Source organism: Miscanthus floridulus, chromosome 11 (genome assembly GCF_019320115.1).
Source record: "Miscanthus floridulus cultivar M001 chromosome 11, ASM1932011v1, whole genome shotgun sequence".
NCBI classification, from domain to species: Eukaryota; Viridiplantae; Streptophyta; class Magnoliopsida; order Poales; family Poaceae; genus Miscanthus; species Miscanthus floridulus.
In genome coordinates this window covers 65,383,097-65,445,565 of record NC_089590.1, presented here as the reverse complement: position 1 = coordinate 65,445,565, position 62,469 = coordinate 65,383,097, and the positions used below count along the sequence as shown (strand labels likewise).

General features: G+C 48.5%; 4 protein-coding genes and 1 pseudogene across 6 annotated transcripts; 3 read left to right on the top strand and 2 right to left on the bottom strand.

Annotated features, from left to right (window-relative positions):
• Positions 1-2,164: 2,164 nt before the first annotated feature.
• Positions 2,165-3,246, bottom strand: LOC136492088 (uncharacterized). Its single transcript, XM_066488229.1, has 3 exons — positions 3,047-3,246; positions 2,624-2,828; positions 2,165-2,542 (listed from the first exon to the last, which is right to left on the bottom strand). The coding sequence occupies exons 1-3, from the start codon at positions 3,244-3,246 to the stop codon at positions 2,165-2,167; spliced, it is 783 nt and encodes a 260-aa protein (XP_066344326.1).
• Positions 3,247-6,371: 3,125 nt separating this feature from the next.
• On the bottom strand, positions 6,372-7,011 carry LOC136494668 (UDP-glycosyltransferase 82A1-like; annotated as a pseudogene).
• Positions 7,012-11,932: 4,921 nt separating this feature from the next.
• Positions 11,933-32,393, top strand: LOC136491033 (uncharacterized). Of its 3 annotated transcripts, none has more exons than XM_066487242.1 (2): positions 11,933-12,887; positions 32,262-32,393. In XM_066487242.1, the coding sequence occupies exon 1, from the start codon at positions 11,970-11,972 to the stop codon at positions 12,870-12,872; it is 903 nt and encodes a 300-aa protein (XP_066343339.1). In that variant the 5' UTR covers positions 11,933-11,969; the 3' UTR covers positions 12,873-12,887; positions 32,262-32,393. The 3 variants fall into 3 exon arrangements, with proteins under 3 accessions (XP_066343339.1, XP_066343338.1, XP_066343337.1); XM_066487241.1 differs by lacking the exon at positions 32,262-32,393 and adding an exon at positions 14,466-14,636; XM_066487240.1 differs by lacking the exon at positions 32,262-32,393 and adding an exon at positions 14,122-14,442.
• On the top strand, positions 20,355-22,037 carry LOC136492087 (uncharacterized). Its single transcript, XM_066488228.1, has 4 exons — positions 20,355-20,607; positions 20,783-20,897; positions 21,012-21,359; positions 21,491-22,037. The coding sequence occupies exons 1-4, from the start codon at positions 20,355-20,357 to the stop codon at positions 22,035-22,037; spliced, it is 1,263 nt and encodes a 420-aa protein (XP_066344325.1).
• Positions 32,394-42,955: 10,562 nt separating the features above from the next.
• Positions 42,956-46,984, top strand: LOC136493372 (pentatricopeptide repeat-containing protein At2g20540-like). Its single transcript, XM_066489448.1, is given in 4 exon segments — positions 42,956-44,991; positions 44,993-45,783; positions 45,870-46,146; positions 46,816-46,984. Coding segments are annotated over 2 exon segments (1,644 nt in total). The 5' UTR covers positions 42,956-43,848; the 3' UTR covers positions 45,494-45,783; positions 45,870-46,146; positions 46,816-46,984.
• The last annotated feature ends 15,485 nt before the right edge of the window (positions 46,985-62,469 follow it).

Genomic DNA, 62,469 nt, shown 5'->3' with positions numbered 1-62,469 from the left:
ATCTTTTATACCTTAGCATCATATGGTAGACATTGACTCCTACATTTCCTATCTAAGCATATGTGCAAGCTTCAATTCAAACTCTTAGCACATATGTAGGGGGAGCAATTGCTACCACTTAGGGTTCATGAAACTTGTCCATATCCTTTTACACATGGTAAATATGTTTGGGCAAGCAACATGGATTCAATTAAATTTCAATTCATATCTTTGTATAAGGGTTGTCATCAATTACCAAAAAGGGGGGAGATTGAAAGCTCTAGTTTGGTTTTGGTGAATTGATGAAACCCTAAGTGCTAACCTAGTTTATCAAGTGATCATGACATAGGTAGCACACTTCAAGTAGAAGAAGCTAATGAAGATCATAGCATGACAATGGTGATGGCATGGCGATGATCAAGGGCTTAAACTTGAAATGAAGAAAGAGAAAAACAAAAAGCTCAAGGCAAAGGTATAAACCATAGGAGCTATTTTGTTTTGGTGATCAAGACACTTAGAGAGTGTGATCACATTTAGGTTTGATAGCCGTACTATTAAGAGGGGTGAAACTCGTATCGGAATACGGTTATCAAAGTGCCACTAGATGCTCTAACTTATTGCATATGCATTTAGGATCTAGGGGAGTGCTAACACCCTTGATAATATTTGTGAAAATATACTAACACATGTGCACAAGGTGGTTGTAGGGTTGAGATGGGTTTGGGTTCCTCTCTCCCTCCCGCCTCGCAAGCTCGGCGGGATTCGGCGCTTTCGGGAAAATGAAATGTCTATTTTCTATTGCGCCGGATGCAAAATTCTTGGTGATTGGCACATTTGAGCAAGGGTGAAGAAGTTAGAGTTGAAATGGAGTTGGTCGAAATGATGCTGGCGTCGGTCTACTGACCGGACGCTGGGTCACTCAACGACCGGACGCTGAAAGGCTGCGTCCGGTCGAGCTGTCAGATGGCACAGTAGGCTAGGGTTGAGCACCGGACGCTGGCTGCGTCCGGTCAAGGTGGACCGGATGCGTCCGGTCGAAAAAACATGCCTCGGGGAGCTTACTAGAAACGACCGGACGCTGGGGCTTGAGCGTCCGATCAGTTTTGATCGGAGCGTCTGGTCAGCTTCGTAGCCGTTGGAATCTGACGAACTGTGTTTGAAGCTGATGACGCGTGGCATCCATCGGGCGACCGGACGCTGAGGGCCAGCGTCCGGTTAGTATGACCGGAGCGTCCGGTCAGAGCGCGTTTTGCCCAGTGAAGAGGTATAATGGCTCTATTTGATTGGGGCTCTATTTATAGCCCCATGGCCGGCTGTGGCTCACATCTTTGGCCATTTTCATTGACATAGCAACCTTGTGAGCTAAGCCAAAGCCCTCCCACTCATCTACATCATTGATTCATCATCATAGTGAGATTGGGAGTGATCCAAGTGCATTGCTTGAGTGATTGCATCTAGAGACACTTAGTGATCGTGGTTCGCTGCGGATTTCGCTTGTTACTCTTGGTGGTTGCCGCCACCTAGACGGCTTGGAGCAGCGAGGATCGTCGAGCGGAGGTGGTGATTGTCTCCGGCTCCGATCATGGTGATTGTGAGGGGTTCTTGACCTTTCCCCGGCGGAGCGCCAAAAGGTACTCTAGTGGATTGCTCATGGCTTGTGTGATCCTCATCTTGTGTTGGTTGTGCGGCACCCTATTGAGGGTTTGGCGTGTGAAGCCAATTAGCGCGTGAACCTCCAAGTGAGTGAATCGCCACAATGAGGACTAGCTTGCCGGCAAGCAAGTGAACCTCGGTAAAAAATCATTGTCTTCATCATTGATTCCGAGGTGATTGGTCTTCATTGTTATTCATCTTTGTAATTGATTGGTTCTTCATCTATACGGCGGTATAACTATCCTAACCACTCTCTTTACTTTATCGCAAACTAGTTGATAAGCTCTTTAGTGTAGCTAGTTGTGAGAGCTTGCTTGCTTGGTTGGTGTGGCTCTTTAGTTAGCCTTTGAGAGCACACTAACATAGGGTAGTGTCATAGCTCTTGTGTGAATTGACACTATCTAAACTAGAATTGTGGTAGGTGGCTTGCATTTTGAGTAGGCTAGCGCAACACTCGCTTCGCCTCATAATTGTCTAACCATTTGGTTAAGTGTTGTTGTAGAAATTTTTATTAGGCTATTCACCCCCCCCTCTAGCCATTAGGACCTTTCACATGATCAACCGCATGAGAAGTTGCTGAATTTTTACTACTTTGGGCCTTCTTCTCATATGTGTCGACCAACCTTTTCATAAGTTGATCTCTATATGTCTTCTTTTTCTTTCCAGAGGGGGAACCTTGAGCTGGCCTTTTGTTAGCATTTGGTGTGACATGTGGTGAACCTCTCCCTTCAACTCTCTCACTATCACCATCACCATGACCGGCCTCATGCTCCTCACCCTCTCCATCATCATGACCACTTCCAGGAACATAGGATGTCTCATTAGTCACACTAATAGCATCAAACATTATCAGCATCATGTCCTCGTGCTCAAGAAGTGCAGATTTGAAACTTATATATCCTGGCATAGCCTGAAACATTAAATGATTACAATTAGAGGATGACATGTCGATGAGTACTAAAATACAAAAGATGACATCTCAACTACTCACCGCATTTTGTTCTGCCCACCATTCATCACTGGCAGAAATACATCCGATCACAGGATCCCTTCCCAACCCAGTGGCTCTCATGTTCAAGGTCTTCCACTGTGCATATTTCTTCTTCAGTACATCCCATCTATTCTTCATTTGCTCTTTGTCATATGGCCTCTTTGTTCGCTCAAAGAACTTCTTCACCAAATTAGCATAACCCACACTATTCAAGCAGGCCTGTTATGGGCAAGCACTTCTTCTACGCATATTTCATTGAAAACTTTGACGACAAAAGGATCCCATTTTGCTTGAGGTTTTGCTGCTTTTTCTATCTATAAAGTGCGACAAATCTGAATTTCTAGCGACACTACTGCCTAATTGTGCTATGAGGTAGAAAAAAATGGCATGCTCTACAACTACCACAAGAGCTTGCGTGCTCACCTTGCCGGTGGTGGGGATGGGAGGGGCAGCAGGCGGTGGAGGTCATCGAAGACGTCGAGGTCGGAGATCCGGAGCCCTTGCTGCAGAAACGTCGGAGGGGAGGGAAGGGAAGCCGGCGCCTTGCTAGACCTTCGGCGGAGGGGAGGGGAGGGGAGCCGGCGCCCTTGCTGTAGATCCGAAGGAGGGGAGGGGAGGGCCATCGGCGCCCTGGCTGGAGCACCGGCAGAGGGGGAGGGGAGGGCCAGCGTTGGGGAATGGGAGGTGGCGGTGGATCTGGCGAGAGGATGGAGGGCCGGGTCGGAGGGGAATGGGAGGCAGTGGCGGAGGGGCAGGCGACGCCGGGGAGGGAGGGAACGGGAGAGGCCGAGCTCGGGAGGACGGTGTCGGGCACAGGCATGGGACCGCTCGGGTCGGGAGGGAGGGGCAGGGAGAGGAAAAGCGTTCGTGATTTCGGAAACGCGGGGTAAGGCTCGTGATTTCGGATACGTTGCGGGCAACCGGAGATCGCGGAAGCGCGTTCGCGACCAGGCCCTGATCGCAGGGCGTTTATGCGGGATTATTTGCTTATTGGGCTCAGAAGCTGAGCAAATGCTGTCCCAAACAGGACCTTTGTAGAAAGTGAATGTACAAGAGGATGTGAGCTACCCTACTAAGCTTGAGCCCATATATAGCTCTAAGGTCATGACGTTAACCTACCAATAAAGAAAAATATAACGTGCAACAACAACTACTTCCGGTGACAATAAACACTCTTGAAGCCATTAACATTAGAGTAGGACATGAGGGTAAAAGAGTATAAGCTAAATTGCATACGTACAGAAGTCTGGCAAAGTTGAGGAAGAGAGAAATGATTGATTACTCTAAAAAAAGGTCTGGGTCTGGCAAACAAAGCGTATTTGTTTGCCGGGCCATGCCTAGCTGAATTTACACATAGCAGGTTGGTACCGGATGGCCCAGCCCAACAAACAAACAAGGCATGCGGGGCCGGGCCCTTCATCTCAAGTCTAATCTCGGGCAGCAATCACGCCAGCCAAGTCGCGTCACTCAAACGGTCGAAGCCAGATCGCACGGCCCGGCCATGACCCGCCTAGATTCGGATTCCTGACCGCTCGTGGCGGCCGGCCCCGATACTGCCAACTGATGGGCAGATTTGGCTTGTGGCTCAGTGGCTGGCCGGCCGTGCGTCGCTGCGAGTGCGAGCACATGGAAAACGCCCGGCCCGGCACCCAGCAACCTTCCGTCGAGTCACTGTGTCAGCGCAGCTGGTGCTGGTCGCATCGCATCGCCATCCTAGCCTGCGGCCTGCACTAGCGGACGTCGCTGCTTTTGGCGCCCGGGTGCTCCTCGATCAGAAATTCAGAACTCAGAAGTGCAAGTGCAGTGCCCTCTCATCAATACTCCTAGTTAGCTTTTCACTTTTCGGCCTTCATGAACCAGCCCCGCTCCGGCCACCCTTTTTGGCAGCCGCTTGGACGCATCGGATCAATGGATCATCGTCATCATGATATCATCTGCAAACCGTGGTGATGATTTGCTACTCGCAAAAGGCAGAAAACGCGCGTGCGGAAACACGCTGCTCGATCGCGACGCTCAGTTCCAATCCAGCCACGTTGGAACGCCTGCTGCCTGCTGCCTGCTGCCTGCTGCGGTCCTATTCTGCGCGCACTGCCGAGCATGCACGGCCGGTTCTTGGTGCGCGGAAGAGAGTGGAAATGCACCTTCCGACCATCGGCGGCCGAAGGAAGTTGCTGTCGCCTGTCGGGGAGATGTGCTGCTTGGGTGCATGCACGTATGTAAACCCAGTTGCGGCGACGCACGTTGCAGGAACCCGGTTAAGATATCCTACTATATGGCTTTGGAGGAAGCCAAGGACAGTTTGCATTGGTTCGTGTTCAGGGACGGATAGTCAGCTTGTTCGGTTGGCTGTTTCATATCGTTGTTGCTGGTCGTTTATGTGAGAGAGAAGTACTGCTGGCTGGTTCACGTAAACAGTATTTTTCTGAGAGGGCTGGCCAGCCAGCCCAGCCAGCCGATCGGGAGGAGTGCCATCACTTGTGGCTGGTGCCGAGTGCCGACAGGAAAGTGCCGTTCAGAAAGTAGCCTTCTAGGTTGACATGTACTTGATGGCTCTTCATAACCTATGAGGTTGTACCAAAGTGTGACGTTGCATGCTCTAGCGAATTGCGCAGTGGGTTCTCCGGTTAAGGGAGATATATCAATCAAGATTTAATAATGCTGGTGGCACTGAAAAATCTCTTCGGCAGCGAACCAATAAAATAGCGGCAAAGAGCCGTTGTATAGAGACGTTTGCCTATAGTTTTTGTTTGTTCCTTGTTACTGTATCACAGTACTGCCCTGTAGTGCGAAACAACTGGAGTTTGGAATTGGGGCCTGGGAGTTTTCTAGGCGGCTACGGTTGAGAATTTCTTCTTAAAATCTTTATATATATCATGCCCGGGAAATAAAAAAGGTCCATCTAACACCTAAGCATGTTATAATAATTTTTTTATGCAGGATATTTACTTTAAGAAATTAAAAAAAACATGCATGCTATTTTAGAGGATCATACTGGTTATGGTGCAAGGCACTGCTAGTGTGAAAATTAAAGAGAGAAGTTTTGATTGGCAAACAAAGCGTTGGAGGTTATGCCGGTTATCACTTTTAGATGTGTTTGCTAAGAATGGATGGCAAAGTAATAATATACTCTGATTTTCTACTATTTGAGTGCACTGTTTTTATTTGTTTCTGTTAACAAATACGCTAATAATTGTATGTGGTCGCAGAGACCGGAATTTTTTTTATATTTTTTGGATGTTTTAGAGGAGTCCTACACCTAGATTAAAGGTGTTCTGAGAATCGGGTGAAATATTCATTCTCCACAACTGAAATTTTAGTTACATCAATTTTCCTAGGAACCACACTAAAATAGTCACAATAACTCTAGTACAAGTCAATTTTTGTTTATTCCTTTCTATATACACATGCTTTACTCCCTTCGATGCATGCTATTTTGGAAGAAGATAAGGTGTGGGGAGAATATTTTCACCCAAACTCTGAACCAATACCGTGGAACGATCATTCTCCTGCCGGCAGAGTTATTTTTTTTCCGCTGATGACTGAATCTGTGCGATGCTCAAGGAACGTACAAAGTTGTCATGAATCATAATCCCTTGTCTAGAGCTAGATTCCGCCATTAATTCGGGCATAGTAGATCGTTTTATTTGCTAGCATGGATCACAACCATTTTAGTCGTGAAGAGAAAAGAAAAAAGGAAGAAGATAATGTACATGTACATGGCGACGGTACCAATACAATCGCTACAAGCCTACAACACGCTGTATAGTTGCACCAACAGCGGGTGATCTCTCGTGATCTCGTCCACGGACGAGCTGACGTTCCGGTCGGCGGCGCGCCTGGCCTCCGCCGTAACGACGCGGTCCCGCAGCGCCCAGACCTTCTCCTGCAGGCGCCGGCCCTCGTCGCCGTCGTCCATGACCCTCCCGATGCCGGCCACGCCGTCGTCGCGCCTCATGCCGCCGCCGAGCCTGAGCCCGATCCGCTACACCCCCGTGATGTAGGCGCAATTGATGAACTGGTCCCCGGAGACAGGGTAGCAGAGCAGGCGCACCCCGCTGGATGGCCTCCAGCGTGGAGTTCCAGCCGCAGTGGGCGAGGTAGCACCCCACGGCGGCGTGGCGGAACACGTCCTGCTGCAGCGCCCAGTCCACAAGCTTGCCCCGCCCCGCCACGCGGTCAGCGAACCCGTCGGGGAGCCCCGCGCGCCAGGACGCGTCGCGCTTGAGAGCCCATAGGAACGGGCGGCCCGTGGCCTCGAGCCCCAGCGCCAGCTCGCTGACCTTGTCCGGGTCGATCGACCCCACCCAGCTGCCGAACGAGACGTACACCACCGACCCGACCCACTGCGCGTCCAGCCACCCGATGCACGTCGAGTCCGCGAGCCACATGCTGGGGTTCTTGTTCCCGTTGCCGTTGCCGCACTGCTGTGTTGGAACCGGTGGTGACCACCGAGTTCTCGATCTTGGAGTTGGCTTGCGCATTACCACGAGCCTTCGCTCCCACAGGTCCCAAGTCCACCAGAGCTGACAACGTATAAGCCCCATGTGCCTTACTCAATCCAAAAGACTAGCCTGATAGGTGGGGATTCTCCCGCCTTATATGTTGTGCTCCACCACCATCGCTACACGATGTGGGATTAAACCCCAACACAATCTCTCTTAGTCATACATCGGGTGATGCTCGAGATTTTTATCGGGTTTAGCTTTTCTGACCATGAGCTCCGGTACCAATTGTTAGAGTGCGCAGCGGAATCCGGCCCGGCTCGCTATACCCACGAGCCAACTGCCCCTCGGGCCCAGGTCTACGGGAACCCACAACATACCTAGGCTTTGGGTCTAACTCATCCCAAAAAACTAGTCTTTTGGGTTGAGTAAGGCACATGTGCTTTATATGTTGTCAGCTTCGGTGGACTTGGGACCTGTGGGAGCGAAGGTTCGTGGTAATGAGCAAGCCAACTCCAAGATCGAGAACTCGGTGGTCACCACCGGTTCCAACAATTGATATCAGAGCTGACCTTTGTGGCCACAGGCGCGTGCAGATCAAGTGCACGGACATGTGGTTCATTATATGTGTAGGCCCTACGAGGTGTACGGCATGTCACTAACTTTCAACCTCTTAATGCAAGATATACACGTCATCTCAAGTTCTATCTAACTATCCACATCATATTTCACTAGCAGACATGTCATGCCACTAACTTTCAACCTCTTAATACAAGCTATTCATGTCATATCTACTTAATTTCATTTTTAATTTTTGCAATCTCCGCTGCAACGCGCGGAGTATCTTCTAGTTAAAATTATAATCTACCCAGTCGATGGTTGTACTTTTCTAATTTTTATGATAATTTTTAAGATTCATTTTTCTAGCTATTTTACGAGGACTACATGGAGGTCTCAAAAAAAGTTTCCATATAGTAATATTAAGATTTTTCAAAATATATTTTTATTTTGATTCACCTGTTGTGTTTGCATATACTAACGTCTGTTTGGCACGACTTCATTCAACTCTAGCGCCTTCTGCAACGCATAATTTATTTTGGAAAAAGATATAAAAATAGCTCCTTATAATAGCATAACTATAGTGCGTGAAGAAAACCGTCAATCGGAAGCCGGCTAAAGATCTACTAAACAGCGCCTAAGATTGATCAATCGTGTATCCGTCGCATTTATGCGAGACATTTTACTACCAGATGTGGACATGTTAATCAGGACTAATCGACGTGTCAAGATTTGATTATTTCTAGTTGTGGTAACAGAGGGGCAGCGGAATAATCAAATTTAGCAAACTAATTTCTTACGAGCACATCACGGAACATCTTGTGTGCATGAATAAAAGCAGCCCCTAAAATAAATATGCCAAACCACAAGATGTCCAAACCTCCCAACAACAATATACTTGCACCAATTAGCGCATTAATGCATCAACCCCCATCATCTACAACCCAACATATCAAGAACACAGATACCCCTTTAATGTCAATTAATCCATACAAGCAACCACTTCACATATGAACCAATAGCAAGCAAGATGGTGACTTAATCAACACATATGACAAGAGAAATATTAAATCAAGAGGAAAACCGAGATTTACGTGGAAACCCCTTGCGGCGAAAAACCACGGGCGACGATGAGACGATTCCACTATGAGATGAAGCAAATATAAGATGTGGGAGCCAACAAATAAGGGGAGGCTCCAAATCCTCCACAAATCTCTCTTTTATTAGTAGATTTGGTCGATCAAGCTCCCTCTCTCTCAATCTTCCTAACCCTAGCTTCTCTCGAGAGAAGAACACAGCACGGCACGCGGGTGAGGGAGGCTAGGCTGCCCCTTTGGGCATTTTTGGTCACTTTTCTAAAGAGTCCTTGAGGTTGTGAGATACTCCAAAAGAGCCCCTCTCAATATGAGATGTAATCACACCAGTGCATCTAGTAGTAAGTATTAGTGTAGAGGTTTTAAAGTGAGTATCCAAATTAGTAATATTACATTTTTGCAAAGCATTTTATTATTCGGTTTCGATTCACCTTTTGTGTGCATATACAATCATGTCTCTGTTCTGCATTTACGCGGGACAATTTGCTACGAGATGGACGTGCATGCAGCATTCTAATCCGGACGAACGAGGTCGACCGTGTCATCAACTTAAAAATAGAAAGCCACTATGATGCGTGCCATTGCCCGCAGGACCACCGCCAGCTCCATCGAGTTGCTCGTGCCGGAACCGGAAGAGCCTTTCGCTTTGCCAATGCCAGTTACAGGAAATTGCCAGAATATGTGGTCGGAGCTTGGATGTGCTCACTTGCTCAGGCACCACTGTGTGCCGACCACCGTTAGTTGCGAGCCACAGGGCTTTGCCCTGTACTTCGTACGGAGTAGGCTACTAGCTGTGCAGTGTATGTAGTCTTTCGAAAAAGATGGAACGTGCTTAAACGAAACAAACTTTTTGAACTGAGTGTAGATATTGTTAACCAAAAAGTTCAGGACTGGTGGATCTATTCTAGACACCGGAAAAGAGAAAAGAGCGACCTGTGACAGATAAGGCCGGGCATGAAAATGCACGTGTGAATGACTGGCTGCCACTGACAGTCAGTCTCGAAAACCTCACATCCGATTGAGTTCAAATCCTAACTGGAGTACATAGAGAATATAGGGTAGAGCTCCCTCTCTAAAATCATATAAGTATAGTTACTCCCTCCGTCCCACAAAAATATGATTCTGTTTTATCAAGAAATCAAGTATGTTTAACTTTGTTCAAATACGTCTCGTGAGGAAGAAAAAAGAAAAGCGAAATGGTATCTTGCATTGTATAATCGATGGCACGATGAGTAAGTTCTCCCAATTCCTTGAAACAAGAGTTTTCAGAACACCCTTTAAGGAGCTTCATGGATCTTATGGATTTGGAAGCTAGATCCATGTTTTGGTTGATTTGGAATTGGTGGAACTAGATATATTTGGGAAAACAATTTAGGAGTGGTGTTTTTTTTTAAGATCTAGAACTATTGGGAGATGTCCCAATCATCCCAACACGCCATACTGTCACACTTCTCCACAGCTCTGAGCTTTTTCCCCCATGAAAGGGCAAAGTAGCTCTGTGCTCTGAACTGGTACATGCCAACGGGAAGCTTTCCTCCTTCCATGGATTTGTCCAAATCCAGTCATGCAATGAGGTGGCATGTTACAATCATCGTTGATATATAATACTCTCGTAGTAAGTATTACAGTACTTCCTCCCGTCTAAATTACAAGACACTTTGATTTTTCTAGATATATATGTTTTGCTATATGGCTAGATATACACTTAGAATTTAGATATACATTACATAAGAAGTATTACAGTACGCGGTACTTACAATGAGCTCTATTCCGAATTTTTGCTATGCAGCTAGATACATTTCCAAATTATTAATAGTTCCTTCATACACTAAAAATGGCCCTGGCACCTCTTATGTACACAAAAAATATTCCATTCATGTGTTTGGTTGCCCCCCTCCAACTCCTTAGCTAAAACTTTTGTCGGAGCTAAAGCTAGAGCCGAAGCCACACCAAACAAGCCCTTAACGCCTCTTTGGCTACGCTTCTTCGGCGGCTTCTACACCATCTTATCAACAAGCTCTGCAAACACACAACTTCTTTGTCGGCTTATGAACCCCAAATGCATGAAGTCAAACCATTTTTTGCGGGGAAAGCCGAAGCCTCCATTTCCTATCTTTCCCAGGTTTCTCATGCGGCTTCTCCATAAAACACAGGGCTTCTCCACCGTTTTGTGAAGCCAAAATACATGAAGTTGCTTTTCTAGACAAGCCAGAGCTAGCCGTCAAAAAGGCTCTTAGAGCATCTCCAGCAGTCCCCAATATGTACCCATATTCTCGTAAAACTGTTATATTGGGACAACTATATTTTTTCTTGCTCTAGTAGTTCCCCAATATCTCTCATTTTTTGGGGTCACCAATATTTTTCTCATCTCCCCTCAAATAAAAGGGGAGTTGTATTCCCCAATATCATAGGAACCACCCAACTACCACTTTTCACTCATCTTTTCTTTTATACTCTCGTAGGACCCACCTTCCATATGGATATGGGAGAAGATATACGGCCTGTTCGCTGGTTGGTTTCTGGGCTGATAAGCCCGGCTGGTGCTGATTTGTTGTGAGAGAAAGATACTGTTGGCTGGCTGATAAGCCCTGGCTGAAACCAACAAGCGAACAGACTGATATTGGGATACTGTTGTAGCAACTCCGCTAATATTAAACAAATAATATTGGGCTACCCAATATAAACATACTGGGAATAGATTATTAAGGAACAGGTAGAGATGCTCTTAGGCTAGTTTCATTGAGAGTTAACAGACTGTCATATATGTATTTTTGATGACATGGCAATATTTTAATAAGAGAGAAGAAATGAGTTTCATGGGACGAAACTCTCTCGACACGATTACCAACTCTGTCTTAGAATTAAATGTCTACGAAACTCTAGATTAAAACTTTGCATTGAGAGTGTTTTATTTCATTCTATATGACATGACACTCTTGAAAACAGCGCAACGAAACTCTCCGCATAGACTGGCCTTAAACACATACACGAAATTCAAGGGAGTTCCTTACTCCTTTCTCCGGGGCCCAATCTTCTCATCCTCACTCCTTCCCCTGAGGGCCCAATCTTCTGATCCAGGCCTAAGGCAGTGAGGCCTCTCGAGGAAGAACCTAAGCCCAGCCCATACGGAAAACCGATACCGCAATCCGCATCTGTTGCGCTTCTTCCGCCGCTGTGTCACCCACTACAAGCCTCCCCCACAGCCACGGCGCCACCAATGGATTCCTTTGGAACCCACCTCCCTGCCCCACCATGCGCCCCCCTGTCCCCACTCGTCTGACACTACCTCCTACCTCCCCGTCCCAACCTCGTCCCATCGCTGCCGCGCCAGCGCCCAAATCTAATCCCCTAAACCCTAGCGCCGCCGCCGCCGCCATGCTGCGCCGCCTCGCCGCCGTCGCCCCGCGGGCCTTCTACTCCTCCTCACCGCACGCCCCGCCGCTGGCGGCGTCGGGATACACCCCGCGCCGCGAGTACGGCCTGGTGCCCATGGTGATCGAGCACACCTCACGCGGGGAGCGCGCCTACGACATCTTCTCGCGCCTGCTCAAGGAGCGCATCGTCTGCATCCACGGCCCCATCACCGACGACACGGCGTCCCTCGTCGTCGCCCAGCTGCTCTTCCTTGAGTCTGAGAACCCCGCCAAGCCCGTCCACCTCTACATCAACTCCCCGGGGGGCGTCGTCACGGCGGGCCTCGCCATCTACGACACCATGCAGTACATTCGCTCCCCCGTCACCACGCTCTGCATCGGCCAGGCCGCCTCCATGGCGTCGCTGCTCCTCGCCGCGGGGGCGAGCGGGGAGAGGCGGGCGCTGCCGAACGCGCGGGTCATGATACACCAGCCCTCCGGTGGCGCGTCGGGGCAGGCCTCGGACATCGCCATCCACGCCAAGGAGATCCTCAAGGTGCGCGACCGGCTCAACAAGATCTACGCCAAGCACACGGGCCAGGCCATCGACCGCATCGAGCAGTGTATGGAGAGGGACATGTTCATGGACCCGGAGGAGGCACATGATTGGGGGCTCATCGACGAGGTCATTGAGCACCGCCCTGTCTCTCTTGTGTCTGATGCTGTTGGCAGTGATTCGCCAAACCTCGGTGGCGGCGGAACTGGGGTGAATAAAGGGACGGATGAGCCATCTTCAGCGTGATTGGGCAGTCACAAGGTGCAATGCTTTTTGTGTTCCTGTACCTGTAGCTGTCTTATTGGATTTAAGGTTTAATTCGTTCATGAGGTGAATAACTTAATTTTCTGGCTGCTGGGCTAATCCACTAGCAACACTGTTGTTTTGCTACTTTAATTGATCTGTTGCTGATAATGAATGCTTTCTGGTATGAGCCCTCATCAGTGGTGATATATGCATTGCTAAAGATTTGTTCGTTTGAAAACAGTCGGTCCTGTTTAAAGGATAAAAGCCGACAGCCTTGCAACATTAAATTTCGTCTCAGGGCTAATTCAGAGTGCCATTTCTGTGTTCCACAAAATTCGAATTTCTAATTATCACTGCATGTTGTCTGGTATTTTTAGCCATGTTATGACTTTTATCGTTATAAGATGTTAATATTTTTAGTTAGTTGAACAGTTCATCAGTATTGTGAAAATGCTGAATAAGAGGTTTTTTCCCACTTGTTAGCTTTCTCTAGTGAGACGCCGATTTCATATAGGGTTTTCTGTTGAGAACTGAGTGCAGCTTGCATTTTATTTCTGCTGTTGAAGGATCTGGATACTGAACTTTCTGTGTCGGAAACTAGAAGGGACCCTGGCATTATTTACTTTGAAGATAGTTAGATTATAAATCATACGTACCATTACCCAGTAATAATCATCTTTTTAACTTCTTCTCTTATTTAATTTATGCGTTGTCCTTACATGGGTACCACACACGAAATTGAGCATAGGAGTATATCTGCTATGTAGACCAAATGGTTAAAACCATCCAATATTTCCATAAACTGAAAATGCAGAGAGGCCGAGGACTGATGATAATATTTGCTCCCCTAATAGGGCTTAGATTGTATACAATAATTCGTCCCCATGTGATCTGTCCAGTCCTCTGTAGGACATGAATATCATCCTTTGGCTCATTTATGGCGTGTTGCTAGCCCACGGTCTGCATGTTAAGCCAACTTTCTTTTGCCACCTCAATGTATACACATTAATTGTCTTTTCAAGAACCTCAAAGCAATTAATAATTGGAAACAGTTTCTCTTGGTTAACTTGTTTTACTACAATTATTATCATGACATCCTTAAAAAGATATGAAACTATTATCCACTATTGGTTGTGCGTATATCATGAGTCTGAATTTTCCTCTTTGCTTGTAGCTGTGCAAGTAACATTCTAGGTACAATAGTTGAACATAACATGTGTAAATCATCAATTCCATGATGTTATTGCAGGATATATCTGAACACCCAACTATATGTTCAACTCGACCAAAGATTTGTCAAATGATGCAGGCTTGATTCTGTTCCTGCACTGGGGACTATATGGTGTCAAATAATTTTCACGACTCTATATAGCATAATCAATGAGAGCCCCGAGCACTGAATAGGAGAGCATGTTAGACCGAGCTATGCTTATTGGTTATTGTTTGGTTGTTATAATAGTTCGGAGCATACAATCTGTTTTTTCAGCTAGTGTTTTATCCAGCTATGATTTGAGTTTTGGAACGTGTTATTTCGATGCTGTGATCACATCACGGCCAAGAACTTGAGCGCATCGTGTCTTTGTATTGTTTCAGATGGAACACTCTACTGCACTGCTGTCGGTGTTTTGGATCGGCGAGCCCTCAACCGACTAGTGAAAATGTACTGCGTGCCTCTAATCCTGGATGGTGATGCAAAGAGACACAAGGTTTATACTGTTTCAGGCAATAGGTGCCATACGTCCAGTCTGAGAGATCGATCTTGTATTTCTCGCACCGAGGTGCCTGTAGTAGAGGTTTACAAGTTGGGCGAGAGAGGGAGCTAGTCCCAGGTCTCTGTGTGGAGTGCGTGTGTTGCTTGAGATGTTAATCTCAGGCAGCGAGGGAGCGTACGTGTTCGTCTGTCTGTGCGTGCGTCCGTGAGCCCGTGTCCTCTCGTCTGTCCGTCCCTTAGAAATGGCCCCGGTCACTCCCTTTTATAGTTGAAGGGGGGACAGGGGCGATACATGTGGTCGCTACGTGGCGTTTTGTGAGCGGAGGCGGTATGCCGAGCCCTGTAGCTCGTCACTGTGGAGGTATGGTCGATGGAGCGGCCCTGTCCTCGGTGCACTGGAGCGACGCGCCGGTCACGTCCGATCCTGTGCGACGTGGGAGCTCCTGTGATGGCTTGGCGTAGGGTATGGCGCATACTGTGAACGACGTGCCAGTCGCTGTATGTTGACGACGTAGAGAGCCGAGGCCTAGTCGGTGCAGAGGCGGAACCATTGTGGGGGGCTCGGTGGGCGTGAATCCCGAGGCTGTCGAGACCCCGAAGCGGATAGCCGAGGCTCGGAGGGAGTAGTTGGTCCTGTACACTGATTTCGAGGCTACAGGGACCCGGACCTGACTCTCCACGCCGCGCTGTCCTCGGAGCAGGGGTTAGGTAGCACAGTGCAGCACGGGCATAAGTCGTGGCATAGTGCTGAGCACAGCGACCGGTAACCCCTGCCTCGTCCCGTCTTGGGCGGCATGGTGTCGATGTGACGCACGTCTTGTCGGCCACTCTGCTATGTTGAGTCGTCGTTCGGCTGATGTCGCGGGAGTGGTTGAATATGTTAGTTGGATGTGACGTCCTGTCAGAGAAGTCGATCAAGGCGGAGGCGACGGGGTCGTTGCCGAGCCGGCCTCGAGCAAGGAGGAGAATCGGTACCTCGTCCGAGGCCTTGCGGTTCGGGGCCTCGAGCGAGACGGAGAATCGGTACCTCGTCCGAGGCCTTACGGGCAGGGCCTCGGGCGAGGCGGAGAATCGGTACCTCGTTCGAGGCCTTACGAACGGGGCCTCGAGCGAGGCGGAGAATCGATACCTCGTCCGAGGCCTTATGGGCGGGGCCTTGAGCGGGGCGGAGAATCGGTACCTCGTCCGAGGCCTGGTAGTTCCATTTTGGGCCGAGCCCGCTTCGAGTGAGCCCATATGTTTGTTCGAGGTGGGCCAGACGGTCCAGCCGAGCCTCGGATAAGGTGGGGCTTTGCTGGTAGTTGTCCCTTGGCTTTGATTTTTACAGGGTCTATGCGATTTTTTCGGCTCTTGCTTTGAGGACCCCTTTTTATGGTACCCGACAGTAGCCCTCGAACCTCGGGGAGAGTGTGTGCGCTCTTCCTGAGGGTTTGTCGAGACTTGGCTCGCGGCAGCTCCTGGCGGGATCGTATTTCATACTCGAGGTCTCGGTGGGTGCGTGCGAGCGCACCCGCCGGGTTGAAAGGTCCTAATGGCTAGAGGGGGGTGAATAGCCTAATAAAATTTCTACAACAACACTTAACAAAGTGGTTAGACAATTATGAGGCGAAGCGAGTGTTGCACTAGCCTACTTAAAATGCAAGCCACCTACCACAATTCTAGTTTAGATAGTGTCAATTCACACAAGAGCAATGATACTACCCTATGTTAGTGTGCTCTCAAAGGCTAACTAAAGAGCCAAGCATGCAAGCTCTCACAACTAGCTACACTAAAGAGCTTGTCAACTAGTTTGCGGTAAAGTAAAGAAAGTGATCAAGAGGGTTATACCGCCGTGTAGATGAATGAACCAATCAATCACGAAGATGAATAACAATGATGACTAATCACCTCGGAATCAATGATGAACACAATGATTTTTTATCGAGGTTCACTTGCTTGCTGGCAAGCTAGTCCTCGTTGTGGCGATTCACTCACTTGGAGGTTCACGTGCTAATTGGCTTCATACGCCAAACCCTCAATAGGGTGCCGCACAACCAACACAAGATGAGGATCACACAAGCCACGAGCAATCCACTAGAGTACCTTTTGGCGCTCCATCGGGGAAAGGTCAAGAACCCCTCACAATCACCACGATCGGAGCCGGAGACAATCACCACCTCCGCTCGACGATCCTCGCTGCTCCAAGCCGTCTAGGTGGTGGCAACCACCAAGAGTAACAAGCGAAATCCGCAGCGAAACACGAACACCAAGTGCCTCTAGATGTAATCACTCAAGCAATGCACTTGGATCACTCACAATCTTACTATGATGATGAATCAATGATGTAGATGAGTGGGAGGGCTTTGGCTTAGCTCACAAGGTTGCTATGTCAATGAAAATGGCCAAAGATATGAGCCGCAGCCTGCCATGGGGCTTAAATAGAAGCCCCCACGAAATAGAGCCGCTGTACCCCTTCACTGGATACTCTACGCTCTGACCGGACGCTCCGGTCCACTTGATCGGACCCTGGGCTCAGCGTTCGGTCCACAGATGGACGCCACGTGTCATCGCCTTCCAACACTGTTCGTCAGATTTCAACGGCTATGACGCTGACCGGACGCAGCAGCTTCAACTGACCGGACGCTAAACCCCCAGCGTCCGGTCGTTTCTAGTAAGGTACCGACCTCGACTGGACGCGTCCGGTTAAAACTGACCGGACGCTGGAACCTCAGCGTCCGGTCGAGTACAGTAAGGGTCGAAACCTGGTTTTCCTCGATCGGACGCGTCCGGTCCACCTCGACCGGACACAGCCAGCGTCCGGTGGTAAACCCTAGCCACTGTACCGACAGTCAACGCGACCGGACGTAGGCAGTCAGCGTCCGGTGCTTCTAGATTCAGTGTCCGGTCACTGGACCGACGCTGGCATCAGCTCTGTTCTCACTTCTATCTTCTCCACCCTTGCTCCAATGTGCCAACCATCAAGAATTTGCATCCGGCGCAATAGAAAATAGGCATTTCATTTTCCCGAAAGCGCCGAATCCATCTCAACCCTGCACACACCTTGTGCACATGTGTTAGCATATTTTCACAAATATTATCAAGAGTGTTAGCACTCCACTAGATCTTAAATGCATATGCAATGAGTTAGAGCATCTAGTGGTACTTTGATAACCGCATTCCGATACGAATTTCACCCCTCTTAATAGTATGGCTATCAAACCTAAATGTGATCACACTCTCTAAGTGTCTTGATCACCAAAACAAAATAGCTCCTACAAGTTATACCTTTGCCTTGAGCTTTTTGTTTTTCTCTTTCTTCTCTTCAAGTTTAAGCCCTTGATCATCTCCATGCTATCACCATTGTCATGTTATGATCTTCATTTGTTTCTCTACTTGAAGTGTGCTACCTATCTCATGATCACTTAATGAACTAGGTTAGCACTTAGGGTTTCATCAATTCACCAAAACCAAACTAGAGCTTTCACGGGTGTAGCCCCCGAGGCCCTGGAGGAGTGGTTTTATTCCTCCAGGGGCTTTTCTCAAGGTTAGCGAAGGGTTTTATCGCATTTGCCGAGCCTCTGAGTGCGAGTTCGGGTCGCTGGGTCTTGGCTTGGTTGTAGGAAGAGCCCCCGAGCCTCTGCGCGGAGCAAGAGGGCGATCAGGAGTTTTCCTATCTTTCTTGTGCGGCCCTCGCGCATCCTTTTCGTTCGAAAGGAGGGGTGGAGTATGCCAGGCTACCCTCGGTGGGCGTGAGCAGTGACACCTCCGGTGAGCTATTATCGGGTAAGTCCAAGTGGAGGCCCATGCCCCATTCGATAGGGGTCGGCTGGTGGTCCAGAGACGTACTCCAAAAATACCAAAGGGCTTCTCTAGTGGTTCCCAGGGCCGTTCGATTGGCCCCGGGGGCTCGGTGCCTCCCTATGTTGGGATCCCATTCAGAGACCTCCCTGCCGGTCTTGGACACGACTGAGGGCATCCCAAGCAATCACTTGCTTGGGCCTTGGCCATGTACAGGCTTGCCCATAGTCATCCCTGACTTTATTTGTCCTAGGGCTGCTGTCGAGACCCTCGGGGGCCCAGCCTTTGAACCCCTGGACCGTAACAGGCTCGGTGCCTTTTATCGCATTTGTCGAGCCCCCGAGTGCGAGTTCGGGTTGCTGGACTTCGACATCCTTTTCGTTCGGAAGGAGGAGTTGTTTGTCGAGCCCTCGAGTGCGAGTTTGGGTTGCTGGGTCTCGGCTTGGTTGCAGGAAGAGCCCTCGAGCCTCTGCACGGAGCGAGAGGGCGATCAGGTATTTCCCTGTCTTTTTTGTGCGACCCTCGCGCATCCTTTTTGTTCGGAAGGAGGGTTTGTTTGCCGAGCCCTCGAGTGCGAGCTTGGATCGCTGGGTCTCGGCTTGGTTGCAGGAAGAGCCCCCGAGCCTCTGCATGGAGCGAGAGGGTGATCAGGAGTTTCCCTGTCTTTTTTGCACGGCCCTTACGCATCCTTTTTATTCAGAAGGAGGGTTTTTTTGCTGAGCCCTCGAGTGTGAGTTTAGGTCGCTGGGTCTCGGCTTGGTTGCAGGAAGAGCCCCCGAGCCTTTACACGGAGCGAGAGGGCGATCAGAAGTTTCCCTGTCTTTTTTGTGTGACCCTCGCACATCCTTTTCGTTCGGAAGGAGGGGTGGAGTATGCCAGGCTACCCTCGGTGGGCGCGAGCAGTGACACCTCCAGTGAGCTGTTATCGGGTAAGTCCAAGTGGAGGCCCGTGCCCCATTCGATAGGGGTCGGCTGGTGGTCCAGAGACGCACTCCAAAAGCACCAGAGAGCTTCTCTAGTGGGTCACAGGGTCGTTCGATTGGCCCCGGGGGCTCGGTGCCTCCCTACGGTGGGATCCCATTCAGAGACATCCCTACCGGTCTCGGATACGACTTATGGCATCCTAAGCGATCGCTTGCTTGGGCCTCGGCCATGTACGGGCTCGCTCATAGTCATCCCTGACTCTATTGTCCTGGGGTGGCTGTCGAGACCCTCAGGGGCCCAGCCTTCGAACCCCTAGACCATAGTGGGCTCAGTGCCTAGTTCCTTCGTCTGAAAGGAATCGGATGGGGGATATTCCCCTCCCATCGGCTGGCGACGGCGGTTGCGCCTTTTGAGGCGATTCCTCAGGGAGACGGAACGGCGCCTGCCGTTGCAGCGGTTGGATGTGACGCGATATCACCGTAGCCGCATTCTCCACCACACCCATGGTCGGCGGCGCTTTTGTCCTCCAGGCGAATCCTTGGGGTCCGTCCGACGTGTTCGCGGAGACGCTGTAGTCGCTCGTCGAAGACGGCCTCCTCCGCCCGGTTACCGACCCCACTAGGTCGGAGTGGATTGCCCCGGGGGGCGAGCCGGAGCCGAGGCCTCGCGATGGCTATGTCGTGAGCTTCGTGGCCTTCCACGAGCGCGGTCTCGGCCTACCGATGGACCGGTTCATGCGGGAGCTCCCGCATTACTACGGCGTGGAGCTCCACAATTTCAACCCCAACTCCATCGCGCAGGCGGCCATCTTCGTCACCGTCTATGAGGGGTACCTGGGCATCGCCCCCCACTAGGAGTTGTGGCTCCACCTCTTTCGGGTGGGGCTCACCACCAAACCGACGGGCACGCGGAAGGCGATGAGGGCCGGTGGCTGCACCCTCCAAGTGCGCTAAGACCGGCAGCTCCTCTACATCCCAGCCTAGCTTGCGTCGTCCAACCATCGCTAGTACAACAGCTGGTTCTACCTTCGTAACGATGACGGCGGACTTCCCCCCTATACCGGGCGGGTTATGGAGAGCCAGCCGGAGAAGTGGAGGTATGGCGTTTCGGTGGTTGATCAGCCCAAGCTGTGGCCGCTCCTAGAGAGGCTGGAGAGGCTGCACAGCCGTGGCCTTTTGGCAGCTGTGGTTGTGGCGACCTTCCATCGCCGGAGGGTGCTGCCGCTGATGGCTCGGTGGCAATGTCTGTTCGACATGACACCGGATGAGCCGATCGAGGGCGTCCAGATGTCCGTCGTCGCCCTCTCTAATAAGGAGATTCTATGTTAGGTGAGAGAGACGGTGGAGGGGCGGCTAAGGAGCGGTGGTCTGACCCCGTTCGCGATGCGCCCGTCGCGGGGGTACCTCTCTCTAGTAAGTCACACGCCGCTGCGGCCCCTGAGGCCTCCTTGCTCCTTGCATTTTCCTGTTCCCTTATTGGCATTCGCTGTTCCTGCAAGGGATGAGGGATGTGCGAGCCTCCCCGCCACCCATTCCCGAGGACGCAGAGCGGCGGGCGGTGAACAGGGCGCATGCCGTGGTGCAGAAGAAGCGAAAGGACTCCGAGGAGGCAAGGCGCAAGAGGAAGAACCTTGAGCGCGAAGAGCTAGAGAAACGTCGCTAGCAGCAGAGGCACGATGGTCTCCTAGTAGAGCTGTCTCTATCACTGTCATTGTCGGATTCCTCGAGCGATGACGACGAGAGCGAGGTGGGGCGGGGTACCCTGGACCATCTCCCTGACGTCAGGGGGACGGCGCCCGGGGCGTTGGTGAGCGGCCCGGCGTTCCCAGGAGGTGGAGGAGAGGACGCCTTAGGGCCAGCGATCGCCCGCCCTGGGGCCGAGGCCGACGCGCCCGAGGCATGGGCGTTAGGGAAGCGCGCCGTCAGCCCGATGAGCTCGACGGCGGAGGTGGAGCAGGTGACGGCGGGGGCGATGCAACCACCTCCGCAGAGGGTTGAGGGGGCGCCGGATTCTAGCGAGGGCCGGCCGGCACCAGCGGACACGGGGGCTGTGCCACTGCCACCGCCACCACCATTGTAGAGGACGAGGGACGTAGTGCGGAAGCAGTTGTGTCCCCGTTCGAGGTAAGTGTTTTGTCAGCAGAGTTCGTAGCGTCTCCCGCTCGTTTTCTGGTTGTATGCTGACCAAGTGAAAGTTTTGCCTTCAGCCGGAAGTGTCAGGCGGAAGTGCCTGCCCTGGCGCCGCGTAAGGCGCTCAAGGTGAGCACGGGCTCCACCGCCCAATGGGTGGCGGAGGCGCAAGCCACCATACAGCGTGGCGTGGCGTCGGCGAGGGCCGACCCGAAGGAGCTGACCGCCCAAGGAGAGGTTACTGAGGCGGCCATGAAGCGAGCGGGGGAGGAGGCGCCTTCGTCCCGCGAGGTCGAGGCCCGCGAATCAGACGAAGCCGAGGCGCCCTCAGTCGCTGAGGCCACCGAGGGCGAGGCCGAGGCCTCTAAAACCTCCAAGGCTGAGGCGACGGAGGCCGGTGTGTCCACGACCACCGTGGCCGAGGTGGCGGAGGCCGGAGCCCCCGAGACCACCGTGGCCGAGGTGGCAGAGGCCGGCATGGTCGCGGCAGAGCCGACGGCCCAAGAAGCGAAGACGGAGGCGGGGCAAGCTTTAGTACCGCCCCTGGTCCAAGACCCATCGCCGTCGCAGGGGGGTGCCCGGGAGGCGGAGGTCCATTTGATCTCCTCCGACGATACTTCCTAGGGGAAGGAGGTGGCGAACGCCGAGGCGGCCAGCACCGCGGAGCAGCCAGCTCCGACCTCTGGCGAGGGGAGCTCGGCCCTCGTCCGGGTACAATCCGAGCCCCGCAGGTGGGATAGCCCACATGTCTTGTGGCAGAGCCGGGACGACCCTAAGGGGGAGCCTCTGTTCGCCCTTGAGGATGCGACCGAGGGGGGGCATTGGGACTCCTTCGAGCAATACCGCCGGCTGGCAGAGCGGTTGCTACAGACAGCGTTGTCCGTTGTGGCCGACGACCTGCCCGGTGTTGCCCAAGTACGCGCCTCCTTTTGTTGTACTGTGTCGTCTTTTCCCGAGTTTTCTCGCAGTGCTTGACGTCTGTTCTGCCTATCCAGGAGCTCGAGGCCCGGTCCCTTGGGAAGTCGTTGTTCCTTCGGTGGGAGAGGGGTGTCTAAGACCAGCTCTGGCAGCAGAAGGACCTACTCGCCAATGCCAACGAACTTTTGTCGACGTGGAGCACGGAGGTAGAGGACCTCCGCCTTCGCTGTGCTAACATGAAGGCTGAGGCGGCCATGGCTTGGGAGCAGGCCACCCCTTTGGCGGCGCGGATCAAGGAGCTGGAGGAGGAGTTGACCCGGGTGGCCGGCGAGCGGGACACCTTCAGGTCCTGGGCCAAACAAGCGGAGGTCTCTGCCAAGGCCGTTGTCGGGCAGCTGGGGGCGGAGCAGGACGCGCACCTGCTGATGAAAGGTGCCTTGGCGGAGGCCTTCAAGGTGGCCGAGGCCTCTCGGGTCGAGGTCCAAAGCTAGAAAGAGAAAGTCGAGGGTGAGTCCTGTAGGTCTTCGCCCTTGTTCGGCTTATTTCCTTTTGTGCTTAACCCCATCCCGTTTGTCTTGGCGTAGGGTTGGAGAAGGAGGTCTCCCGGGCAGCTAAGGCCTCCGTTGAAGTGCAGGCGGTGCTCGAGGCCAAGATCCAGGAGCACAACGTGCTGTAGAGCGTCGCCCGTACCGCCTGCGAGGCCCTAGAGGTTGGGGGGTCGAGCCAAGCAGCTCCCTCGGGAGCTGTTTGATCGCGTTGAGCGGCCGAGTCCGTGAGCGGCTCCGGGAGGCGCTGCACACGGGCGTCAAACGTGCCCTGGCCGTTGTCTCCTTGCACTATGCCGGCGTCGACCTTGAGGCCGTCAGCGACGGTTACATCTTGGCTGAGGATGATGATGAGGCTGAGAAGGAGGTCATGAAGCTGAGGGAGGCGGCTGAGGCCCTTAGCATGGCGCTGGCCAAGCTGTTCGAAGAGAAGGTGGTTCCTCCTACGTCGACCGCCGACGCTGGCGACCCTGAGTTCTGACCTGGGCCAAAGGGGGCCATGTAAATGGATTAGCATTATTATTGTACCGTAACGCTTGTGGCCGTCGAGGCCTTTTTTAAAGTACTTATGCGTCTACGCTTTTTAATCATTTTTTATTGTATTTCCGAGCCTCTGCCCTCTGTCTTGTCTCTGAACATATCAGTTGCAGGGAACTTCCTCGGAGCCTAAGCTGCCCCTCGGGCAAAAGGTGGTGAGGGAGTTGCCGTAGCTCGGAGGCGTAGGCCGTCTCGCGGCTCGGCCAGCCTTTTGGCCCTAAGACAGACTTTCGGTCCTTAGGTTTCTTACAATCGATTTGTCAGAGCACGCTAGAGAGTTTGGCGTAGAAATTTTTTTGAAAAATGACAAAAAATGTTGCCTGGGACTTAGGGGGGGTCTCCCCTTCTAGCCCCCGAGGGAGGCTCGGTTCTGCAGAGGCAGAGCTGAGTCTTGTTCGAGCCCCGCGGTGGGCACCTCTACAGAGGCAGAGCCGAGTCTCCCTTGTAGCGTTATCGTAACGCTAATCCCCCATCGATAGGTTCGGGGGGTTTCTCAAAAAATTAGAATAACTAAAGAACACTTCTTTATTGTATTTCGAGAAACAATGTATACAATGCTTGGAAATTTAAGGGTAGAAGCGACATAGTTGTTCTATGTTCCAAGCGTTGATGAGGATTTCACCCTTCTCGTTGGCTAGCTTGTAGGTCCCGGGCTTTAGCACTTGGGCGACGATGTACGGCCCTTCCCATAGTGGAGTCAGCTTGTGGCGGCCCTTGTTGCTCTACCTCAGTCTCAGCACCAGGTCGCCCACTTTCAAGTCTCGGCCTTCAATGCACCGGGCTTGATAGCGTCGTAGGGCTTGCTGGTACTTGGCCGAGTGTAGCTGCGCGACGTCTCGGGCTTCCTCTAGTTGGTCGAGGGCGTCCTCGCGGTTAATGCGGTTGCTTTGCTCGTTCTAGGCCTGTAGCCTCAGGGAACCGTACTCCAAGTCAGTTTGGAGGACGGCCTCAGCTCCATAGACTAGGAAGAACGGTGTGAACCCCGTGGCTCAGCTCGAAGTGTTCCTCAGGCTCCAGATGACCGACAGGAGTTTGGCAAGCCATTTCTTACCAAATTTCTTCAACCGGTTGTATATTTTTGGCTTGAGGCCTTGTAGAATCATGCCGTTGGCACGTTCTACTTGGCCATTTGTCCTAGGGTGTCCTACGGCCGACCAGGCCACACGGATGTGGTGGTCGTCGCAGAACGTCAGGAACTTGTGGTCGGTGAATTGTGTCCCATTGTCAGTGATGATGGTGTTTGGAGCCCTAAACCTGTGGATGATATCAGTGAAGAACAGCACTGCTTGCTCAGATTTGATTCGATTGATTGGACGAGCCTCGATCCTCTTGGAGAACTTATCGATTGCTACCAGCAAATGGGTATAGCCCCCGGGGGCCTTCTGCAGAGGCCCAACCATGTCGAGCCCCCACACGGCGAATGGCCCTGTAATGGGGATGGTTTGGAGGGCTTGGGCCGGGAGGTGCGTCTACCGCGCATAGTACTGGCATCTCTCGTAGGAGCGTACCAACTTGGTGATGTCGACAACCATTGTCGGCCAGTAGAATCCTTGGCGGAAGGTGTTTCCAACGAGCGCCCGGGGCGCTGCATGGTGCCCGCAGGCTCCCGCGTGCAAGTCCCAAAGTAGGGCTTGGCCTGCCTCAGTGGTGATGCATCGTTGGAGGACGCCAGATGGGCTTCGCCTATACAACTCACCGTTGCTGAGGACGTAGTTTTGGCTCATCACGCAAATCGTCGGGCTTTGGTCCTGTCTGTAGGAAGCTCTCCTCGAACGAGGCAATCAAGGAACGGGACTCGCCAGTCCGTGCCCTGGTTGGCCTCGGGAGGCTCTGCGTCGATTTCCATGACCTCGGGCTCGGCCGAAGGGGTCTCCGTGACAGAGGGGGCCTCGGGCCCTGCGGTGGGCTCGACCGGTGGGCCCTCTTCCGCTGTCGAGGCGTAGTCGATGGAAGGCTTGTGGAGGTCTCTAGCAAAGATGTTCGGGGGGCCGGGGCCTGTGCCGACGCCATCTTTGCCAGTTCGTCCGCAGCCTCGTTGAATTTTTGCGCAATGTGACTGAGTTTGAGACCATCGAACTTGTCCTCTAGGCGACGTACCAACTTGCAGTATGCCTCTATTTTGGGGTCATGGCAGTTTGATTCCTTCATCACTTGATCGACGACGAGCTGTGAAACGCCCCGCATGTCAAGACGTCGTACTCCAAGTTCGATGGCGATCTGTAGGACGTTAACGAGGGCTTCGTACTCGGCTGCGTTGTTGGAGGCGGTGAAGTGAAGCCGGATCATGTAGCGCATGTGCACTCTGAGGGCTGAGATGAAGAGCAGACCCACGCCTGCCCCGGTCTTCATCAGGGACCTATCAAAGTACATGGTCCAGCATTTCGCCTGGATTTGAGCAGGTGGTTGTTGGGTGTCGGTCCATTCAGCCACAAAATTGGTCAAGGCCTGAGATTTAATTGCTTTCCAAGGTGTAAAAGACAAGGCTTCCCCCATGAGTTCGACGGCCCACTTGGCTATCCTACCCGAGGCCTCTCGGTTCTGAATTATCTCTCCAAGAGGGAAAGACGATACCACGGTCACCGGGTGGGACTCGAAGTAGTGACGCAGCTTGCGTCTAGCCAAGACTACGGCGTAGATTAGTTTTTGGATGTGGGAGTAGCGTGTCTTAGTCTCGGAGAGCACCTCGCTGATGAAGTAAATAGGTCATTGGACGGGTAGGGCATGCCCCTCTTCCTGCCTCTCGACCACTACGACCGCGCTGACCACTTGGGTTGTTGCAGCGACGTAGAGCAAGAGGGCCTCGCCCTTGGTCGGCGGCACCAGGACAGGAGGATTGGTGAGCAGTGCCTTGAGCTTGGCGAGGGCTTCTTCGGCCTCGGGGGTCCAAGAAAAGCGTTCGGATTTTCTCAAGAGGCGGTACAGAGGCAAGCCTTTTTCGCCAAGGCGTGAGATGAAGCAGCTCAGGGCCACAAGGCATCCCATAACCCTCTGCACTCCCTTAAGGTCCTGGATTGGTCCCATGTTGGTCACGGCCGAGACCTTCTTTGGGTTGGCCTCGATGCCGCGCTCCGAGACTATGAATCCCAAGAGCATGCCTCGGGGGACCCCGAAGACACACTTCTCGGGGTTGAGCTTGATGCCCTTCTCTCTGAGGCATTTGAAGGCTATCTTTAGGTCATCAACGAGATCATTGGCCTTTCTGGACTTGACTACGATGTCGTCCACGTAGGCCTCGACGGTTCGCCCGATGTGCTCGCCAAAGACCTAGGTCATGCACCGCTGGTATGTGGCCCCTGTGTTCCTGAGGCCGAACAGCATAGTCATATAGCAGTACATGCCGAACGGTGTGATGAAAGAAGCCGCGAGCTGGTCGGATTCTTTCATCTTGATTTGATGGTAACCGGAATACGCATCAAGGAAAGATAGGGTTTCGCATCCCGTAGTGGAGTCAACGATTTGGTCGATTCGAGGCAATGGGAAAGGGACTTTTGGACATGATTTATTCAAACCGGTGTAGTCTACACACATTCTTCACTTCCCATTTTTCTTCTTAACTAATACAGGATTAGCTAACCACTCTAGATGGGACACTTCCTTGATGAATCCGGCCGCCAAAAGCTTCTGCACCTCCTCGCCGATGGCCCTGCGCTTTTCCTCGTTGAACCGGCGCAGGCGCTGCTTCACCGGTCTAGTGCCGGCCCGGATGTCCAGGGCGTGCTCGGCGACCTCCCTCGGTATGCCTGGCATGTCCGAGGGACTCCACGCGAATACATCGGCATTCGCATGAAGGAAGTCGATGAGCATGACTTCCTATTTGATGTTGAGGGTGGCGCTGATCCTCAGCGCCCGGTCGTTGGAGCAGGTGGGGTCGACCGGGACGAGCTTGACGGCCTCTATGGGCTCAAAAGTCCCGGCACGATGCTTGGAGTCAGGCGCCTCACTACCAAGTCGATCAAGGTTGACGATGATGGTCTCGGCCTCTACGAGAGCCTCGACGTACTCGATGCATTAGACGTCGCAGTCGTATGCATGCTCGTACGTGGACTCGACAGTGATAACGCCGTTGGGGCCCGACATCTTGAGCTTGAGGTAGGTGTAGTTGGGGATCACCATGAACTTGGCGTAGCACGGGCGCCCTAAGATGGCGTGATAGGTTCCCTTGAACCCAACCACCTCGAAGGTGAGGACCTCCTTGCGGGAGTGCCGAAGCAGATGGGCAAGTCGATGCGTCCGAGGGGTCGCGTGCGCTTCCCTGGCACGATGCTGTGAAAGGGCGTGGCATTGCCTCGGAGGAGTGATCGGTCGAGCCCTAGGAGTTCCAGGGTGTTGGCATAGAGGATGTTGAGGCCACTGCCTCCGTCCATCAACACCTTGGTGAGCCGGGTGTTGCCGATGATTGGGTCGACGATGAGTGGGTACTGCCCTGGGTTTGGGACATAATCGGGGTGGTCATCCTGATCAAAGGTGATCGCCTCCCGCAACCAGTCGAGGTACCAGGGAGTGGCCACCTTCACTGAGAAGACCTCCCGACGCTCCCACTTTCGCTGGTGCACCGTGAGGCACGCTGAAGGCCCGCCAAAGATCATGAAGGCGTTGTACACCTCGGGGAACCCGTCGTCCTTGTCGTTGTCCCTATCGCCGGTGTCCCTCTTCTTGGCATCGTCGTTGGGGAGCCCGAGCTTGGCGTAGTAACATCGGAGCATGGTGCACTCTTCGAGGGTGTGCTTCATCGGGCCCTGGTGGTAAGGGCAGGGCTTCTTTAGCAGGTCATCGAAGAGCCCAGGGCCTCTGACAGGGCCTTGGGGATTCTTGCGATCTGTGGCTGCGACGAGACCGGCCTCGAGGACCTCCTGCTTCCCCTGGCGACCCTTTTTCTTTTTCTTAGGGAGGTAGGGGGCGAGGCCCCGGGGGCCTCATCCCTCCGCTTCCCCTTGGCGTTGTTGTCGGGGAAGATGGCCCTGACAGCCTCTTCGCCCGAGGTGAAGTTGGTGGCGATGTCGAGGAGCGCGGTCACCGAGGTTGGCACGTTCCGGCCTAACTCTCGGACCAGGTCTCGGCAGGAGGTGCCGGAGAGGAATGCCTGGACAATTTCTGAGTCGCTGACGCTGGGCAACTCGGTGCATTGCTTGGAGAAGCATCGGATGAAGTCTCGGAGAGACTCGTCTGGCTTCTAGCGACAACTCTTGAGGTCCCAGGAGTTCCCAGGGCGCACGTATGTGCCCTGGAAATTCCCAACGAAGACCTTTACCAAGTCGCGCCAGTTGTGGATCTGCGAGGGAGGGAGGTGTTCGAGCCAGGCTCACGCCGAGTCTGACAGGAACAAGGGGAGGTTGCGGATGATGAGTAGGTCATCATCCACGCCGCCTAGCTAACAAGCCAGGCGGTAATCGGCCAGCCATAGCTCGGGGTTGGTCTCACCGCTGTACTTCGAGAGGTTCACCGGTTGCTGAAACCGGGCCAGGAAGTGGGCGCCGCGGATGGCCTTGCTGAAGACTCGAGGGCCAGGTGGCCCAGGAGAAGGACTGCGATCCTCCCCACTGTCGTAGCGACCGCCTCGGTGCGGGTGGTAGCCTCGGGCGGGCCCCTCGTCGTCGTGGCGCCGTCACCTGCTGACCACATCATGGTCGCCTTGTGCCTCGCGTCGGTCGCCAAGGCGATCGTGCACCGAGGGGGCCTTGTTGGCCGTTGGTGCCCAAGCAGGCTCGGGATGAACTGAGGCCTCTCTACCCTGCCGAGGCGATGCCGCGGGTAGTTCCGAGGTGCCCCGCGCCGTCTAGAGGTGGAGCTTTCGGCCTGCTGTATTGCGGTGGTCTCGAGGAGGTCTTGGAGCTCGTTGTGGACCAGTCGCCCCTCCGTGGTAGAGGGCTTGGGCATAGTCCGGAGTAGCATCGCCGCTGCCGTGACGTTCTGGCTAGCGCGATTGAAGATAGGGGGTTGCTCGCCCCCTATCTCGTTGTTGATGCGGTGGTTGACGTTGCGAGCCCTCCATCGGGCTGCTCCGCCATCACCGCGACCCCGCTGCTGTTGCTCGAGAGTGTCTCAGAGCTGCCGTAGGAGTCGATTTTGTTCGACCTTGGCCTGAAGCTCTCGGAGCTGCTCCAGGTCCAGGCGTCGAAGTTCCTCGGGGGCGGGGTTCCCGTTCTGCGCTGCCGGGGCTCGACGCGTGGAGGTGCGGCGCCGCCTGCCCCCTCGGGGGGCGGGGAGCGAGAACCTGCCCCTTCATCCTCATCACCCGTGCTTGGCATCCCGAGCCCGACATGGAAGCACTCACGAGTGGGATCATAAATGCCTTCATCGTCGGAGTCAGAGTAGCCGAAGCAGTAGTCGCTCGCGGCCAGGAAGCGGCGCATGGTTTTAGGGTTGTGAAGCCCGGAGAAGTCCGCTCTGGCCCACGTCTCATCCTCCTCCGAGGAGCTAGTGTGGGTGTGGGTCGAGGTTGTGGCGATGAGGTCGAGGGCAAAACGATGGTGGCGTCCTGAGGGCTCCGTATGGGCGGAAGCATAGGCGGAAGCATGGACGGCGGCAGCATTGCTCAACCCAAAGGGGTACGGGGATGGTGCCATCGTCAGGTTTCGCTCCGCCTGAGTCGAACCCTCAGGAGGTGGTGGGGCAGAGCTTGATGACGGGGCGTCGCTGCGTGCCACCGGCGTCTTTCCCTTGCCTAGGCTTAAGCTGGACAGGTCCCCAACCAGGGACTCTGTGCCAACAGCCGGACATGGGGTACCGGCGGAGCACGGTGCGTCGCCCTGAGCCCGCGCGGTGTCGGGGTGGTCCCGCTCGCGTCGTGCCTGGCGAGCGTGACGAGAGCAGCGGCTCGGGCGCTGTCTGCGCCTAGGCTGCTGGTGCGTGATGCCATCGTCGGTCGGTAGGGCTCTGGGTGTGAGGAGTACCATATCGTACTCACATCCTAGAGACATGAATTCTAGGCTCCTGAACCAGATCACCGTGCCGAGACGCAGTGGTCGTACGGGGTCTGCCATCCAGAACTTATCGGGATGATGAAGCTGACACGCAGCAAGCCCTTACCTGGCGTGCCAACTGTCGGTGTTTTGGACCGGCGAACCCTCAACCGACTAGTGAAAATGTACTGCATGCCCCTAATCCTGGATGGTGATGCAAAGAGACACAAGGTTTATACTGGTTCAGGCAATAGGTGCCCTACGTCCAGTCTGAGAGATCGATCTTGTATTCCTCGCACCGAGGTGCTTGTAGTAGGGGTTTACAAGCTGGGCGAGAGAGGGATCTAGTCCCAGGTCTCTGCATGGAGTGCGTGTGTTGCTTGAGATGTTGATCTCAGGCAGCGAGGGAGCGTGCGTGTTCGTCTGTCTGTGCGTGCGTCCGTGAGCCCGTGTCCTCTCGTCTATCCGTTCCCTAGAAACGGCCCCGGTCACTCCCTTTTATAGTTGAAGGGGGGGGGGACAGGGGCGATACATGTGGTCGCTATGTGGCGTTTTGTGAGCGGAGGCGGTATGCCGAGCCCTGTAGCTCGTCACTGTGGAGGTATGGTCGATGGAGCGGCCCTGTCGTCGGTGCACTGGAGCGACGCGCCGGTCACGCCCGATCCTGTGCGACGTGGGAGCTCCTGTGATGGCTTGGCGCAGGGTATGGCGCATACTGTGAACGACGTATCTGTCGCTGTATGTTGACGACGTAGAAAGCCGAGACCCAGTCGGTGCAGAGGCTGAACCATTGTGGGGGGGGCTCGGCGGGCGCAAATCCCGAGGCTACCGAGACCCCGAAGCGGATAGCCGAGGCTCGGAGGGAGCAGTTGGTCCTGTACACTGATTCCGAGGCTACAGGGACCCAGACCTGACTCTCCACGCCGTGCTGTCCTCGGAGCAGGGGTTAGGTATCACAGTGCAGCACGGGCGTCAGTCGTGGCACAGTGCCGAGCACGGCGACCGGTAACCCTGCCCCGTCCCGTCTTGGGTGGCATGGTGTCGATGTGACGCACGTCTCGTCGGCCACTCTGCTGTGTCGAGCCGTCGTTAGGGCTGATGTTGCGGGAGTGGTTGAACATGTTAGTTGGACGTGACGTCCTGTCAGAGAAGTCGGTCGAGGCGGAGGCGACGGGGTCGTTGCCGAGCCGGCCTCGAGCGAGGCGGAGAATCGGTACCTCGTCCGAGGCCTCTACGGTTCGGGGCCTCGAGCGAGACGGAGAATCGGTACCTCGTCCGAGGCCTTACGGGCGGGGCCTCGGACGAAGGCGGAGAATCGGTACCTCGTCGAGGCCTTACGAGCGGGGCCTCGAGCGAGGCGGAGAATCGGTACCTCGTCCGAGGCCTTACGGGCGGGGCCTCGAGCGGGGCGGAGAATCGGTACCTCGTCCGAGGCCTCGTAGTTCCATTTTGGGCCGAGCCTGCTTCGAGTGAGCCCGGATGTTTGTTCGAGGTGGGCTAGACGGTCCAGCCGAGCCTCGGATAAAGTGGGGGTTTGCCGGTAGTTGTCCCTTAGCTTTGATTTTTACAGGGTCTAAGCGATTTTTTCGGCTCTTGCTTAGGGGACCCCTTTTTATGGTACCCGACAACTGCGTTCTCTTGTTCTCTGGGGCTAAAACCACTTATTTAGGGTTGATTACGCTGTTTGATAATTCTAGCCACACTTATCACAAATAATTGCGGGCTTTAGATGTTACTACATTGTCATTGAGGCCTTGAGGGCGTGGTTATCCGATGGTCTTGTGTGATTGCAGTGCTCAGAAATCACTTGGTGTTGCATGTTTAAGTCCATAGGCCTCGCTGACATCTTTGGTTGCATTGTGGACATAGTAGAGGAGGTTTTACTCTGATTAAGTTTTCGATGCAATCGAAAAACTTGGTATTGTTCTAACTTCTGTTGTAATTTTCAGAAACACATGTTCACAACCCCCTCTCCTGCTGGACTTTAGATGCACATGCTCACTTCTTCCGAGTCAGAGTCAGAGCTATTTGCAAAAGAATCAGAGCCCTGCTAAACGATCAGTTAAAATGCTTTACATCAGTTCATGATGCCATTGCAGGATTCATGTTAAATGGCAATAATACAAACAGGAATGTTTTTTTTTTTTGGCGAGAAAAACAGGAATGTTAAATGGCCTTTACAGCGTAACAACAGTTAGAAGCGAGTGAGAGCATATTCAAAATTGGTGACAAACAGAAACGTTAGATGGCAATAATACAATGACAACATCACCATGCACGGCTGCTTTAAGTATAGTTAACTAGTGAAGGCCGCGCGCCGGTAAGCAGATAATTTCAGATTTATAAAGATAGGGTTTATATCCATACATATCTGCGGGAATATATTAAATCTGCAGTTACAACATCCATATGTTACATGCGAAAGGTGGAGGTAGAGTTCACACAGTAGACAGTTATATTATGCAGACCAAGTTGTCTTAATTGTACAGCTAGTGGTTGCCGATGGTTGCATACATTAAGGAACCATATAGGTAGCGGTACTGGTGTGTAAACGAGCACACATATTGTACATGAAAAGCTTCAGACATTTTTTGTTGAGATGGCAATGCTGATGTTGTCTTCAGGCGCTATCTTCATGTGCTGTTTGAGACATCGTGGTACTGGTGTGCGATGCTGATGCTGTCATTTTACTCATTCAACTACCTTTGCCGTACCAAATAAACAGCATGGCAATGGGGGCACTCTTAGTCCGGCGAGCCATAGTGGGAGCTTCCTGGATACGACACTGTGATAGTGCCATGGAAAGGGGAAAAGATGATTATTTCCTGGAAATGCGTCGATACAGCCAAAGAGGAACACATGGATTTGAACAGCATGAAGCACGAACCTCGCAGGGCTTGTACAAAGGCTTCATCAAATTGACCACATCGTAGGCCAATATATGCGACCGAGAAGTCCCCTGCTTTGTGGCCGTACCAATGAGACGAAAGATAGGCTTTACGGTAAAATTAAAGGCAAAATGTGCACCAACTAAACAGGCAGAGAGAAAGGTCCAAGAAACATAGAAGTTGCTGCAATTTTGGCGTGGTTACCTCTCCAAGCTAAACGGAGCTGCCCTAACATTTTTTTCCTTTTTGCTGTAGAAGAGGCAGGGACCAGAGAAATTGCAACTGTGAACATGAATTTTCAAAACAAACTCTTTTTTTTTAAACTATGCAGTACAAAAAGGACAACCATCTAAAGGCAGATACACGTGGAGGGGAGAAAAAAAATGAGCGTTAATATGCTATATAATAAAAAATGACTCAAAAACAATTCCCTATATTATTCACTTCATGGGCAACTCTGAATGATGCTGTGATTCATGTTCGGGAGCCGTGCGTAGCTAGCTGGACACCTCTATTTGCAATCGGGAGAAGACACTGACTTAAGGCCCTATACAACACCAGATCATGTAAACTGTAGTCAACAATAATGAAACCATATATAGTCTGCAAGCATGTAAGTGCCTGTAAGGCAGCCATTTCATAAGCAGCCGAAGATTCCATGGCAGAATTTGACCAGAAAAAATGTTTTTGTGGCCTGCCATGACAGAATAATGTAGGCAACTCGAGCTCGATGCCATATATATGGGACCCGTCATCAAGAATTTGATGTATATCGGATATATATGGGAGGCCACAGTGTTGACCAACTACATGCAAGATAGAACGACACGAGACTCGGATAGTGAACGTCGCAAGTAGATGCTGTCAGCAAACTGGAAAAGGTATTTGGCCTCAAAGAATTGCGCTGTCAATTTGATTCCAATAAATCAGAAAACTAATTTGAGGGGAAAAAACAAATTCCTTTTTTCTTTGGGTTCCTTTGTGAAAAAAAGTTTGTTTAGTAAACATTGGAAAATATTTTGTTCTTCCATTCGGAAAATTATCTTGTCTGGTACAAAAGAGAAATTTAAACAAAAAACAAACAACAGCATTAGCCATACTTGCAGAGGAACTTATCACTTGCAGATGTACAATGTAACAAGGAGGCAAGAAGCGTGACTGAGGAACACAGTGTAGAATAACTGAACGAACCTGATTAGGAGTCGTCAGCACACTGTATAGTGCCCGGTACAGAGATCGGCACGTCACGGCCCGAAGGAAGCACAGCACGAACAAACGTCGATTCCTAGGATTAGGAACAACCATAATCTAGCAGCACATTCAAGAACAAACGATGAAGAACAGCAAAAAAGAAAGGATGCATACCTTGTAATGATGCAAGGCCAACGGACCGGATCAATAGAAGACCAACATTTGGTATAAGACAAAGTAAAAACAAGAAGAAAGAAGGAAATCAGTCATTTTGATTCATGAATCACTACCATCAGTTGAGGTTGTACATGATGTTACTAATGGAACACGAAGAGCATGCAACAAGAGTGGCAACTGAGATTCACAGACCAGATTCTCTGAACTTATCGGGACCAATCTGATCAGAAGGCACGAGCAGACGTATAAGTAACAGATGCAGAAGGTACGACGAGACTATTTGAGGCAAAGCAGTAACATGACAGAGCAGACCCTGCAATGGACAGGAACCAGACATTCACTAAACCCACAAGCATAACATCAGATCGCATAAATGACAACAAACCAGGTTGTGTGAAGCTATGGCATAGGTAATTTCAACAAACCTAGTGCTCTATGAGAGGGGCTGCAGATTTGAACAATAGTATTTTCTTGTTCCGGACATAACTTGTTCAGCTCATTGAGGACAAATAAAACATGATGAAGCTCTTAACCTATCAAATCGCTGCACATTCAATTTCCTTTTTCCCTTTTCTTTGCTATCTAATTGAAAATATGGTATCTGAACACTGGTTAGGAGTCCAGCTGTGTTTGTGGCATAACACTAACATGTACAACAGGGAAAAAATAGAAAACCATAAGGTGTCAAAGTGTTAATACTTTCATATGGCTGTGTAAGAATCAAATTTAAGCATAACAAATACCGTTCTCTGTCGTGAGGCAGATATATCAGATAAGAAAGAACCACTATGTTTTCTATTGTTTAAAAAGGTTTGAACGGAGAAAGATTGCTGGAAATGTACCTTTTTAACATGATCACTAATCCACAGGCAGAGGAAACTTGATTATCATGGTGTGGCATACAGATTTCATCTAACCAAAACATACAGGGCAATAAAAGAAACCAGTAACACAGGTTGGGAAAAAATGTTAATACATTGCATAATAAAAATTTGTAAAGTGTTGGCTGTGTTTAGATCAATGGTCTTTGGTCTACTATTTTCTACATTCCTCAGAAATCAGCAGGATTAAAATGCATATGAATATATTAGATGATGACAAAATTTGCAGGTTACCCTGAAAGCTGAATGTATAAATCATGGAAGCAGTAAAACTCCAGTTAAATGCATAATATTGAGAGCACGTAGAAAAAGTTATAATGGACATTGTCAGGTAGGTACACATCTAGAGCACATAGAAAAGGAAGGTTGAGACTTAAATAGCTTCTAAATAAATCCAATCTTAGACAATGTACAAAGTCATCCAGTGTTGGATGTAAACACTGTCATATGAAAGGAAAGCATTCTAGAATTCTTTGATGATAAACTTTTTTTAAAATATTACTGCTACATAACGGTACGGTGCTGACAAAACCGAAAGAATGGTAAATTGAGAATTGGTACCTTTATCTGAAATCTGCCAGAAGATGTACAAATGATACAGTGCGCTGGCTGAAGAAGCAAAGATACCCATATAAAATCTTATCAATACACTATGTCCTAATCCAAGGAACAAGAACATACAGAGGAAAAATAAAAAGGAGCTGCTACTAATCAAACTAAATTCTGGACCAACTGCGCATGAGCATGTCCAAATTGATAAGTTCCATACGCTTCCGTTATTCCGTTTCCATAAAGTAAACAGATACATGATTTGAAGCCTATCATCGTTTTTATAATTGGAGAAAGGTCTATTGCAGTAGGAGACAGGAGAGAACTTACTCATGAAACATCACAAATTAATGTAAGGATCATTGCCTCCAGGAGTACAGGGTAGGATCACAAGAAATCATTCTAGCATTAATCATCACACGTGCACTCCTGCAATAGACGAAGGACTGATTTGTTTAAATTTAATTTGCTAGCACCACATGAAAAACAATCAGAAGAAGCATATCACTTTTTTATCACAACCTAATGGTACCTAGGGTAATGTACTCAGCCAAATTGACTCTAGAGGAAGTTGTACAAAATATATCAACACTCTTGCAGACCTAAATGTAACAACATGCTGTGAAAAAAAATAGTGTTCTATGAAAATAGGTAAAATAATTATGGCTGTGCATGCTTACAAATATTAGTTTATGGATGGACACTATCTTATCTGTTAATGTCAATTGATATGGATCATTCATTATAATTCTCGAGGAAGAAAAGAGTGAATACGCTATGAAGTCCCTTGATTGTAATGGAAGAGTAGATATGGTACATTTCAGATAAAGACTTTCAGGTAAAGACTTTTTCAGCTAAAGTAAGGAGAAAAGACTTTTTCAATGACCTATGCACAGAAAATGATCCTAGCAGCAGATAAGATACAGTTAAATTGTTGGGGAGCATAAAAGGGCTTGAATATTGTGACGAGGACGCAAATTCTATCCCTTTCCTGCAATTACCTGCATTACTTCATGAGTGAAGTGTAGAAACAAAACGAATTGCAGAAACAAGCATAATGAAAGTGGAGATAATACAAATAAGCATTGAATTGGGAACTGTAGATGCCTTGGACTAAATTGGAAAAATTCCTATAGCTGTGTTACCTCAGATGCTGATGACCTTAGAGCCTGAGCAACAGGTAACTTACATATGGGATTAAGCATGGTGACAAAATTTTGGTTATTTCATTTCTCAGCAGGGGAAGCCTCCACTGTTAGATGAGATGAGACTGAATTTTTTGAACTAAGTATGGACACCATGCATTGAAACGAAACATTCCTTATTACATATGAGGCATGGAGCAAGTTGCCAACCTGTAAATCAATTGCCTTGTGCTTGTCATCGTTGCCTCAGTTTTCTCCACGACCACCTTTTAGGCTGCACTGTTTTCATCTGACATCATATCTTAAAAGGAGGAGGGTCAGTCGAAAATGATAGAAAATGAAAAGTAGCAGGCTATCAGAAAAATTAGTTTGAAAAGGCTCTGAACCAATTAATCGAAGGAACTATCCTATCATAATGGATTACAATGGGAATACATGAAAAAGAAAAATGGATTATCTTACAAGCTAAATTAAACAAACTTCATAGTACTGTGTATAGTATGAAAATCCCCAAATAAGTGCAACTACTATATATATATATATATATATAGAGAGAGAGAGAGAGAGCCTTTCTAGAATATGTCCACTTATTGCTGAGTGTTAAACAGGCCCAGTGCTTTGCAAACTATGCACTGCACACATTAAAAATGATCACATAAATGAACACATAAGAAACAGTTACATGAATTAGGCAGAACAAATGAAATCATGTATTCAGCGTGTTCGCTGGTTGGTTTCTGGGCTGGTTTGGGCTGGCTGGTGCTGGTTTGTTGTGAGAGGAAAACACTGTTGGCTGGTTGAATAAGCCTGGCTGAAACCAACAAGCGAACGGGGTGATTAACTCGTGCTATAACAAAATGGAGCGAGGTCAACGCTTTACACTAATCATTTTAGGTCTTATTGGGTTGCACATCCCATAGTGTAATAAAAAAAATTGTACATGAACTGTAATGAACCTACCTCAATGTGTAATCAAAGTTTCAAAATCCATAAACATGGGAACACAGCTACAACCAAAAAAATTGGCAGATATTTAGGTACATAGAGAACAAAGAATTGAATCTGAAATAAAAGCAGAGAAATTGAATAGTTGATTTTTTTTCGAACCATGCCAACAGGGAAGCGAGGCCAGGTACTTTAATTAATTATCCATTTTACCAATCCTACAATGCTCATGCAAATAAGGTATTTTCATGACTCCTTTTGCATATGAAAGTGGCAGGTACTGAAATGGCAAGAAAATCATCAGTGACACACACTCGAGATAATATTTTTTTCCAGGTCCATTGATTCTTCTTGGAGCCTCTGATCGTAGCTGCGACACAATATGCATCTACAGAAAGATGTGCTTGTTGCAGAACGTTGTACGGGGGACAACAACCCTGATTGGGTAAAAAAAGGGCGTACCCAGTGCAGAGAGCTCCCGCTCTGTGCGGGGTCTAGGGAAGGGTGTCAGTGGCAAGCCTTACCCTTGCCTGTGCAATGCGAGGAGACCGCGACTCGAACCCGGGACCTTCCGGTCACAGGCGGTAAGACTCTACCGCTTGACTATAAAAAAGACAATCCTCCATTTCAAATTCATGGAAGCCTATGGAATTCGGATGTAGCGGTAGACTGCTATCAAATTGAAGTTAAAATATGTACCTCTCTACTCAGGACAAATTGAAATTTAAACTGAATCAGGTATCTAACTCACTGGGAAAAGAGGCATGAGGCTGAGAAGGAAGGGGATCACATATGAATAGGCACGAACCCAGGGTTGAATAGACAGCAATAGGTATGGCTAAAAAATTTGAAATAAATCAATTGCATAATATCAAATATCAAAACAAATGTGAAAGAAGCAAATCTAACCATGCAACGTAATCATAGCCTGACATATGAAAGGTTGGTAAATTTGGGGGGTGTTAAATGCACAACAACGGAGAAATATTTTAGGATAAAAATGCCAGTAGCATGAACCTGACGTGGGAGGAGAAAGGTTTCAGATAACAGTCATAATGTGGCTGCAGACATAGAGGGTGACCTTTTTTTATCATAGATACTTACAGGAAACTGGGGAAGAAGCACACTTACATTCATGGCATAAAATTTTAGAAACAAGCGGCAAGAAGAACAGATATTTATCAACTTTCTTCACATGGCAAGCTCGCTAGTAGTGTGTATAGTATAAACCCCCAAAAATGCAATAGATAGTTAACATGCAGCAATGACATATTCTAGCCAGGCTAAACATGTATGTATACCTGCAGCCCCATTGCTTTCCAAAGAAAGGAGATTTAGCACAACCTGTCCACACATTGAAAACAGTCACATAGATCAGGCACTAAGAACAGTCGCATAGATCAGACAGAATAAATGAAATCCTGTATTAACTCGTGGTAAAACAAATGGAGGCATATCTGGCAGAGCCAAACTCCCATAACCTTTTTCCCTGGGCCAGTTTGATATTTGCACAAACAAGGTCTATGCTGCGAGGTGTGACGTTCATCAAGATAGAGAAAGTGAGAGCAAGAGAGAGGGGAGCTGGGAGTTTACCTCGTCGTCCACGCAGCCTCCGCTGCTGTCGTCGGCGAGCGTATCCACGCGGGAGCAGGGCACCACTGCCGGGGATGGGGTCGGCGCTGGGCGGTCGCTACATCCAGCACAGGCAGTTAGGGTTTCCTGTAGCACATGAGCACACGCAGAGCAGAGGGAGGAGGCATCACCGGGGGGCAGTCACGCCTGCGGCCACTGGCTCGCCCACGGGCGGTGCCGCACCGCAGCCCGGCGCTCAGCCCGGCGACCCGGCAGCGCCTCGCGCCGTGAGCTGGCGGTGCGGGCACATCCGGCACCGCGCGACGCGAGGGGGAGAGGAGGAGGAGGAGGCCGGCCGCAGCCGCCGTGCCCGCCCACGCCGTCGCCGCCCTGTCCGCGTGGAGATCGAGAGGGAGAGGGAGAGGGAGAGACCGACGGGTGAGGGAGAGAAGAAGTTGGGAGAAGAATCTGGAACGAAAAGCGGAAGCCCGAGTATATATTTGACTCACCGGATTCAGACGAGAAGCCAGAGAAGCCGAGAAGAAGCAGCTGAGAAGCCTGATAAAGCACGAGAAGCCGCTTCCGGTGCGATCCGCTTCGAACGTTGTGGGCCGTTGATCGGCAGATGGGACGGCTGACGATATTTAGGACGACGTGGATGCGATTCCTGGCCGAGGAGTTGACGTAGTTTAAATTGTTAAAAATAAAAATTCATATTGTTCGAAGATAGATAAGAATGGCGCCAGGATTGCTACTTCCGTTTCAAATTATAATACATTTTGATTTTTCTATATACATTGCACTAGCTATATATATCTAAACGCGTAGTAAAATTTATATATATCTAGAAAAAGTAAAACGTTTTATAATTTAGAACGGATGAGCAACAAATATGCATGTTTATTTCACTGTTAGTCCAAATGAACCCGACATGAGAGCTTCCGTGACTAGACACACAGTATGCTAACTCATATGAGTTAGACTGTCTCCAACAAGAACGACCCAAAAACGATACCCATTCACTAATATAGGTCATCTACAGTGAAAAGTCACGGACCCAAATCTCTGCCTTCTCCAACAGAGCCCGAGCAACCACACCACCGCCCCCCGCTAGATCTGCTCCGCCGCCACCGACACCCCCTCCTCGCCTTCCTCCGGCGAGCTCCTCGTCGGAGCAGGGCCGAGCGCCACAACCGACCCGCCCGCCCACCCCAGACCCTGCTGCTCGCGACGGCGCTGCCAGGCGCCCGCGGGTTCTACCTCCCGGGGAGCTACCCGCACAAGTACAACCCCGGCGACTACCTCAACGTAGATCTGGATGGGAGGCGCCGCGGTTGAGCTGATGCCGATGGCGGCGAGGGCGCGGGGCTTGAAGCGGAGGAAGGAGGAGCGGCGGGCGGCGTGGCGGAGAGGAAGAGGGTGAGGACGTGCGGGCGAAAGAAGTAGGCGCTGCGGCAGGTGGGGCAGAGGTTCAGCGCCTGGTAGCCGCCGGCGGCGGTGGCGCCCGCGGTCGTCGGAGGGGGGCCCGGTGGGAGAATAGGATATCCATGTGCTCGGAGCAGCGGGGGCAGTGGGCCTCCGCACGGAAGCGGCGCGACTCGGGCTCGTCGGTGGAGGAGGAGCTGCCCCCGGAGCCCGAGGAGGAGGACTCCCACTTGCGTCGCTCCTGGAGGCGCCGGTGCGGCGGCGGGGTGGACGGAGCTCACGCCGAAGACCCCCTCAACTCCCCCTCTCTGCTATGCTTTTGCGTCGTCGCGAGAGACGACGCTTTTTTGCCTATCGATTCGCCAAGTGCCCAAAGTGGCTGCTTTGGATGCATCCTCCATTGGAGCGTAATTCTAAGACGCAAAACACTGTGCATAACGCATTTTGTGTTTGTGTCACTCTTTGCCTACGCCATTGGAGACAGTCTTATGTCCATTTGAACATTAAGTATAGATAAAAAGATGGTTCACTCATCTTGTGATAAGTCGGATAGTCAAACCATTTTACATTTGATGTTTACTCTCAGTCTTTCCCGTGCTCCTCCGCCTCACTCCACTAAAGAATTAAAGAATAGAGCCAAAGAATTTATGAGTGGAACTCTGTCAAATGCCCTGTAATACACTGGAGTGAGTAGTGCTAGCTAGCAAATACTAGCTGTCCATGTTTAAGCTTCTGTTCGGCTCGCTGGAATTTGGCTGTTACTGCTGATGCTAATTTATTGTGAGAGAAAAACTATTATTCCTTCGCTGGGATGTACTGTTGAAGTAGTGTTAAAAGACCATTTTTGCTAAGTTAGCACAGGTGCTAGGAAGAGGAAAGACCATTTTTGCTAAGAACTTAGCTTATCAAGTTTATATACGCTGAAGTATCTCTCAACTAACACATACTTTCTCTGTCCTAAAATAAGTGTCGCTATAGTATCCGTGTCGATCAAAATTTCTAAAATTTAACTAGATTTATAGAAAAATATTAACAACATTTGTATATCTAAATAAATTTATTATGAAAGTATATTTAACGATCTATCTAATGACACTAATTATGTACTATAAATATTAAATTTTTCTTGTATATATCAGGTTAAATGGCTAACGCCTGGACGTCCGATCCGGGCACTAGTGTCTGGACGGTGCCCACACAAAGAGCGAGCGAGCACACCAGCAGTGGCTCGCGTTGCCAGCCGCTTTCCACACAATTCTGATGTGCAACACTCGATCTACTTTGAAACATCCAGATACAATAGTTACAACATAAAAAAAAAAAGACAGATGAAACACTTGAAACAAGTGTCTGAAATACTTGTGGAAACGTCTAAAACACATTTGAAAACCATTATAAACATATGCAACATCCAGATAAAACACTTACAAACATACATATGAAACACATGAAAACAATTGAACATATGCTTGCAACATGCATGTATATGTAACATCAAGATCTACTTTTGCAACATTCAGATAAAACACTTGCAACATACATCTGGAATAGATGAAACATTTAGGACATACACTTCAAACATATGTGTATAGCTATTACAACATGTGCAACATCTCGATCTACTTTTGCAATATCGATATACAACAATTGCAACATACCTCTGAAACATCTGAAACACTTGAAACATACTCTTGCAACATGTTGTTTTCACCCTTCATCATCCGTACGACGCAACACAGCGGAGAAACGGACGATTCTGTAAATCTGCATCCTGGGCACCGTCATCGTCGTCGCTGCTGGGCGAGTCTCCCCAGCTTGGGGAGTTGCCCCTACCCGATCTCGTACGCATCAGTGCTGGAGACCATCGCCGAGGGAGGCAGTGGACCAGGCGCCATGGAGAGAGGGGGGGAGGCCGATTGGTTGCCGCTCCTAGCACGAGCTGCCGCCAGAGAGGAACGGAAGCGGGTGGGGGCGCGATGTAGAATGGAAACCACACATATCAGTCGGTGAGCATGGTGGAGAGGGAAGAAGCCGCGCGGCGGCGCTCAAGTGTGTTGGGGGGGAGGATGAAGGCAGGTGGGCGACCGAGCCCAATGAAGAATGCCGCGCCGGAGGGGTCGCCGTGGACCATGTCGTGGCGGCGAGGAGAGCTTGACGAGTGGAGAGTATGGTTTGGTCTTGTTTCTAGAGTGAATTGGTTGAACGATTCTTATGTAAGCGTGCGCAGTGGAATGTTGGGCTGTTTAAGTTGGTTCAGGCTAGCGTCGCGACCCACCAACGGAGACGTCCGGATGATCGGACGTCGTCCGAGCCTCCGGATGATGGGACCTCTGAGCCTAAGCATTTTCTGTTGGTTAAAGTTAAAAATATTTGACTACTTAAAAAGCGAGGACAATACTTATTTTTGAAGAGAGGGAGCAGGTGATATGTTCATTCATGTTTAGAAAATTTGTTATACCATACGCTGCTTGCTCCATGTATGCTGCCGTTTGATAAAAATGTATGATGCCGTCTGTTGTGTCTAAAAGATGTTCGAATGTCCTGTACAGTACGCTGCTGTCTGTATTATTTTTTTTACTTCACAAAAAACTGTGTTCTACCCATGTTTGTTTGTGTAACTGAAAACAAAAATACAAAAGAGTAGATTTGTCATTTGTTTAATGCCACACGCAAACCAAATGCCACGGAAAAGCTCCAAACACCACAGCACAACACCCGCCGGCCGATTCGGGGAACACCTTGCGGCTGTTGTCTGTTGATGCCATGGCGGCGCCGTCGCTGTGGCAGCTGGAGGACGCGGTCATCGCGAGGCTCCGCAGCTGCGCCACGTTCGGGGACCTCCTCCGAGCGCACGGCCTCACCGTGCGGCTGTGCCTCTCCCAGAGCAGCTACGTCGCCACCCAGATCGTGCACATCTGCAACGGCCACGGCCGCGCCGCGCACGCCGCGCGGGTTTTCGCCCAGGTCCCCGCCCCGAACCTCCACCTCCACAACGCCATGATCAAGGCCTACGCGCAGAACAACCTCCACCGCGACGCGGTCGAGGTCTACGTCCGCATGCTCAGGTGCCTCCCGCACCCTTCTTCGAGCGGTGGCTTCTCCGTCGGCGACCGGTTCACGTACCCGTTCCTCCTCAAGGCCTGCGGCGGTCTTGCGGTTTCTCAGCTCGGCAGGCAGGTGCACGCGCACGTGGCGAGGTCTGGGTGCGAGTCACACGCCATCGTACAGAACTCCCTGATCGAGATGTATACGCGCTGCGGGGATTTGCCGCTCGCACGCAAGGTGTTCGATGGAATGCGGGAGAAGGACGTGGTCTCCTGGAACACGCTCATCTCTGCGCACGCGAGAATGGGGCACATGAGGAAGGCAAGGGAATTGTTCCATTCGATGCCTGACAAGACGGTGGTTTCCTGGACCGCCTTGGTGTCTGGATACACCGCGGTTGGGGACTTCACAGGTGCAGTCGAGGTGTTCAGGCTGATGCAGATGGAAGGATTCGTACCAGATGACGTGAGCATCGTCGCGGTGCTGCCGGCCTGTGCCCAACTTGGTGCCCTGGAGCTTGGCCGGTGGATATATGCTTACTGCAACAAGCACGGCATGCTGGGAAAGATATACATTTGCAACGCGCTGATGGAGATGTACGCAAAGTGCGGGTGCATCGAGGAAGCCCTGCAGCTATTCCATGGCATGTCCGAGAAGGATGTCATCTCATGGAGCACAGCAATTGGTGGCCTCGCGGCACACGGGAGAGCATGCGAGGCTGTCAGGCTGTTTGAGGTGATGGATAGAGAAGGAAGGGTGATGCCAAATGGCATCACATTCGTGGGGCTCTTGTCGGCCTGCTCCCACGCTGGGCTCCTGGACGAAGGCCTGCGCTACTTCGATCGAATGAAGGAAGATTATGGCTGTGGAACCCGGCGTCGAGCACTACGGCTGCGTCGTCGACCTCCTCGGCCGGTCAGGTCGAATCCAACGCGCGCTCGACACCATACGAGGCATGCCGATCCCTCCAGATGGCAAGATATGGGGGTCGCTGCTCAGCGCGTGCCGCAGCCACGGCGACGTCGACACAGCCGCGGTGGCGGCCGAGCGGCTCGTTGAGCTGGAGCCAGGGGATGTGGGCAACCTTCTCATGCTGGCCAACGTGTATGCCGCTGCGGGCCGGTGGGGCGACGTGGCGAGTACGAGGAAGGAGATACGGAGACGGAGCACGAGGAAGACGCCTGGGTGCAGCATGATCGAGGCGGACAACGTGGTGCGTGAGTTCGTCGCCGGGGAGGACCTGGGGCCTGAGTTGGGAAGCATTGCTGCTGTACTGGATATCCTGGCGTCGCAGCTTGCCAATGATGAAGAATTAGTTGATTCAGATTGTGGGGGTGATGCGAATGTGTTTGGTAGTGGGTAGTACTGATACTATATTGGAAGAGGTGGTCCGATGGTGGAATACGAGAGGAGAATAGCATCAGGAAAAGAGCTTGCAGATGGCGATAGCTTTCAGGTGTTGTTCTGGTCTTTCACCAAAGGTTCATTTCCTGGGTAGCTTCCATCAATGCTGTGGTAAACAGTTTTCCCACCTTTTTAATGGTTCATACAGGCTGATACAATTCAACAATTACAAAGGCTCTATGAGGAATTGATTGAGAATGAAGAAGACTGCCAGCTGGATAGATATAAGTCATCTGAGAAATCAAGACGGTAAGAGCAGTTACAGTGCACTGAGGTGACATATTTTGTAATTTGTATATAGTGCATTATCTTAACCTTAATCTTTGATATCGAAGGAGTCGATGGCTATGGTCCCGTCTCATTACTCAGCCTTCTACCTATGCTTCAGTTAAGGGGCTTTACCTTTATGGTGGTGTCGGTACAGGGAAGACGATGCTTATGGACCTATTCTATGAACAGTTGTGAGTCTATCAGTTCTAGCCTTCTAGGATAAGATCTCTGTCACACCACTTTGTGATGGTGTTCCAAAGTTTTTTTTGAACGCAAGATGGTGTTCCAAAGTTTGGGTCTAGTAACAGCACAGCAGCTTATTGGCTCGTCACACTGATTGATGTATGGTTCTTGTTTTCTCTCACTTTATTACGTTTAAGTTTGTCTCAGCCTCAATATGTTCAGGCGACCATTTGTTCTGTGTTTGAACTTTATGAAACCTAAAAGTCAACATTCAGTGTGGTTGCCTTAAGGAGGTTTTATCATAGAATAGATCTGATCACATGCAGTAGTCCCTCATACTTAAAAAATATATACTTGAATGTAAACAACAGAAATATATTTTTCCTTCAATCAGCCTATTCGCTTGCTCGTAAACGATCGTAAATTTCCAGCCGGGAACAGTGTTTTTCTCTCACACCAAACCAGACAGCAGTAAATAATCCACGATACGATACGGCCTCCGAACAAGCTGGCTGAATTCTAAAATTCTCCGCCAACGGATTTTCCATCCTACAGCCTACATTTTCTTATCTTCAAATAATGAATGATTTTTTAGGTTATGTACGAGAACAAAGTAAGGCTGTTATGTACAGCCGAGGTTGGACTAGTAGAACTGTTTGAGATGGAACATTTGTTTATAAAGAATCAACAAGGCTCTGTTTGTTTCGCTGAAATTTGGTTTATGCTGCTGCTTGTGCTGATTTGTTGTGAGAGGAAAACATTGTTCGTTTGCCGAAAAAATACTGCTGAAATTTGGCTTATGCTGATTTTTTCTGATGCTGTGGGCAGTGATTCGCTAAAGCTCAGTGGAGGAGGTGGGGTGAATAAGGGAATGGAAGGCCATCCTCAGCGTGATGGGCAGTCACAAGGTGCAATCCTTTTTGTATTTTGTAGCTATCTTATATTGGATTAACGCTTTAATTCTTACATGAGGTGAATAACTTAATTTTGTGGCTGCTGGGATTATCCACTAGCTACACTATTGTTTTGGTACTTTAATTGATCTGTTGCTGCTAACGAATGCTATCTGTTATGAGCCCTCATCTGTGGTGATAAATGTATTGTTAAAGACTTGTTCGTCTGAAATCAATCAACCCTGTTTAATAAAGGATAAAAAACCACAGCCTTGCAACATTGTGGTTGTATTTTGTGTCGGGGCCTAATTTAGAGTGCCGTTTTTGTAGCTGTGTTATGACTTAGTGTTATATGATGTTAATATCTTGAGTTAGTCGAACAGTTCATGAGTATCGTGCAATCTTTGAATAAGAGGTTTTCTCCCACTTGTATTTTTCATGGCAGCGACCAGGCAGACCGTGAAACTAGTGCCCATCAATTGCAAAAAGTCGACGCAGATTCCATATAGATTCCTTTCACACCTTCCTCCAAATAAACGGGCTGAGCTGGTTTAGGTTGACTGGTGCTAGTTTGTTGTGAGAGAAAAACACTATTGACTGGTTGAATAAGTCTGGCTGGAACCAATAAACGAACAGGGTGAAAGAAGAGTATATATGTGCAGCTACGTGCAGTAGTATCATGGGCCAGTGTCGCAGTGTTTGTACGCGGCGACGGCACGCACATGGAAACAGCACATGTCGCGCGCGCTTGCTTCTCAGAAGGATCCATGGACTCCTCCTGACACATGGTGATGGTGTCATGCTCCCATCGGCCCTTCCCTTCTCCCTTGACCCTTGCGCGCGCGCCTGCGGCCTGCCCCTGCCTTGGTTTTGTCTTGTTTTCTTGCGAGGCAGGAATCATATCCAGCACGACATGGTGCGTCGTCCGAGTGCGCCGCTGCGGCTTGCCTGCGACCTCACGTGTTCTTCTGCGCCAACTTGTTTGATTTACTTTAATTCGTATATGTTGGAGTGAATTGAAATGTAATTTAGTTTAATTTTACTTTAATATATTTTAACACATGTGAATCGACATACATACATGCCCACCTCCATGGTCCCATTTCCGCAGGGCCTTGGCCGGTTGGCCCTTGGCGCACCGCTCCTAGCACCTGCGTCGAGGATTGCTGGTCCCTCCCCCTCAACCACATACTCGACTTCGAAGCAGTATTCGAAAGGAGAGGTATATACACTGATGGCACTGTTGAATATGCTTGCTTTACTTCGTCTCGAGAACCACACAATTTAGAAAAAGCTTTGCATGATAAAGATTCGTATGCAGAACCACGAAATTTAGAAAAAGCTTTGCATGATAAAGATTCGTATGGAGAACCACAAAATTGAGAAAAAGCTTTGCATGATAAAGATCCGTCAGGAGAACCACAAATGATAAGGATTGGGAAAAAAACGCTATGGATTTATAGTACATGGCTCTTATGAAAAAAACTAGTGCCGAGCGCAGGAACCGTGGACCGGCGACGCCCGTCCCAAACGGTCACATGAGGCGAAGCGCAGAAGACATGGCCGGTGGGGATTGGAGGGACGGTACAGAAACAGGAATCGGATCGCTGTGAAAGCGCGTATTTTAGGCAGGATATGGAGTTTCGCAGTCCTAATGGTGTATTATGATGGTTTCTATCCTCATTAAATGATTTGTCATGTAGGTAAAATATTGACATGGCAACGTAATTAATTAGGAAAGAGAGCAAAAATCATAGAAATGATTTCCTCAAGAAGAAATCAGATCTTCTCTTGACCCAATGCACCGAGAAACCATGAAATCGTCATTGGGGAGAAACCACTAGTTTCTAGCGGGCTCGTGCCGCACTCCCATTGGAGAAAGAAGATATAGTTGGGAGAGAGAAAGAGAAAATAATTATTACTCATAGAAACCATGGGTTAAAAAGCGGTACTTTTTTTGTGCGGTATCCTATATTATAGAAACTACTAGTTTTTTTCATTGGGACTGCCCTAAAACATGGTATTTAGTTCCAACTCGTCAAGCAAGAAATATCATAGATTGCAAACATATTAGGTCTATAAAATCAAAAGAAAGTCAGACGATAGTCTCGACGGATACAAGGCTTGATTTGCTAAAGGCTTGAAACAAAGATATGGTATAGATTATGAAGACACATTTAGTCCAGTTGTCAAATCAACTACCATTAGAACCGTGATGTCTATTGCTATCTCTAGAGGATGGACATTGTGCCATGTAGATGTTCAAATGCTTTCTTGCATGGTTTTCTAATGGAAGAAGTTTATATGAAACAACCGTCGATTATGAATGCCGGTCTACACCTAATTTTGTTTGCAAGCTAGATAAATAAAGCTTTGTATGGGTTAAAACAGGCGCCTAAAGCATGGTATTCAAGATTGAGAGGACAGTTATATGAAGGCCCTTTAACTTTTGCATAGTGTCGGCCTAATTAGTATCTGCATTTTTACTTTTGGCATGCTTGTTAGCTTGGTAGTGTCGACCTACTTATTCGGTATGAATGTATGGAACTCAAGTTGGATTCCTTTCAATCCGAGAGTACTGGCATTGTGCTTTCCTTATGTTTTCTAAGTGCGCAGTTTGGCTTTCTTTCAATGTAAATATGTGTGTCATATTATTCACCATCCAACTCAAATTGGCTTCCTTTTAATTTGATTACTGGCATTATGCTTTTCTTAGTTTTATAAGTGCACAGTTTCGCTTTGTTTCAATGCCAAACATTAAAATTGTGTGTCTTACTGTTCGTCACCGTATCATATGGAGGTCTCTAGGTGGTACTAGGAACCAGCCGCCGGTGATGATATTGTGCATTCACCGCCGCTTAGTTGCAAATTTTTCAATCCCGCGTTTGAACCCTCCCGCGCGAAACTGAATGAAAGTTCGATTCCCGTGTGTCGTAAAACTTACGCACAGAGCAAACAACCCCTACCCCAACATCCCCCCTCCCCTGTCGCCCCCCTCCCTCCCCCTACACACATAGATTTTCTTGTCCTCATTGCTGTTGTTCATCATCGCCGCTCCTACTCATCACCACTACTCACCTCTTGCTCCGCACCGGTGCACATTGCCGGCTTGCTCGCACAAATCCACCGGTGAATGAGCTGCTGCTGTCACCGACGTTGCCACTCGTGCTCACCACTGCTAGATCCAAAGGTAAGTGTAATAAGGCCTTACTTGCATCGCCGTCCCTTCTTCTTGAAACTCATCTCCTCACTAATGTTTATTGATGCAATTCCACGGCAAGGTGGCCTCATTGAAAGGGTCGAGATGGCGACTAGAGGGGGGGTGAATAGTCTTTTTTTAAAACTTAATCACGTTGGCTAACCGTAACAAGTGCGGAATTAAAACTATCGGTCTAGCCAAGACTACATCCCTCTATCTATGTTCACTAGCACCTTGCAAAGATACTAATCAAGCAACAAAGGCGCCAGGCTAGCTAGAGCTCTCCTAACCAATTCTAGAAGCAAGGTCACACAAACCTATGCCACTAGTACTTTAAGCTACAACGGAGCTCCTACACGTGCTAGTAAGCAAAAGCACAAAGCCAACTAAGCTCACTAGCAATGCAAGTAGTGTCTCATGATTCAATTTTAGCTCATCATGTGAAGATTTATAAGCATCAAGTAATTTCTTATGTTCTTCACAAGAGTTCTTTAGAAATGAGTTTTCATTTTCTAACTTCAATGTTTTAGCTTTCTCATTTTCTAAAGACATGGTCATGCTAGCAAGTCTACTAACAAGCTCATCATATGAATCAACATGATCAACCACATTATCATTTGTTACCTTGGTGTCACCTTGTGACATGAAGCAATGTGGTGATGTAGTTGGAGAGCTTGTAGTAGCATCTTCATCATGGCTTGAGCATGAACCATCATCACCATCAAGTGTGCATAGGGTAGCATCATCACTTGCAACACTTGTGGCATCATCATCAACCTTGTCAAGTGAACTTATAGTAGATCGATCATCATTATCACTTGACCATGAGATGGAGTAATCTTTCACAATCACCAAATTGTGATCATGCTCAACACGCTCATGCACCTCCTTTTTAGGCTCATCCTCCTTCTTGAATTTGCCATCATCCCATGTGGAGGAATCACCAAAGGTTTCCTTGATGGACTCCCATATCTCACGAGCGGTTCCCTTGATGTTTACTTATTTCATCAAATCAAAGCTTAAAGCATCCATTAGAAAACAACAAGCATGTGCATCAAATTCATAGAGAACTCTTTGAGCTTTGGTAAAATTTCTATGGTCCAAGACATGGGTGAGACCACTTGTGACAACCCACCAAAATTTAGGTCCCTTTGCATGAAAATAATCAAGCATGTGATTTTTCCAAAGTGCAAAGTTTGTGCCATAAAAAATGTGTGCCTCACAAACATCTAGCCCATTAGACGCCATCCTCTCGGGTCGGTGAAGACCACAAATGAGAGACCGGGCTCTGATACCAATTGAAAGGGTCGAGATGGCGACTAGAGGGGGGGTGAATAGTCTTTTTTTAAAACTTAATCACATTGGCTAACCGTAACAAGTGCGGAATTAAAACTATCAGTCTAGCCAAAACTACACCCCTCTATCTATGTTCACTAGCACCTTGCAAAGATACTAATCAAGCAACAAAGGTGTCAGGCTAGCTAGAGCTCTCCTAACCAATTCTAGAAGCAAGGTCACATAAACCTATGCCACTAGTACTTTAAGCTACAACGGAGCTCCTACACGTGCTAGTAAGTAAAAGCATAAAGCCAACTAAGCTCACTAGCAATGCTCAATAACAAGACAACCAATGCCAAATTAGAGAGCGTGATTACTTAGCTACACAAACTAAGTAATGCGATTAACAAGGTTACACAAACCAAATTAGCCACGCAAGGGAGCTACTTCTATGCTACACAAGCATGAAGGTAACTAGCAAGCTACACAAGCTAACTAATTACAAAAGCAACAAGACAAGCTTAATGTATATGAAAGTAAACGCAAGCTAGTGTAACGAGGATACAAACCAACGGGAAGAACAAGGTTGACACGATGATTTTTCTCCCGAGGTTCACGTGTTTGCCAACATGCTAGTCCCCGTTGTGTCGACCGCTCACTTGGTGGTTCAACGGCTAATTGGCATCACCCGCCAAGCCCACACGTCGAGCGCCGCAAGAACCTAACCCTTGAGTGAGGGTAGCTCAATGACACACTTTACTAAAGTTGCTCTTCGTAGCTCCCGCGGGGCGAGCACAATGACCCTCATAAGCTCCTCTCTGGAGCGCCGCACAAGCTTCTTATGGGCTTCCACGGAGACCACCACCAAGCCATCTAGGAGGTGGCAACCTCCAAGAGTAACAAGCACCATCGGCTTGCAACTCGATCACCTAGTGCCACTCGATGCAACCTCATGATGCAATCGCACTAGAATCGCTCACTCACACAATTGGATGATCCCTATCAAGTATGTGTGAGATGGAGGGCTCCTAAGCACTCTCAAGCATGGACACAAAGTCTCCCAAGGTGCTCAGCACCAGCCATGGCCGAAGACCACTTCTATTTATAGCCCTAAGGGCTAAACTAGCCGTTACCCCTTTACTGGTCAAAAGTCGGGCTGACCGGACGCTCCGGTCTTGTTGACCGGACGCTGGACCTTAGCGTCCGGTCGCCCGATGACAGCCATGTGTCACCTACATTCAACGGCATTCTTTCGATCTCAATGGTCGTCTTCTGACCGGACGCAGCAGCTTCAACTAACCGGACACTGAACCCTCAGCGTCCGATTGTTTATAGTAAGGTACCGACCTTGACCGGACACGTCCGATCGCATGTGATCGGACGCAGCCCAGCATCCGGTCAAACTCCAGCTTCTGCGTCATGATGCGTCAGCCTGACTGGACGCGCCCTGCCAGCGTCCGGTCACTTCTAGTGCCAGCGTCTGGTGCACCCATTGAGACTCTGTCTTTTCTGTGTAGGGTGCCGGTGGCACCGTCGGATTGTTCGTGGGAGTTTCTTCACCAAGTTGATCCACATCAACTCCAACTCTATCTCCATTGTAAATGTGCCAACACCACTAAGTGTACACCACCATGTGTATGTGTGTTAGCTTTTCATAAATATTTCCCAAAGGATGTTAGCCACTCAACTTGCCACGCCACTCGATCCTAGCGACGATGCAAAGTTAGATCACTCGAGTGGCACTAGATGACTGATATGTAAACAAGTTTGCTCCTCTTGATAGTACGGCCATCTATCCTAAACCCGGTCATAAACTTCTCTACACACCTATGACCGATGAAATGAAATGCCCTAGGTTATACCTTTGCCTTGTGTATTCCATTCCATCTCCTCCAATGTCGATGCAACACATGCACCAACACGATCAACAATGATATGATCCACTTCATATCATCACGTGATCATATTGGTTCATCGATCTTGACTTTACTTGCTATTCACTGTTGCCATCGTCCATCGGCGCCAAGTCTTGCTCAAGCTTCACCGCCACACGGTCCATCACTCCAAAGCCTTTGACTTGCCCTTCACGCTTGCAACCGGTCCATCAAGCCAAGCATTGTCTTGATCTTCTCCACCTTTGATCACATGACTCAATGTCATGTCTCATATGCATTTAAGCTCCTTCATCACCACATGTGTGAGTTTTGCAACATCTCCAAGCCATTTTCACCTTCATGGCATATGTTGCTCACACATATGTACCTATGGACTAATCACCTGTGTATCTCACATAAACACAATTAGTCCACCTATGTTGTCACTCAATTACCAAAACCAAACAGAGATATTTTAATCTCCCCCTTTTTGGTAATTGATGACAACTCTACAAAGATATAGAAATTAAGCTCTTTTGGATTCATGTTGCTTGCCCAAGCAATTTTACCATGTGAAAATGATTTTGGACAAGTACCACAAACCCGAGATGGTAGTATTAGCTCTCCCTACATATGTGCTAGAGTATTTAATTTGAAGCTTGCACATATGCATAGATTAAAAATGTGGGAGAGTAAATACTACAAAATGATGCTAAGGTGTATAGAATAAACCTTTAAAGCGTGTATCAATCGGAGTTGCACCTTTAAGTTCATCCTTAGCACCATGGTTAGCTAGACATCACTTGGCAATAAAAGCACTAGATACCTTGTGAGATCAACATTAAAAGCAAGGTACTAGTATTACGTGAAAAACATACCAAGTGTCTAGCTATCATCCTATACATGCTAGTCATCAAATCATCATTCAAGTTCTACAACTAGCATACACCACACAAGCATGCATATTGAATTTGAAAGCTTATGCAATGCAAGCAAGCACATGAATATACACATATCAAATGCAATCAATCAAAGTTCATGAGCTTGCTCCCCCTACTTGTGCGCTTCTCTTGTCTAAGAATTTTTGATCCATCTCTTTTCTCCAATGTTGCTCCCTCTTGTCCATGTTCATGTCCAACCTCTATTTTTATATCTCTCTCCCATCGTACAATCTCTCCCCCATTCAATCAAGCTTTCATATCTTTGTATAATCTCTCCCCCTTTGTCATCAATTTCCATAAAAGGTGTGCTTGTTATTGATGCAAAGGTAAGCATTTTGGGGTAGATGGTTGAGGCTTGAATCTTGCATTTTTGATGGACATCACTTGATTGTTGGAATGACACCACTTGTAGATACCACTTGTAACTCATACCACTTGTATTTTGTGTAAGGCTTCTTGAGATACCACACATAGGATCTTTGATCTTGATATCAATTTGTGGTATATCTCCCCTATGTGATAGCATAGGTCATCTATTTGATACACTTGAGCTCTTGTAGTTGAGGGATGCATTCTTCATTTGATGATCACTTAAAGTTGATGATCACTTGTGGAACCATCGTCTTGCATGATTGATACTATGTATAGATACTACTTTGTATGAAGTGAATACCATTTAAAAGAATCTTCTAGTATGGAACCACTTGTTTGATTTATCAATAAAGACCATTTCTTAAATATTTGCTATCTTTATGAGTACCACTTATAGGATATCACTTGTGAGTTGCTCTAGACATCACTTATGAAATCTTGATAAAATACTTAAGTCTAGATACCACTTGAAACATACAAACTAGATATCCATTTACATTATTGTCTTGTGCTTGTACTCTTATCACTATCATGAGCTTCTATGATTGACTTGAACTAAAATGATTTGCCTAAGCTTCCAAGTTCAGTTTGAACCAATGACAAGCTTCTTCACACCTCTTACAAGGGTTATCTTGCCAATGTTATACTTGTCACTTGTTAGCAATCCAAATTAAGTCAAGTACTTGGGTTCACTAGCTCATGAACAAATTCATGTACTAACCACTAGATCAAGTAATCATTCAAACAATAGTGGTAGGCTATGAATTTAAACATTTTATTTGTTATGCATGATCCTATGAAGCATGTACTATATGCACTAACCGCATACTAGTAAGGGATGAAATGATCATGCACATTACAATGATACCTTTGCTATGTTGGAGTAGATGATAGTCACATAGATTCCACTTCATTACTCCAATAGCAATGTGAGGTCCAATTATAAGCTTGGTGAAGATCAATAGATACCATGTTGAATTTCATTCTTCACCCATATGAAATGAATACCACTTATGATCAAGTGTACTTTCTTGTTGTGGTTGACTTGCTTTATCTTTTGATCTTTGCTTGCATGAGAGTATCAATTTGAGAATACTACTTGAAATATTATGATTAGCTCTCTTTTGGATGTTGCTTGCTTTTCTTGATCAACCCTTTTTATTGCTTCAACTAAGCATCTCAAATATTTTTTGGATCACCACTTCTATGTTAGCCTTCCAAGTACCACACTTGGTTAACCTACACATAGGCGGCAAGCCCCTACACTAGGGAGAAGTGACCTCTCTCTAAGAATCATTCTTGATACTCACTTGAAATAACTTGATTGATTGATCCAAGTGATGGACTTAACTTGATGAGTAATCTTGATTCATTCTTTAAGTCCTTTTCTTTCTACCAAATGATATCCAATAGTCACTAGAACTTAAATTTCAACTTTATCTTGAGTTTGATCTTTGATCTTTCAATTTGAGTACCAAATATGTGCAAAATACACTCCACAATTAAATGGCCTTGTACTCTTTGCTTGTCATGCTTCTAGATCATCTCAAAACCAAACTTAGGTACCTCAAGCACTTATAAATAAGTTTCCAACTTGAGGACCTTTCAATCAAAGTGACTCTAGATCAATCCAACATTTGTTACTTTTCTGACAGATTTTGTACCCTTCAAAGAAATAGGCATATCTCCCAAAGTACAAATCCAAATACCACGAAATTTGGTGGAGATGTTCTTTACTAAGTTATCTAGCAGCTGTAAAAATTTTAGCTTTATTTGACTTCTAGATTGCTGCTATATATCAATTCTTCCACCATTGTTACATGCTGAAAACTGCTGCACTATAGCTGACAAGATCTACTCTAAAACCAAAGCATTTCTTATCCAATTCTCATGAAAATTGTACAGCATCTTATATCATAAGTCTAGAGCATGTACACCAATTTTTATGCCAATCCAATAGGTTTTGATCTCTGAAACATGGCTAAGTTCACAGCTAGCTCAGATTTTACAATGTAGGATAGATTTCAACAATTGAGCTATACTTCAACAAATATGAATCAAACTTGATACTAACTTGTTTGAATACTTCTATAATACATATATACATTCAAACCACTTACTAAATGTCATCTTATGAACTTATCCAACACAAATCAATCCAAACTTGACTACTAATCAATTATCCATTCAATCGACTTATAGCAAGCAACTTTGCATATTTATCCAATTCAATCACCTCATATGCACCCAAATGAAATGATCAACAAAAGATATACCTTGGTTAGCTCATGATCATACAACTAGCAAGCTTTAACTCAAATATTTGTAAGCCATCAAATAATATCCAATGAATCACCAACTACTTGAATTATAGCACTTGTATATTGATAGCACTTGGACTTTACTCAATTTTCACTTAGCATTGGGTTGGATATGCACTAAGCTTCCATACTTGATTCAACATATGATGATTAATATGAAAACAATTTGAATCAAGCCTCCAATGCCATGGTACCTACACACATTCATCCACTTTTTGATGGTACCCAAATAAGTTTGGGTCCTCTCAAGTTAGGAGCAACATACTTAGGCGATGCCTTAGTATGAGTAGCGGGATGTTTTACAATAGCAATCATAGAGGTACCATTACCATTCTTTCTAAGCATATTATTATCAACAATTAAAATGGGCTTAGAAATATCACCTAGGGGACATGAATGTGCCATGTGTCCCCTTTCCTGGCATGAGTAGCACCTTCTCTTTGCTTGAGCCTTCTCTTCTTTGCTCATGTGGTGCTTCTCATTGTCTTGCCTCTCATGGATTGCTTGAGCCTTCTTCTCAAGCTTGGTAGGACACTTAGAGGCAAAGTGTCCCATACTTCCACACTTGAAGCACTTGATGTGAGCATAATCTTTCTTTTTATCTTTATTCTTGCTCATCATCTTGGCATCTTGAGTTTGCATTGGATGCCTTGCCTTTCCATCCCTTCTTGTTTTCTTCTTCTTTATCATCAAATCACTACTATTTTCATGGTTGATCTTGATTTGCTCTTGGGGTGTCTTCTTTTTCTCAACTTGTGGCTTTGGTTGAGGCTTCACTTGTTGCTTCACCAATTGCTTGGTTGGGCACATTGAGGTAAGATGACCCTAAGTGCGGCACTTGAATCACTTGACATGCTTTAGCCTCTCTTCTTCTTTTATACTCTTGAGCTTCTCAATATTAGGGCAACCATTTGCAAGGTGTCTCGCTTCATGACACCAGTAGCACATGGTATGAGAGAGCTTTCTTTGTTGTAGCTTCTTCATCATTCTTTCTCTCTTTCTTTCACCCTTTGTCATCTTCTTCTTGAAGCCAAGGCTACACTTATCACCATAGTTTCTTTGAGTCTTTAACATGTGCTCAAAGGTGACTTTTGAGTTGTAGCACCTCTCTAACTTGTTGCTTAATTTCTTCACTTCTCTTTTAAGCTCATTATTCTTCTTCAAAAGGTTAGTCTCACAAGACATAGAAGTAGAACAAGCATCTAATTATGAAGAGCATGGCATATCTAATAAATCATCACAAGAGGTGGATATATGCTTCTTGCCTACATCACAAGGGTTAGCAACATTTTGTAATTTATCATTTGATCCATGTGATGAGCTCTCATTATTTTTAAGTTTCTTTGTAAATACTTTAATGAGAGAAACATGTTGTTCTAATAATTCATCATGAGATGCAAGTAGTGTCTTATGATTCAATTTTAGCTCATCATGTGAAGATTTATAAGCATCAAGTAATTTCTTATGTTCTTCACAAGAGTTCTTTAGAAATGAGTTTTCATTTTCTAACTTCAATGTTTTAGCTTTCTCATTTTCTAAAGACATGGTCATGCTAGCAAGTCTACTAACAAGCTCATCATATGAATCAACATGATCAACCACATTATCATTTGTTACCTTGGTGTCACCTTGTGACATGAAGCAATGTGGTGATGTAGTTGGAGAGCTTGTAGTAGTATCTTCATCATGGCTTGAGCATGAACCATCATCACCATCAAGTGTGCATGGGGTAGCATCATCACTTGCAATACTTGTGGCATCATTATCAACCTTGTCAAGTGAACTTATAGTAGATCGATCATCATTATCACTTGACCATGAGATGGAGCAATCTTTCACAATCACCAAATTGTGATCATGCTCAATACGCTCATGCACCTCCTTCTTAGGCTCATCCTCCTTCTTGAATTTGCCATCATCCCATGTGGAGGAATCACCAAAGGTTTCCTTGATGGACTCCCATATCTCACGAGCGGTTCCCTTGATGTTTACTTATTTCATCAAATCAAAGCTTAAAGCATCCATTAGAAAACAACAAGCATGTGCATCAAATTCATAGAGAACTCTTTGAGCTTTGGTGAGATTTCTATGGTCCAAGACATGGGTGAGACCACTTGTGACAACCCACCAAAATTTAGGTCCCTTTGCACGAAAATGATCAAGCATGTGATTTTTCCAAAGTGTAAAGTTTGTGCTATAAAAAATGTGTGCCTCACAAACATCTAGCCTATTAGACGCCATCCTCTCGGGTCGGTGAAGACCACAAATGAGAGACCGGGCTCTGATACCAATTGAAAGGGTCGAGATGGCGACTAGAGGGGGGGTGAATAGTCTTTTTTTAAAACTTAATCACGTTGGCTAACCGTAACAAGTGCAGAATTAAAACTATCAGTCTCGCTAAGACTACACCTCTCTATCTATGTTCACTAGCACCTTGCAAAGATACTAATCAAGCAACAAAGGTGCCAGGCTAGCTAGAGCTCTCCTAACCAATTCTAGAAGCAAGGTCACATAAACCTATGTCACTAGTACTTTAAGCTACAACGGAGCTCCTACACGTGCTAGTAAGCAAAAGCACAAAGCCAACTAAGCTCACTAGCAATGCTCAATAACAAGGCAACCAATGCCAAATTAGAGAGCATGATTACTTAGCTACACAAACTAAGTAATGTGATTAACAAGGTTACATAAACCAAATTAGCCATGCAAGGGAGCTACTTCTATGCTACACAAGCATGAAGGTAACTAGCAAGCTACACAAGCTAACTAATTACAAAAGCAACAAGACAAGCTTAATGTATATGAAAGTAAACGCAAGCTAGTGTAACGAGGATGCAAACCAACAGGAAGAACAAGGTTGACACAATGATTTTTCTCCCGAGGTTCATGTGTTTGCCAACATGCTAGTCCCCGTTGTGTCGACCGCTCACTTGGTGGTTCAACGGCTAATTGGCATCACCTGCCAAGCCCACACGTCGGGCGCCGCAAGAACCTACCCCTTGAGTGAGGGTAGCTCAATGACACACTTTACTAAAGTTGCTCTTCGCAGCTCCCGCGGGGCGAGCACAATGACCCTCATAAGCTCCTCTCCGGAGCGCCGCACAAGCTTCTTATGGGCTTCCACGGAGACCACCACCAAGCCATCTAGGAGGTGGCAACCTCCAAGAGTAACAAGCACCATTGGCTTGCAACTCGATCACCTAGTGCCACTCGATGCAACCTCATGATGCAATCGCACTAGAATCGCTCACTCACACAATCGGATGATCACTATCAAGTATGTGTGAGATGGAGGGCTCCTAAGCACTCTCAAGCATGGACACAAAGTCTCCCAAGGTGCTCAGCACCAGCCATGGCCGAAGGCCACTTCTATTTATAGCCCTAAGTGCTAAACTAGCCGTTACCCCTTTACTGGTCAAAAGTCGGGCTGACCGGACGCTGGACCTTAGCGTCCGGTCGCCCGATGACAGCCATGTGTCACCTACATTCAACGGCATTCTTTCGATCTCAACGGTCATCTTCTGATCGGACGCAGCAGCTTCAACTGACCAGACACTGAACCCTCAGCGTCCGGTTGTTTATAGTAAGGTACCGACCTTGACCAGACACGTCCGATCGCATGTGATCGGACACAGCCCAGCATCCGGTCAAACTCCAGCTCCTGCGTCATGATGCGTCAGCCTGACTGGACGCGCCCTGCCAGCGTCCGGTCACTTCTAGTGCCAGCGTCCGGTGCACCCAGTGAGACTCTGTCTTTTCTGTGTAGGGTGCCGGTGGCACCGTCGGATTGTTCGTGGGAGTTTCTTCACCAAGTTGATCCACATCAACTCGAACTCTATCTCCATTATAAATGTGCCAACACCACTAAGTGTATACCACCATGTGTATGTGTGTTAGCTTTTCATAAATATTTCCCAAAGGATGTTAGCCACTCAACTTGCCACGCCACTCGATCCTAGCGACGATGCAAAGTTAGATCACTCAAGTGGCACTAGATGACTGATATGCAAACAAGTTTGCTCCTCTTGATAGTACGGCCATCTATCCTAAACCCGGTCATAAACTTCTCTACACACCTATGACCGATGAAATGAAATGCCCTAGGTTATACCTTTGCCTTGCGTATTCCATTCCATCTCCTCCAATGTCGATGCAACACATGCACCAACACGATCAATAATGATATGATCCACTTCATATCATCAAGTGATCATATTGGTTCATCGATCTTGACTTTACTTGCTCTTCACCATTGCCATCGTCCATCGGCGCCAAGTCTTGCTCAAGCTTCACTACCATGCGGTCCATCACTCCAAAGCCTTTGACTTGCCCTTCACGCTTGCAACCGGTCCATCAAGCCAAGCCTTGTCTTGATCTTCTCCATCTTTGATCACATGACTCAATGTCATGTCTCATGTGCATTTAAGCTCCTTCATCACCACATGTGTGAGTTTTGCAACATCTCCAAGCCATTTTCACCTTCATGGCATATGTTGCTCACACATATGTACCTATGGACTAATCACCTATGTATCTCACATAAACACAATTAGTCCACATATGTTGTCACTCAATTACCAAAACCAGACAAGGACCTTTCACTCATGTCTTCGGCTAATAGTGTACTTCCAGATGAAGGAGGCCCCCAACATGAGGAACGCAGTGGACAGCCTCTCAGACGATGTGCTTGCCGACATCTTCCGCTACCTCCCCGCTCGGTCCTTGCGCTGCTGCAAGTGTGTCTGTCGCTCCTAGAAGCACGTCATCTCCGACTCCTATCATCATAAGAAGCTTTCACAGATTATCGTTGACTTCTTCTATGGCAGCTGGTGGAAGGGCAATCGCCACTTCACTAGCTTCATCGGTGAACGACCCTCCATGTCCTTCTTGCCTTCCCCCTTCAAAAAGTCCTAGTCTCAGATTGTTGCAGTGGCCTCATCCTTTGCTGGTGTGCTGGGCCAGATGGATTACGACGCTATGTTGTATGCAATCCAGCGACACACAAATGGCATGTACTGCCACGTAGCATCCGTTCTGTTGGTCAGGCTCGCTTAGGTTTTGACCCAATGTCCTCACACTTCCATGTGATTGAATTTATTAAGGTGGAGGGTCCATGCGTAGGTGTGAAGATCTACTCATCTAAAACTACAACATGGATCTTTAAGGAATCTAAATGGGGTGAGGGTATTGTTCTACGTTCAAAATCAAGAAGTGTTTTTCTTAATGGTTTTATGCACATGCTTGATTACTCTGCGATAGTTGCTGTGGATATGGAGGGAAAGACATGGAGGACAATTCGTAAACCATGTGGTGCTGAAATGTCCATCTATCGAGCTCAGGGTCACCTATGTATGTGCTGTGCTGATTTTTACAATATATCTTGGCTTTTAGTGTGGATACTTGAAGACTGTGGTACTGATAACTGGAGATTGAAGCATGTTGTGGACACGGAGGAACTGTTGGGACATATGAATATTAAAGTTGGTTCTGACCTTTGTGACAAGGAGTACATAGTGATTACAGTTCACCAGAATAGAATTTCATTTTCTTTGTTGGGAAGGATAGAACACTGATTGCATATGACATGAACCGCAGAAAGGTTCA

Bases quoted from the DNA above. Each gene is read 5' to 3' on its own strand.
- LOC136491033 (XM_066487242.1), top strand. From the start codon at position 11,970: ATGCGCCCCCCTGTCCCCACTCGTCTGACACTACCTCCTACCTCCCCG.
- LOC136492088 (XM_066488229.1), bottom strand. From the start codon at position 3,246: ATGGCCCTCCCCTCCCCTCCTTCGGATCTACAGCAAGGGCGCCGGCTC. The intron at 2,829-3,046 runs GTGAGCACGCAA...CTGCTTGAATAG, and splicing joins CCATCCCCACCACCGGCAAG to TGTGGGTTATGCTAATTTGG. The intron at 2,543-2,623 runs GTGAGTAGTTGA...TTAATGTTTCAG, and splicing joins GGTGGGCAGAACAAAATGCG to GCTATGCCAGGATATATAAG.
- LOC136492087 (XM_066488228.1), top strand. From the start codon at position 20,355: ATGGAGAGCCAGCCGGAGAAGTGGAGGTATGGCGTTTCGGTGGTTGAT. The intron at 20,608-20,782 runs GTTAGGTGAGAG...TGTTCCTGCAAG, and splicing joins CTCTAATAAGGAGATTCTAT to GGATGAGGGATGTGCGAGCC. The intron at 20,898-21,011 runs GCGCAAGAGGAA...GGATTCCTCGAG, and splicing joins AAGGACTCCGAGGAGGCAAG to CGATGACGACGAGAGCGAGG.